The sequence below is a fragment of the Quercus lobata genome, chromosome 3 (genome assembly GCF_001633185.2).
Source record: "Quercus lobata isolate SW786 chromosome 3, ValleyOak3.0 Primary Assembly, whole genome shotgun sequence".
NCBI lineage: Eukaryota > Viridiplantae > Streptophyta > Magnoliopsida > Fagales > Fagaceae > Quercus > Quercus lobata.
Genome location: NC_044906.1, coordinates 50,063,674 through 50,135,762, shown reverse-complemented (window position 1 = coordinate 50,135,762; position 72,089 = coordinate 50,063,674). Strand labels below are relative to the sequence as shown.

The following is a 72,089-nucleotide window of genomic DNA, read 5'->3' as shown; positions in this document are numbered from 1 at the left end:
TTCTAGGGAATAATTTCCATAGTTGAATGTCCACCTTGAAATTCACAATTATGGCCGATTAACATCCTTCTTTTTTTTTTTCTTTTTCTTTTTTTTTCTTTTTTTTTTTTTTTTGTATTTTTCACATTTTTAAGTCCAAGTTCAATTTGTTGATGCATGGATTTCCGCTGGTTTTGACCATAATCTTGTTCATTAAAAGTATTTAGTCTAAGTATTTGATGCATGCTTCGGTTAAGAGAATGATTTGTGATTGAACATTGATAAATTCTGGTTTTCTAATGTGTCTGAAAAATTTGAACTCATAGGTACCCATGTGATATGATACGCGCCTACATAACTTTTATTTTCATATAATATGCATATAAAACTTTTATTGTCACATGTATAGCTTTTGTTGATTCGTATGCGTACGTAGACTTCCTTTTATTTTTCTTTTTTCCTTTTTTTATGCTTTATACGTGCGTACATCATCGAAACTGTTTTTCTTTTCTTTTCTTTCTCAAACACATCATCCAAACTCCTTATTTTGATTATTTTTAAGCTATATTTTCATGTGATGATTAGTTCTTTTTATATTATGATTTTTGTGAGTTTTCCTCTCATGATTAGTATGACCATACGCAAAAGAATCTTTTTGCTCAAGAAAGAGGTTAGATGTTGGTTTTATAAATAATACCTAAGCTACCTTAGGAGTGGACTAGAGGCTTATAGCTATAGGGCATTGACCCTTTCATCTTCATATCCTTAATTGCTTTGAAAATAAAAGACCTACGAATAGTAGTGGTGCTTGCCTCATTTGACCAAGCAATATAGAGTCCCTAAGAGCATTCACAACAGTGGAGGCATATTGTTGTATTGGTAAAATTTAGCTCTACAAACACAAAAATCACACTGCAGCAGTGGAAGCATAAGTAAAAATTTTAGATGTTCAGCTACAATGCACATCTATAGATAGATGTGCACTATAGCTGAGAGCCAAAAAAAAAATTTATTCGACCAGTTAATAAAATAATAAAAAACCTCTCTCATCTCTCATCTCTCTCTCAAGCAAACTTCTCTTCCGCCGCCGATCGCCTCATCTCATCTTATCTCACGCCTCATCTCATCTCATCTCACGCCGCCGATCGCTTGCTCATCAAGCTGCCGGTCTGAAGCTCATCGAAGCCGTCGGTCTGAAACCCATGGAGCTCGCCGATCCATTCCTTCTGCCAACCAGCTTGCCGACGTTGTGCTTGTTTGTGATTGGTAATTTTTTTATTTTTTTTGTGATTGGTGAATTTTGTTTGATCTGGGTTGAGGAAAAAGATTGGAGATTTGGGTTTTTTTTTGTTTTTTTTTTTCTTTTCTGCTGTGGACTGGTGGTGGTGGTGGTGGTGGTGGTGGTTGTGGTTGTGGCTGTGTCTGATGGTAGAAGTGGTTGTGGTTGGTGCTGTGGAAGTTTTTTGGATAGTGGGATATATTATTTTATTGTAGTGGTTATATTATTTTATTGTGATGTTTATATTATTTTATTGTGTTGAAAGTTAAAATAGATTCATTGCTGTAGCATGTGTGTAGGTAAAATAGATAAAGTAACTTTTGGTGAAGCTAAATTGCTATATTTTTAGCTCCACTGCTGTGGATGCTCGAACACCTTACTATGACAAGTTAAAACCCTTTACTGGTAGAGATTAATATAATTATCGGATATAAATAAGTGAAACAGAAGATTTTGATTTTTTTTTTCTCTTTACTGTAATTTAGAATTTAATGATGTATTTTCAAGTTGAATATCATCACATTAAACTACTATAAGTCACTCATGAAGTCTCATATTAATATGTGAAAGTTCACTATAGATTAAAATCACTTGCATTTTCACAAAAAATCATTTTATTTCTAAAAGTAAAATAATAAAAAGGGTAGTATAATTTATCCACAAAATTTGAAGGACTAAATTAACATACTTTAATAAGTAAAAAAAAAAAATGAAATTAAACTCTGACACACTATTTAGGAGCCAAAATCTTAGCTTGTCAAAATTAATAGAGAATTTTTAATAATCAATATTAATAAATTTTTTTTCAGATAACATGAATTTTTTTTTTTTTTTTTTTTTGAGTAACAGATAACTTGATAATTAGATAAGAAAGATTTGAATTTTTCCCGTTGGAAGCATTAAAATGTACTAGTTGAACCTGTGTAATACAACTTTATAGAAAATATCAAGATTTATACAAGGGTACAGTAGTAACTCCACCTCCCCCTCTCCAGAACATTATTTCACACGAATTTCACGTGTTTGCTAGGTACTCTGAAAATCACTGCAGCTTCAGACTACTGTTCAGGTCATTCATTAGCATAGCAATTCTGGTTTCTCACTTCCCATCAATTCTCACCTTAAAGCATTAAAGAATATATTACGCATTAGTTACAGGTTTCTATGAAACACGTTAAAATTAACTATCTTAAATCGTACTTGATAACACTGCAATGAGCGTGGCAAAGACAAAAGGACCGTAAAGCACTAGCAGGTGTTGCGTGAGCGGTAGGATAAAGAAATGCATAGGGGCCCTACCATTTCAGATTAGGTGAAGATCACCAACCCGACGATTGGGTCATACTGACACCCTTTAGTCTAGTCACGTTGTTTTAATGTTCGAATCGAACTTTGCAAGTAAGTCTTTTAAGAATATACAAAACTTAGGCATAAAAAAAAATTCAGTTAGTCAATTATTAAAGTTCTAGACTAATAAGTGTTGCTTTTTCTCAATTCTACCAAAAAAACATAAGTGTTGCTTTTGACCGACTGAGGAAGTGGTTTAACAGTAGGAAGTTATCATGTGTTTATTATTTTGCAAGTCTAAAGTTATGAGTTCGAATAGATTGGATATATCCCATCTAATGCTCAGGTCTGATGGAAGAAAGTAGCAAGTAGCTGCAGCCCATTATCTTGTGAGAAAATGTTTCTTTCTAAACCAATTTAGAGAAAAATCATTCAAATTTTTCATATATTTTTTAATTTAATGTGAATTTTGAAAATCTAACTGTTAAATTGCATGTTATTATTATATTCTTCATTATTCATATTTGTAAAATTTAAAAAAAAAATCAAAAATCAATAGCGATGACATGTTTAAATTTCAAGTTTTTGTAATAAAAAAGTATGCATAAAAAAAAGTTTATTGATTAATTAATAAATAATATCCGATTTGAATGAAATTTGAAATATGCATTAAGAATATAAAAAACATGTAATCCAAGAGTTAGATTTTCAAAATTCACATTTAATAAAAATATATATATAAGAGGAGTTTGACTTCAGCATATATTGCGAGCCCGTGAGGTTCAAGTAAAATTCGCTCTTTCTAATGATCACAGAGAGCCTGTGTTGGTATGTGATTCCAAACAATAGTTTTCAGTATTTAAATACTGAAAACTATGGTTCTAAAATTATATATATAATAATAAAATAAAATAAAAAAAGCAACGTGTTTGGTAAGGGGTTTTTTTTAGGAGTGTTTGAGTTTTGTTGCTAATTTTAGGGTGTTTAGGGTCTGATTGGTAAAAGGATTTTTGGTAAGGGTTTTACGTGTTTGGCTCCCATTTTTAAAAATAATTTTCAAAATACTAAAAACAAAAATAATTGTTTGAGGGAACATTTCTATTTTTGAGATTTTAAAAATATATATATATTTACAAAAAGTAATATATAGAACCTGAAAATTACTTTTTATTTGTAGATAAATGATAAGGGAATAGAGTTCATCATGTTTTTTTTTTTAATGATAAGTTTCAAATTTGAAGTGTGAGAATTCTTTTTGTGATAAAGATAAACTCCTAAACTTAAGAGATAAAAGAGTTTGGACAAATATGTGGGGTCTACTGTTTTCAATTTATTTACAATTATGTCATTAAAAACATTTTCTGTATTCTGAAAACACCTCCTAAGCCGTTTTCAAAATCCTGTTTTAAATCAAAAAAATAGGATACAATTTTTTGAAAAATATATTTAGAAAATATTAGCCAAACAATAAATTCAAGTGTAGGGACCCACCATTTTATGGATTGCAAAACAAAATATATATATATATATATATATTTAAATACTCTTACCAAACACCCCCTTAACACTAAATTTAGAATACTCCTTTTACCAGTATTCAGTTTTCCAACAATGTTACTCAATGACATTTTTATAAATATGTTGAAAATTATGGAGCCCACTTTATTAAACAACACATAACGCTTCCTTTTTCAATTCCAAACAAGGAGCCAACTTGTCAGTATCTTAAAAAAACATACACACAATTATGTTTTTTCACACACTAAAACATGTTATTTTAAATATAGTATCAAACACATTTTTTACCTTATAAATACTGTAAATACATATTTTTACCATATTTTTTAAACCATAATTTTTGCATTATTTTAAACATCGATATAAAAAATGTCCAACCAAACGGCCCATAGTCTCACTTCATGCATGATCGGCTTTAAGTGGGCCGAGAACGTTAAACACGTCCTCAAGTTCTTTTCTCTATTAAAAAAGTAAAATTTTATATAAATATATATATATATATATATATATTGCTCTGGGTTTGGGGAATTTATTTAGAGCTCATGGATTTGAGTCGGTGTGTAAGACGACTTTAGCTGTCACGCCAATAAAAAATGAAGTGACGTGACCTTTATAATTAAAAAACGTGGGCAAAAGGGCAACGGAGAGGATTTTAGTCACGTGCTTCTTGAGTTTCATTGTTTACGTTCACGTTACCTGCTATCGCAGGAGTAGGACAACTGTGCATTGCGTGAAATCTGCTGACTTTGCCAAATACCAGCAACCCGCACTAAGATATTTCTGTTTTCCCCAAATTCCTAACAACCCAACGAACCCAATTAAAAGAAGAAAAAAAAATTCACAATCATTTTCATAGTTAGGTAACCGAGTGCCCAATTATGAACTATAATACATGTTTTTCATTAGGAAAATACATTTGTTAATAATTTAGGTAACTTGAATTTCGGCTTTTGTTCTTCACCTTTATAAGAACTTTAAATTTATGGAAGAAAAATTATTGATATTTCGGAAATACCATAAACTAATCGCTAACCCGTGCGATGCACGGGATAGTTAAATAAAAATTAAAAGTATTTATTTTGCTTAAAGTTCTATGACTTGATTTAAAAAAAAAAAATGTATAACTTGAAAATGAATGAAAATAAGTAATTTTTTGTTCAATATAATGGTTTAGAAAAATTCTTTTTCTTTCATATCATTGGTTTCACATAATACATCCCGGTATGGGCTATTCTATGGTGATGACTTCACATAATACTCAACTGCAATTAAATCTAATATCTATTACCAATCTAATATATGTTATCTTAATAATAGATCTATAAATTGCATTCTCATATTCTTAAAATTTACCACGTCATTATTATTATCTATATATAATATAAAAATGAAGTTTTTGACTTTTTGTGAGACTTACATTAGAATTAAGATTAAAAAATAATTAATTTTTTTTTAATTAGACCTCACGTTAGAATTTTTTTAAAAAAGGAAAAAGAAAAAAAAAAGGACTCACTTTAGGTTTCAAAAAAGAAAAAAAAAAGACTCATGTACAAAAAAAAAGACTTTAGGATTAAGGAAAAAAGAGAGAGAGACTCCTATTAGGACTCTCTCTTCCCTCCTCAAATTTTCTGCAATTTGGTACTATAAAATCAAAAGAATTAAATCAAATTAAAAAATATAAATAAAAAATGCTGATGCGGAAAAATTGTAGAGAGGTTAACCAAAAGTCAAAGGCTTCGGTTTTATATATATAATACTAACCCGTGTGATGCACGGTATAATTTAATAAAAAATATATATATATATATATATATATATATATTTTTCTTGAAGAGATAGTGACTTAAAAATGAATGATAATAAGTAATTCAATTTATATATAAAAGTTCATAAGAAATATATATATATATATATATACAAACTTCACCTCACAATGCCAGTTGAGAATACACTTTGATCATCAAATATAATTATATAAGAATTGCATTTAGTGAGAGATTATGATGACTACACTAAGGACAACATTTTTATAAAGGAATTTATATGCTTGGAAGAGCATAATATTTACTTCAATGATGCAATCATTCTTTTGAAAATATGTAAGAGGCTCACCAAAATAGAAAGTGGCACACAAAAATAAACAACAATTTCATATCAAAAGATGCAATATAAGCACACAACAATAACTGCAAGAAATTGATCATGTAAGAATACATATATTTCACTGGACTTCCACTTAAAGTTGAACTTACCACAAATCCTAGTATCAAGATTTTTAGATTCTTGTAAAGTAAGACCAATATCAATTAACCAAAAAAATATTGTAGGGAATCAAATCATAAATTTAAGAGACATAAGTTATCCTACAATTGTATTATGACTATTTGATAATTTAGTAAGAGCTAAAACAATAATATAGAAAAATTAAATAACCACAATTTTCATCAATCAAATATTGTCAAAAGCATAAATGGATAACAAACCAAATCTAGGTCCACCACTTCATAAAATGGGAACTAATACACACCAGCTTTTCCAACTTCAACACAAAACTATCAAAAGCATAGATTATTTTGTATGAGCAATACACACATAAGTAGTAGTTATTATTCTATAATGTAAATGCTACAAACTAACTAAATAAATTATGAGATATGTAAAAGCAGACCAAAATTTTTTGTTTAGTAGGTTGCTTTATCTCTTGAGATAAAGAATATACTTATATATATATATATATATAACAATTAGAGTTAACTTGCACAATTGCTGATTTTTTTTTTTTTGAGGGAGAACAATGGCTGAACTTATGCTTCAGATATTACTCACACTTCATAAATTAAGATTTGAAAAACTTCCAACAATATCCAAAAAATATAATAATAATAGTTCTTCATATATTAATTCTTTCATATAATACCTTTATAACCCCTGCAATCAATAAGGATGAGCCCTCCAAAAAAATAAAGAGAAAAAGAAAGCTTACCTCGAGGAACACTACCAAAATCATTGAGCCCTCCAAAAAAATAAAGAGAAAAAGAAAGCTTACCTCGAGGAACACTACCAAAATCATTACATTGGAAAGCAAAGGTCGGCAACGGTGGAGAAAATCATGCATTGAAAACCAAAGATTTATTGAATCAAGACCGTGATATTATTGAATCAAAACTTTGTCACATATTACAAAAAGAGATATATGTCCTCAGGATTAATACCATTGCGTCTGACACTGAAAAAAGAGATAAAATTAATATCTTTAATTTACTTCTACCTGAGAGCCTTTAATCACATGAACACAACCCGCCAGGCAGCAACCTTCAGAGTTAAGGAAATTGATAAAAACCGCAAAATCTCCTTCAACCTCAGTCACATTGGTGTCAATCTTCAGAGCAAAGACAATGGCTCCCTTCAGGGTTTTGAGTTTAGGGTTATAAAATAGAGTCGGGGGTTTCACCGTTTTAGTATGAATTATTTTTGTTATTTAAATAATAAATATATAAGGTATAAAATCTAAAATAAAAAGAAAAAGAAAATAATGGTGACGTGGAAAATTGTGGAAACTTTAGAGGCTTCGGTTTTATATATATATATATATATATATAGATGTGTACTCCCCCTTCTTATATGAATTGTGGGTCCCACTATAAATTTAATTATTGAGACCTACAGTTATGTGAGAGGAAGGAGTACACATTTAGGTACTCTGGGAATACTCAATAATTATCCTTTATGGAGTGACTATCACATCAAGGGCGTGCAATGATTCTTTTTTTTTTATTTTTTAAAGAAAAAAAATTCTCTTTAATCTAAATGGTCCTCAGATTACTCACTTCTTTTTTGCAGATGACAGCTTGCTATTTTGCCGAGCAAGATTGGCAGATTTGGAAGTTATTCAAGACATCTTGGTGGTGTATGAACAAGCCTTGGGGCAGCAAATTAACTGAGACAAGACCACCATTTTCTTTAGTAAAGCTGTTGCTGAAGAAACAAAGGAGGAAATTCTAAATTTCCTAGGTGTTTTGAAGATCAAAGAGTACGAAAAATACCTTGGATTACTAGCAGTTGTGGGAAGAAACAAAAAGGCTAGCCTCAATTGCATCAAAAAAGGGGTGTGGAGCAAATTACAAGGATGGAAGGAAAACTTATTATTCCAAGTAGGAAGAAAAGTTCTACTAAAAGCAGTTGTGCGGGCCATTCCCACTTTCGCTATGAGCTATTTTAAATTACCGGTGGGATTATGTCATGACATTGAAATGCTTATTCGGAAGTTTTGGTGGGGGGGGGGGGAGAGTGGTGATCGTAGAAAAATTCAATGGAAGAATTAGGAGACATTATGCAAACACAAATCTGATGGAGGATTAGGGTTCAAAGATTTGGTCAAATTCAATGAAGCGATGTTGGTCAAACAAATGTGGAGGCTATATACTGACAGGACCTCACTATTTTTTAGGGTGTTCAGTGCTAAATTCTTCCCATCAAGTTCGGTGTTTGATGCAAAAAGCTCAAAGGGCTCTTTTGCATGGCTGAGTATTCTCAAGGCAAGGATTGTCATAGAGAAAGGGATGCTATGGAGAATCGGTGATGGCAAACAGGTTCACTTGTTCCATGATAATTGGATTCCTGGTAAGTTTCCAACAAAAGAAGTACCTTGTAGGTTAGATGCTCTCAACGATTCCACAGTCTCTACCATGATGGATCCAGATTCAAGGGAATAGAATGTAGAGCTATTGAGAAATTCCATTGCTCCTTTCTTAGTGCATAAGATTTTATCCATTCCGACTTGCAATATTGTCCAAGATGACATACTAGTTTGGCCGCAAAGCAAGTGTGGTTCATACATGGTTAGAACAAGTTACCAATTCCTTTGCAAATTGGAAACCATTGAAGGCGCGTCCAGCTCAAGCTCAGCAATGCAAAAGGCTTTTTGGAAGTGTATATGGAAGTTAAAAATTCCAAATAAAATGAGAATTTTTACTGGTGTGCTTGCTCTGAGGCTTTACCAACACTGAAGAATCTACATCGCCGAAAAGTGCTTGACTCCTCATTATGCAGCGCTTGTGGAGAGCACGAGGAATCTACCCTACATGCCTTATGGAACTGTGCAGCTGTCCAACCAATATGGGGACCTAGCCTCAACACCCTTCGAAGTGATGCTCATGAGTTATCTTCATTCTCAAATTTGGTATGTATGAATGGATAACATTGGGAAAATTTGGAGCTCTTCATGGTGGTGGTGTGGTTCATTTGGTATAGAAGGAATAAGAACAGACTCAAAGAGCCATGTATACCTCCTGGTAAGATTTTCGAGGCAGCACAAACACTACTACTTGAGTTTCAAGCCAAACCATCATGGCAACCTCCCTCGGCACCACCTACTGGCGTGAAATGGAAAGCACCAAGCCCAGATTTTTACAAAGTTAATTATGACGGGACTATTTTTGGGGAATTGAGTGAAGTTGGAATTGGAGTTGTGGTCAGGAATAAAAATGGAGAAGTGATGGCATCTCTAGCAGAACAGATTACCATACTAGCAAGTGTTCAAGTATTGGAGGCTCTGGCAACAAGAAGAGCAACAATTTTCTCAATGGAATTAGGACCGCACAGGGTCTTCATTGAAGGAGATTTGGAAATTTATTTAAAGCCTTATCAAGAGAGTGTTCGAATTGTTCTTGTATCATCAAAGACTGTAAGTCTATTTCGGGTTTTTTTTTCAAACCTGTTCCTTCTCTCATACCAGGCGGCAGGGCAACTCTGTGGCCATGCCTTAGCCAAAAGAGCAAGGAAGTCCTCCCCTCTCTTAGTTTGGATGGAGTCTGTTCCACCAGACATCTCTTATTTAGTTTTCGTTGATGTAACCCTTAGTTCTTTCTTAAATGAAATTGGCTGATGTTTTTTCCCAAAAAACAAAAAATCTAATTTTTTCAATTTCAAGTTAGATGTGAGACATGTGCCATATATTTGATTTTATGTTGTTTACATGTATTTTAAAAACATTGAGTTTTATAATGCCTTTTTTAACAATGCCAAAATGTCGCATGTTAAGATGCATTTAATGCTCCCTTAAATATTTATATATATTTTTTAAAATAAAGTCAAATACACAAATATTTAAAAAAAAAAAAAAACACATACATCCACAATAAATTTGTGCAAACAAGTCAATTAGTTACTATCAAGGTTTTTTTTTTTTTTTTTTTTTTTTTTTTTTTTTTTGAGAAACAATGTGTATTACAACTGTTAAATAAACATTTATCATTCTTTAACTTGTAGCCTCATGATAAAAATTGGAGAGAATTAGAAGATTTAAATGTGAGATGATTCTTCCACTTTATAAGGTTTAATTTGTTACTTATTAAATTTTGAGGTTTAATATGTTATTTTTGAAAGTATAGGGTTTAATTTATTACACCCTTAAACTATAGCACTTAAAATTTAGTTTTCCCTATTCCTTTATGGTTGAATATGTGCAATGTGGCAATTATCTCATAATGAATTGATCAATAATAGGATCTATTATTAATTGAGTAGTTATGAGTTAGCCAAGAGTCTTGTAATTTTTTTTTGAGAAAGAAGAGTTGTAACTTAACCAGTACTTCCTGATATTTCTAACGGAGACGTTCAAGGTTCAAGTTCCTCATCCCTAATTGTAACTATCAAATTATCAACAACAACAACAAGATATATATATATATATATATGTATATGTATATATGGAGAGAAAAAACCGAAGTCATAACTTTAAGGCAAAAATATCATTTTGGGATCATAGTCAATTTGGTCCTTGTTGTTAACTATAAGGAGAAAAAAAATTGGGTCAAAAGAAAATGTCATTTTGGAATTTTATCAACAATTTGCTTGTGTAGGCGGAGATCCTGTTTATTTTCTAACTCCCACAACTTCAGTTCTCATTAGATCAAATTTATTAAGGAGTTTACTCCAATTTTCTCAATCCTTATAAATGGCATGCCATTCAATTCTTTCATATCATCAAGAAGGTAATGTTAGGAGACTTCTTGTATTCTTTTCTCTTCATCCTTGGGGCAAAAGTTTTGTCTAGAGTCGTTCAAAAAGAAAAGGCAGATAGCTAGTTGCAATGTTTACTAGAGCTAGCTCCAACGTGAGTCATCTTTAGTTTGCAAATGATTTGTTTTTCTTTTTCAAAGTAGAATCTTCATAGGATAAATGCATGAGCATTCACATCCGAGAATTTAAAAAAAAAAAAAAAAAAAATCTATTTTATATTCTCAAAACCTACTTTATCTATTTTACCATTATATTTTATAACTCACTCAACATCTTAGTTTCTATTTTTACATACAATTCATTAAAATAATATGAACTACACCATTAAATAAAATAAAAAAACTGATAGATATGTATGAGAAGAGAGAGAGGGGGGGATTAAAATATATTATTTTATCTTTACAACCCATGAACAGTAGGTTGTATAAACACAAACTTACTGTTCATGGTTGTTAAAAAATTTTAGCAACCCACACCCGGGTAAAGCTCAATTTGACTTACTATCACCACAATTTGACTTAAAAATATTTAGCAACCCACACAAACTTAAGTAGCGTTTGGATATAGCTAATTCAATCAGAGTCTTGCGTCTGGCCCTTTTTTTTTTTTTTTTTTTTATGAGAAGCGCGTTCTGTGGCTGTCCAATGGGTCTCGTGCACTGTTCACGAGACCCACAAACCTTTTTTTTTCAACAAAACTTTCATTAAAAATGGGTCCCACAACAATATTTATACATTTAAAAATTATTTTGCTACAGTATTTTGAGTTTTCAGTTTTCAGCAAAATAAGCGATATCCAAACGAACCCTTATTATCACTACAACAATTCTCTACCCATATCAAATGTTGTCATTATTACCACTCAAACACCTCCTCCACACTGCCTCAACCATCATCCCCATTCCCCACCATGATAGAGTCCTACAAGAAATATTACAACTTGTTTAGTAGAGCGGAATATGAGGAAATATAATTCAAAGAGAAGAATTTTTAACACATATCCTTTTCATTATTTGGGAGTTTAATACGAGGGAAATGAATGGAATTTTTTCCCTTATAAGTCCATTTTTAATCCCTCTAAATATTGAAAAATCAGAGGTAATGAAATGTATTTAAATGAATTTTTTTAATTGAAATCCCTATAATGCCCCTTATGTTTTTCTTAAAAGCCTAGACCCAATTTTTATTTTAAAAAAATGGCATAATAAAAATATTATTATAAAATGATTTATTATCATTCTTTTCATTCAACTCGCAAACAAGGTGTTTGGAAGTTTAGGGAAAAAATGATTCAAGCTGTAAGATTAGCAGCATATTGTAATTATACCTCCCAAAAAAAAAAAAAAAAAAAAACCTCTCAAACAAGGCAACTTTTTTTTTTTCATTCCTTTACTTAACAAACTCCCTAAGTACAATGTTAATGATCTCCGAGCAAACCAAATGGCATGAAATATTTTTGGAATCATTTTCAAAGTTGTTACCAAATACAAATCTATTTTTGTTTCCTTTCTTTCATTAACTTTTTTGCCATCTAAATCATTTTATAATGAAATTCTCTTTTTGATAATTTGATAGTTGCAATGGGAGCTGGGAATTTGAACATTAGATGTTTCTATACTATCTATTCTATCTATGAGACAATTCCACTCCTTGATTTGGACTTTTTTTAAGGTCAAAAATACCTTCTTCCAATATCCAATAATGTCACAAGATTTTCCATAAAATTCTCTTTCTTGGACTGGATTTTATGTGGTTTATAAAATACCATGATTAATAAATAGTGATAGTGAGTAGTGACTTCTCTTAAAAATAGGGACAACAATGTCAAATAACAAATTCAAAATACACGTTTTCTACAACACCTATAGCTACTATTGTTTTGAATTCAAAAAAGAGAACTCCTAAAATTTAGGTTTCTTTTCCCTTCAAGTTCGTTTTTTCTCCTAAAATTTAGCCTTTTTTTATTCCTTTTTCCTTCACGTTGATCCCCCCCCCGACCCCTAAAATTTCTCTTTTTCTCAATTTTTTTTTTCCTATTTGAATTCAAATACTCTCAATTACTCCAAATATATATTGTAGGGGTGAAATTTCCAAAATCAACAAATGGGCCTGGGGACCCACACAAAGCCCAACCATGACCCAACGGGGAATAGGGGCCCGAGTGACTTCTGGCCCAACCCTGTTGAGCCCGGTTTGATCCAAAAGACGTCCGAGGAGGAATGCCTCCTCGAACACACGAATATGGGCCCAATGTGCGTCCCCTCCACAGTGAAGAATCCATCCAGGTGAACGTGGGTAGGAGGGTGAGCCTCACACAGCAGGAAATAAGAAAATGTAAGACATCAGGGAGAAGCCACAACTGCCGCATTAAATACAAGAAAGCTACTTTTTCAGCCGCATTAATGTGGAGAAGACAGGCGAACAGTGTTACATTGGCCAATGCAACTCATAGAAAGATAAGGAAGGTGTCCGATGGGATAGACACTCAAGTGAAGATCTAGACGGTTAACAAGTGTAAGACCCTTATCAATTTAAGGAAGCTATATAAGAGAAGGAGATCCCCATGAAGAGGGGATCGGAGGATGGAGAAAAAATAAAGAGAGAGAGAAAGAGGGGAAAGAATTCTGTAGCCTGTGACCAAGAGCAAGAGGTGCACTTATACGTCTCCTCGGATTGTTACCCTGTGAACTAAAAAATGGAATGTTCTCACGTTAAATATGCTGCATGGCACACTTCTAACTGACGTTCACTTCGTCTAGCCCTAGTTCTGTAACCCGCTCTCTACAAATTCATTGTCTGGGGACTTTTGGGCCAGAACCACTTGCTTCCTGGGCCCCAAAAACCGCCCCTACATATATATATATATATATATATATATGTATCTTAATTAAATTGGTTTCTTTAAAGAAAAGGAAAAAAGAAATGAAAAAAATATTTATTCTAAACAAATCAAGCACGTTTTTATTTTATTTATTTTATAATCTCAAACAAATTGATAAACTTCAAAATCCTTGGTCGTACGTTTTATAATTTAAAACAAATTGATAAACTTCAAAATCCTTGGCTATAGATAAATTTCAATAAACTTCTCTCCCATTACACAGATTCAATTCAAATTGAACCAGTTTCCTCCATGCACACCTCTCACAGGTTCAATCCTTGGTTTAGCCTCTCTCTTTTTTCCCCTCATTTTTCATCTAAATAAAACACCTCTAGTTAAAAAATTCAAATCCATTCAAATATTAAAAAATTATTTTTTTCCTCTTTGAATTCAAATACTCTGAATTAATCCACTATCTCTCTCTCTCTCTCTCTCAATTACATTCACTTCTTTAAAGAAAAGAAAAAAAAAAACTATTCTATCAAAATCAAGCACGTTTTTCTTTTATTTATTTTATAATCTCAAATAATTGGATAATCTTCAAAATCCTTGTTCATATGTTTTATAATTTAAAACAAATTGATAAACTTCAAAATCCTTGGTTAAAGATAAACTTTGATAAACCTCTCACTCGCTAGTCACTGCACAGATTCAATTCAAATTGAACTAGTTTCCTCCAAGCATGCCTCTCACAAGTTTAATCCTCGGTTTAGCTCTTTTTTTTTCTTTTTTCTTTTTTTCTTTTTCTTAATAAAACACCTCTAGTTAAAAAATTCAAATCCTTTCAAATATTAAAAAATTAAATTTTTTTCCTATTTGAATTCAAATACTCTCAATTACTCAAAAAAAAAAAAAAACTATTCAATCAAAATCAAGCACGTTTTTCTTCTATTTATTTTATAATCTCAAAAAATATAATTACTCTTTCATGATAATTATTTATCCATTTGTTTGAGGCTAGTATGTAAAAAATAGAATTTTAACATGTGACATTCGTTCTATAATAATTATTCTTTCTCATCATATCAAAATACTAATTAATTTTTTATATAACCCTACTACATACAAGAATTTTGGCATCTAATGAAAATATTTTTCTTCCGAAACAAACTGTGAAAATGATACATGTATGTAGAAAGATGAAGACAACTGTATTAATGGTTTTACCTAATTTTTAGCCTGCACGTTTTTGAATTGAGAAGCGTAGTCAAGATTGTTCAAAAGCCAAAGCATTTGTGCTCCCTCTAAATTTCTTGTTGTATACTCCAAAACTTTAAAAACAACAGTCTTTATTCCAAATTTCAAAAAGCCAAAAAGGTTTTTTTTAAAATGGTAGAAATTGAGTAATTTACCCAAATGAATAATATAAATAAAAGAATACAAGTCAAGGACCCTATAGACCTGTGATTCATATTGTTTATACCTCAAAGACTCGGACCAAAAAGAACAGACCAGATGCAGAATAAGTAAAAGCTGGAGACCATTCAAAAAGCCAAAAGAAATTGGACAAAACTTGGAAGTTACTGTCCATTTGCTGAACATGGCATCTAGAAAAGGCAAACGACCAGGGGCTACAGTATGCTGCATACCAAAATAATGCTTCAAACCATAAATGGGCAGACTTGTCAAACAATCCCATTGGTCCCACTTCCCCAAAACGAATAGTAATAGATAACTCCAAACTCACAATAATGTCACTCCAACCATGAAACCCACATTTTTATCTTCACACTTTTTAGTTTTTATCCTCTCACAAAATAGTTCACAATTTTTGAAATGTCAAGTTTATTTATTATGAAATGTTAACAAGCCAGTTAAGGTGCTCTTTGTGAATGAATTATTATGAGATCTTGTTAATAAATAAAATTAAAAAATTGGCATGAATTAGTAAAAGGAATTGAAAATACTACTGAAGTTATAAATGAAACTTAAAAAGTTGATTTCATTGTTGGTTTCATTGATTTCACACCCTGTAAAACCAAAAAAAATTTGACATAAGGGAAAAAAATTGACATAAAACAATTCCTTACCATGCATCTTATGGTGACAACTAACTCTACCCTATTAATAATAAATGATAAAGTGATAACATGGTGAGAGCTCGAGAATCAATATAAATTAATAAAATATGTAAACATAATTTGCGTGTCATGTGATTGATGGTAAGTAGTAGACAAAAATTAATGAGTTTATGTATTAGTGATAAACAACACTTCATATTTTATCATGTGAATTGTGAAAAAAGCTGTCTATTTTTTTTTTTTTTTTTTTATAAAAGTCTTAAAAAAATTATAGTAATTATTAAAGAACTCAAATAAATTTGCTAACTTAATAAGGGCAGGTTTTAATTTCTGTATCCCACAGAAATTATCAGAAATTATTGTGTTTTTAGTATTACTTTTATTCATAATAATATTCAACAAAATTATGCCAACCCAACAAACAAGTCAAGTCTGTTTCTCAAAAAATAAAAAAAAACAAACAAACAAACAAGTCAAGTCGATCGCGAGTACAGCCCAAACATGAAAAAGACCAACAACACAACTAAAAGGTACTAAAACTTGCGTTACCGGGCGTTTACCATATATATAATAATAAATAAATATAAAAAAGTTATATGAGTATATAAAAAACCACAATTTTTATTAAAATTATTTACCTAAAGGAGTAAAAGGCTGAGTTATAAAAAAAATAATAAACTCAGGTAAAAGTAATAAACAACTAATTACTACAATTTAACATAAAAAATAGTTGTGAAAAAATTATAATTATTTATGTGATATTACTATTATGAAATTTATTAATGTATCGTTAATATATAGTTTAAAGGCACATATTAATCAAACCTAATTATTATAATACAGTAATTATTAGTGGGAGCCTGCCTCTTTTATTGACGACACCTCGTGGAAGACGTGTGACAACATTTTGGAGCAAGCTTTTAGCTACCGCTCTCAAGTCTCGACACAACACAACAGAAGATTCTCTCTCTCTCTCTCTCTCTCACGTTTGTTTCAAAATCTCATGTACCTCGTGCCTTTCTTCAACGCCTCTTTATTTTAGCTACCTCTCTCTGTCGCTCCTGTTCTGTACTTTTTTTTTTATATAAACTGCTCTTTCTACAACCTCCCGCCTTAGCATTTAAGTTCCTTACCATTCACCAACATTGACTCATAGAAAGAAAAAAAATATTTGAGAAATTATGGCAAAGGCAACCGTTGAGCTTGATTTTTTTGGAATGGAGAAAGAGAGTTCTTCCTCTTCCTCCAAATCCCAGTTCCAAAAGTTTCTCGATCGCCAGAGAAGCATTCGAGGTTTGTTCCATTCTTCTCTTTTTTCTTTGGTCTTTGTTTTGGCTTTGTCATAGGTGTTGAATTGAAGGTTTTTTTTTCTTTTCCTTTTTGGGTTTTGGGTTTTGACAGGAATGCAGAGTGCCATTTCGAAGATTAACCCTGAGGTTCTGAAATCTGTGATTGGGTCTGGTTCGGTGAACAATGGCTCAGGTTCAGTGCCCTCGAGTCCAAACAGAGAGCAAATTCTCTTCCCTGTTTTGCCTGTCTGTTCTGCTCCTACACTCAGGTACTAAACTCACAACTTTCATTCTTTGAAATTACCAAAAAGAAAAAAAAAATTGAAAAAATTGTTTATATTTGTACTGAAAATAATTTGTTATGTTGAAATTCAGGCCTAGTTCGGAGAACCTTTCTGATTCAGCCCCTTTGACTATATTTTACAATGGTACTGTCTCCATTTTCGATGTGCCTCGAGACAAGGTTTGTTTTGTTCAAGTTAACTAGCTAGCTAGCCCAGCTAGCGTTGTTTCTAATTTGGTATTATTAATTTAATAATGACACAAAGATTTGCATGATTTGATTAGGCGGAGACCATTTTGAAGCTTGCTGTGGATGGAACCTCGAAAGCTGTTGAAAATACATTGGACCCAAAAATTGCAGTTCCTTCAAGCGGCCAAGAACAACTACTCCAAACACTCAATGGAGGTTAGTTTCAGCTAAACCTCTTTTTACCTTTCCTTACCTATCAAGAATATGGGGTTTATTAAATGGTGTATTAATAAATAGTGTGCTAAAATAGGTTTTTTAATTTTTTTTTTTAAATGCTGATGCTTTTAGAAATTGAATTAATTTTTTATTTTTTATGGAATAAAATCTAATATAAGGGATTTATTACTGTGGAATATATGTGTAATTTTGATATAAGGTTAAATTTTGACGAAATGCTGCTAGTTTCTATTTTTTTGGTATCTAAGAGTGGATGGTAGGCAAGGTTTCAAATCATAACATATAAAGTCATAGGATTATTATTTTTCTTCCAAGTAAGGTAATTATTGTTGAATGTTATTTGCAGATCTGCCAATTGCGCGACATAAGTCGTTGCAAAGATTCTTAGAGAAGCGCAAGGAGAGGTAAAAACACATCCTTTTACTTTTCTTTCCTCTTCTTTTTTCATCTTTACACTGTTTAGTTTTTTTTTGGAGGAAAAAAGTTCCGGACTGCTAGGAAAATATAGAGTAAAGTATAAGGTTTTAATTTTAAATCTAATTAAAATTACCTAAAAATATTGAGGATATAAAATTTTTCAAAATATAAATATTATGGTTTAAAGTGGATTTTGTTAGATAGATTTCAAGGGATTGTTAGTTAGTTTGTTTGATCCATGTGATAATGAGGAGAGGAAAGATTGATTAGAAGCCATGATTGACCTCTCCATATCTTCTACCTAAAGGGATATCATATCGTCTGTTGAGATTTGGATAGATTTAGTAGATTTACTCATATCATGTCATAGATTACGGTTGATTTCTTTTCTATTATTAACATCTCTTACCTCTATGAAATTAGATTGTATATCTTTGTATAACTTTTTTAAAAAATGTACTTTAATCATTTCCATTGTAATTCCAAAAATAATTTCTATAATAAAATCCTCTTTCCATCAATAATAATGAGATTAAAAATTGGGTACTTAACCCAAAAAAAAGGGATTAAAAGTTGGGGGTGAATAACATGGACTTCCCATCAAAAGTTATCAAAAAATGGTTCAAGAACATCCCCCCCCCAGTAATTTTTTTTTTTTTTTAAATCCTCTTTGAATCCCATAGGAAATTTGAGCTAATGTATTTGGTGGTGTTGTTTAGCCAAAAAAGAAAAAATTAAAAATTAAAAACTAAAAACTATTGGTATTGCTACAAAGCTTAGGTAGATGAGGGAGCTGTTGGGTCTCATTAAAAATGCACCGAAAGACGAAAAGCAATTGAAAATGCACGCGCTTTTTGACTGGGTTTGCCGTACCGATCTGAAATGTTTTTTGCGTGTAAAAAGAAAACATTTTCCACGAATGTTTGAAAGTCTATATTATCTCCCTTTCCCATAGGATAAGCAATTTAGCTTAATAGTATTATTATGCTATTTCAAAATTTAACACGCGGTTTTGATTCTTTTGTGTGCAGGCTGACTTCCGTTTCGCCTTACAGTTGCTACACCTAAATATACGCGTTTTTAGAAGACCAAAGGAAGGAGCTATATCCATCCGATGCAGACCTTGAACCGCACATATATATAATATATATAATACTAGTAGTTTTAGAATACTTTTGTCCTTTTGTCCTTCAAGGATTTCAGCCTATTATTGTAGTAGCCTTTTTTTACTTGCTTGGACAAAATGGTACTACTGGCATTAGAATTAGCTTTGCTTAAGTAGGGACCGCTTTTGGGTGGTTCACGTTTTAGTTATGGGTGTACTGAATAGTATTTCTCTCTTTCCTTCTAAGCTTTTGGCAATTTCTCCGAACTCTCCTTTGGTCTTTCCATGTGGATTTGAAATTGAAGCTATTCATTTGTTTATTATAATGTTCTAATTGCTGTCACATCTTTAATTTATACCTTCCTGTATTATTTATTTTGTTGAATTGAATTTCGTAGAATATTTTATTCAATTTGTCTCTTTCTTTTAAGAATGGTTTATAAGTTGTACTTGTACCAACTTACCAAGCGCATCGTTTGTCCTTGATGTCCAATATAATTAAGGATCAGTTGACTTTTCTTTCTCCCCCGATTGTATTTTTGTTTGGATGAAAATTTCTTTAGGCAGCAAAACCAAACAGATTACTAGAGTGTAGCAAAATGATACAACTTTTTTTGGTAAAATGATACAAATTTCAGTTATGGGAATATCATGAACAGAATTCCTTATTCCCATCTTTACCAAGAGATCAAAACGAGAATTCCCTAATACCATGGTAGTATATTAATCAGGCACATGAGAGGCTTACAAGCAACACTCCCTACACATAGGAGCAACAAGTGTAGCTAAACAGGCTCTTAGAAATGGATCATCATGGTAGAGAAATACTGAAATGGCTGGGAAGGGCGGGGAGGTGTAGGTAGGAGTGTGCATCCAACCTGTCAAAACCGACTCGGCTCAATCCAACCTGCCGGATTGGGTTAGTTTTTAGGGGTGGGTGGGTTGGGTTGGGTTATGAAATTTTTTTTAATAGTGGATTGGGTTGGGTTTGAGTCATAACAATCATAACCTGCCTAATCTAACCCAACCCCCCTATATATTTAAAACTATATTATATAATTAATTTTTTTATTTAATTTTTTCTCCTATTCAGTTCTTCCTATATAAAACTTAATTACTTCGTAAACTCTAACAATCTTATTTCTCTCTCTGCTGCCTCTCATTCCCACTCTCTCACTTCATTCTTATTTGTTTATAACTGAGTTGGGATACTAATTCATGTATATTTTTTTTATTAACTTAGTTGGATATATTTTGTTTATAACTGAGTTAAAATACTAGTTTATGTACATTTTGTTTATCAACTCAAGTGGCAAGTGAGATATATATTTTTGCTCAATTTAATAATAATAGTAATAATAATAAAAATTGTAGTTGGGTTGGGTTGGATTTTTTTTAACCCACCATGATGAGTTGGGTCAAAAAATTCCTTTAACCCAACCCAACCCGACCTATGCACACCCTAGGTGTAGGTGGAGGTGGTTGGTACCCAGCATAAAAGTAGTTTTGATATTCGGATCCACAGTAGGATCTTTTTTGGGAGTCAAAAAAATGAAAAACTTGAGAATCAAATTAAAAACATGGCCAAAATATATAGGGAAAAAAATATATTTTTGCCACCCAAAAAAATGCCTAAATCGTTTAACAAAACTTCAACTTCAACTTTTCTTTTTTCCGAAACTTTTCAATTTAACATTTGTACACGTATTATATGTGTAGCATATATGTACTTGTAAGGACTCGATTTGTAATGAACCCAAATTGGTGTATTGGGTTCGAACGTTAAAGGCCCAAATAATAAAATTTGTAGAGAGTGGGCTAAAAGGCTAGGCCTTGGTGAACGGACAGCCGTTAGTCATGGTGTTCGTTATGATTGCACTGCGGTGAACCTAGCGTATCTAAGAAGACTTTCTCCTCGGCGTGGCCTGAGTGGCTCCGGTCCTTGGACCTCGTCCGAGGAGCTTAATGTTCTTATTATTCTTTTTTACGTTAGGGTTCAATGGCCCTGGAGACGATCTGCCTCCCACTCTTCTGGACTGCTTTCTTCTCCTTTTATACTAACTTTTCCCCTCCCTCCAACGTCCACGTGTAAGTTCAGCTTTCTAAGGCTGATACTTGTCCTATCAGCCCATACCCAAAGTGATTGAGGGTGGTTGTAAAAGCTGAAAAGCATGGCTCTGTCAGGCGCAGAGTACTTAATTGCAGTGATGACAGTCTTTCCCTTGTCCTTTATCGTCACACTATTCAGGGGTCCTTTCCCCATCAATGCGGAGGTGTTTAGCTTTTCCTTGAACCGCTCCTATACCGTACTCGCCCTTTCTTCTAGGAGCGCTTTAGGATGCCGAGGACAAAATCATCCTCGACTATACCACTTGGCCATTTGGACTTCCGTTGCATGTCCTCGGCAACGCCTCTCCTCGGCGTGGGTCTTGGACCCTAACGTAAAGTGGGCCGGGATTACAAATTCTCTGGCCCCACAATAGCCCCTCAAAATCCTACTGTCCGACTTTTCGGACGGAGAGGAGGGTTTTGATGATGTAAGGCCTATGTCACGACTTTCCAAGTCTTGTCCTTCATCAATGTCGAAGCTTCTTCGTTTGCCTGGGACATGCTCTTGATTATGAGACATTCTTTTAGTTTTACCTACACCGCGTTCTTGTCGTTTCGGTGCATGAGGCGCGTCTTTAATAAGGTTTCTTTACGAGGCAACGCAAATCCAACGGTTGAAGATGGCTTTAGGAATTGAGTGGATCTTATCTCGTTTGTAATTTTTCTTGGAGATTTGTACTGATTAAATGCCATCAGGCTTGCCCTCCATATAAGAAGCACGGTGGGAGGTCATTTCCTTTATGTATAGGCCCTTTAGGCTTTTCAAGTCCCTAACCCTCCAGTTGTGCTCAAAGTCCTCACTACCAGTGTGTCTAAGTCCTAGGGAGTGATATGGTCAAGTCCAGGATGAGGATAAAGGGACCACACCCTCTTCAGAAGCATTGGGTTTCTTTGAGACTCAAGATGGCCCGGTCAGGGCAAGGGAGAGAAAGACTCAAGACACTTCTTCCCCTTGATAAGGCAAAAAAGGAGCCTTTTCTTCCTTCAGCCAAAATCCAAAGCAGGTGGAGGTCGTATCATATTTTTGGTGCGACAGCACTGAGGTTTCTTATCGTCGGTACCATCCGCTCTCACTCGATTGCTGCTAATATAATACTTGCTCGATTGCAATCAGAGCTGGTACGGGGATTTGGCATCCCCGCTTCTTCCTCTCTTCCATCACTGGTGCTACCTAGGTACCTCTGCTTCTTCTTCTCTTCCATCACTGGTGCCATCCGTACATGCTTAGTTGCTGCTAGAGCAAAATTGAAGGATTTATCGTTCCCATGTATTTTTTTTTTTGTCTGTAGTTAGCTTCTGGTATAGGCTTGTTTAAGCCCCTTATTGTACGTTGTACTACTTCTTTGTCTTAATAAAAGATGACTTTATCCCATTTTGCGTGTTTTTTTTTTTTTTTTTTGCAATAATTATTTTGTGAATGGATGTGCTGGTGTCCTTTTCTTTTGAACAATACTTAGGGCCGAAACCCTTGTTAACAAAGAGCTATCACTTTGAACTTATTAAAACTGACGGGCACAATAATGCCGACTTGAAGTAGGTTAACCATATGAGACTAATCGAGATACCAGCTGAATGCTCTGTATCGCATATGGGGTGATCACCTGAGGATGGGTAACTTAAAATGAACTATCTAAGAGGGTCGCCGGGCACTAGGGTGCTTTGCCGCGTTCCTGACAACATTCATAACCTTAACTTGTTTTTGGCATCTGGTCCGAGGACCGAGGTATGACTGTACCGAGTCTAAACGCTCGGTTGTGTTAGTTTCCTTAGAGTCGGGGATCCGAGGATCGTGAGGGATTTCCATTCTGTCTAGGACTTAAGCCATTTTCTAGTGACTAGTTTCCCATAGGTTTGAATTTGAGGACCATACAAGACCTTGGTTCTGTCTGAAACTTATATTTTTTCTTAAAGTAGTTGGTTTCCCCATAGGTTTGAGTCAGAGGATCATGCAAGACCTTGGTTCTGTCCGAAACTTATATTTTTTCTTAAAGTAGTTGGTTTCCCCATAGGTTTGAGTACGAGAACCATACAAGACTTTGGTTCTGTCCAAAACTTATATTTTTTCTTAAAGTAGTTGGTTCCCCTACAGGTTTGAGTCCGAGGACTATGCAAGACCTTGGTTCTGTCCAAAACTTATATTTTTTCTTAAAGTAGTTGGTTTCCCCATAAGTTTGAGTCCGAGGACCATGCAAGACCTTAGTTCTGTCCGAAACTTATATTTTTTCTTAAAGTAGTAGGTTTCCCCATAGGTTTGAGTTCGAGGACTATGCAAGACCTTGGTTCTGTCCGAAACTTATATTTTTTCTTAAAGTAGTTGGTTTCCCCATAGGTTTGAGTCCGAGGACCATGTAAAACCTTGGTTCTGTCCGAAATTTATATTTTTTCTTAAAGTAGTTGGTTTCCCTATAGGTTTGAGTCCGAGGATCATGCAAGACCTTGGTTCTGTCCAAAACTTATATTTTTTCTGGTCCCTCGGGGATTAGCCCCTTGGCATATGTGTGGAGTATAAACTTTATGTTAGAAGCCCCTAGAACTGTTCGTGCCACTGACACTTCGAAGTGTAGTCCCGAGTAGGAGCTGCGTTAAGGCAACCACCGCGCACTGCTGGAAATGATAGAGGGGCTTTCGCATAGCTTGCACCTCTACCAAAGTTATTTCTCTCGAGGGGCCCTCGTTGACAGGGGCTTGATCCTACCATGACTGACCACCGCCTGCGCCAACGCACAAGCCTCCCCACAGATGGCGCCAATTGTAAGGACTCGATTTGTAACGACCTCAAATTGGTGTATTGGGTTCAAACGTTAAAAGCCCAAACAATAAAATTTGTAGAGAGTGGGCTAAAAGGCTAGGCCTTGGTGAACGGACAGCCGTTAGTCATGGTGTTTGTTATGATTGCACTGCGGTGAACCTAGCGTATCTAAGAAGACTTTCTCCTTGGCACGGTCTGAGTGGCTCCGGTCCTTAGACCTCATCCGAGGAGCTTAATGTTCTTATTATTCTTTTTTACGTTAGGGTTCAATGGCCCTAGAGACGATTTGCCTCCCACTCTTTTGGACTGCTTTCTTCTCCTTTTATACTAGCTTTCCCCCTTCCTCCAACGTCCACGTGTAGGTTCAGCTTTCTAAGGCTGATACTTGTCCTATCAGCCCATACCCAAAGTGGTTGGGGGTGGTTGTAAAAGCTGAAAAGTATGGTTCTGTCAGGCGCAGAGTACTTAATTGCAGTGATGGCAGCCTTTCCCTTGTCCTTTATTGTCACACTGTTCAGGGGTCCTTTCCCCATCAATGCGGAGGTGTTTAGCTTTTCCTTGAACCGCTCCTATACCGTACTCGCCCTTTTTTCTAGGAGCGCTTTGGGATGCCGAGAACAGAATCATCCTCGGCTATACCACTTGGCCATTTGGACTTCCGTTGCATGTCCTCGGCAACGCCTCTCCTCGACGTGGGTCTTGGACCCTAACGTAAAGTGGGCCGGGATCACAAATTCTCTGACCCCACAGTACTTATTTCTCAAGGAAGAATAAGAAAGTATAAAACACTTTAATTTTTCATAGATTTGTAAGAGGAAAGGAGAAAGACATTTACTTTAGGCATATACATTAAAAAAAAAAAGATTTATAAGAAAGACATTTTAAATATTTAAATGAAAATTTGGATAAATTTAAATATTGTAATAAAATCTAAATCCAATTCGATAGAAATTGGGTTCAATACTCTTATTTTAATAACATGTCACAATCTTGATGAGTTTCAGTGCACCAAATCACTACATCAAGCCGAATCCAATCTTAAATGCATATCCAAACTTTTACAATTAAAGATCACTACAATTATAGAGTAGTCTGAAGTCCGAACCCTCTTCAAAAATGGCAAAACCCAAATAGTTGGTGCTTTAAATCTTTTGACATTTTACTATAAAGGCATGAAAAACACGAATCTGCTACAACCAAAATGTTGATTTCAACGAGTGCAACCCCAACCAAAAGATATCTAGCAGTGATGGTCCAAGACGATTTAATGGGCAAATCTCTTCAGCAACCTTTTTTCTATCTTTAGAAAAGAAATCAAAATCCGGATCATGTATAAGTAGGAACGTGGATGAGGATGTCAAATTCATTTTTGGTAGGCTAAAGTGGGAAATGTTGGGTATTATGTCGTCCATCTGTGACTATATAGTATATCCAGGCTGAGTGTTGAGGATTCCTTACCTATAATAGGTAACGCTTCAATTGGAATTTTTCTTCTTCTTCTATTATTTATTTATTTATCCTTTTGAAACTTTCTTGAATTTTGGCTTGATAAATTTGTTAATTGCTGACGTTGACAAGTAATTCAGTCACGTGGAAATCATTAATAAATCCGTGAAGCAAAAATTTGTTTTATTTGATTATAGGCTTATAGGTAGATGATATTCCATAAAAAATAAAAAATAAAAAATAAAAAATCATAAAGAAAACAAAGATAGATAGGCAGTGGAGAAAGTAGAAGTAGAGTTCGAACAAGTGACATATGGTACTATAAAAGATGTCATAATTATTACACTATTACTTAAACTCTAGTACATGAAGCAAATTAGGGTAGGGGTATGTATATTACAAAGATTAGGTAAAATTTTATTAAGGTAGGTTTGCGAGATTTCTTTCTTTATTTAAATTTTTTTTATTTATAATTTTTATAATAGGTTGGAGAGAGGGGATTTAAAATGTGATTCTCCTTTTAAAGAAGACCAGTCAATGCCACTGAGTTATAAAACTCTTGATTTGTGAGATTTCTTTTGTCAATAAGTAACTATTAAGTAAATCACATCTTACAATTTAATTAAAATCTTTTTGCTTTTTCCTTAAACGAGAAGCTTTAATTTTTTTTTACATGTTAACCAAATACAAAAAGGCTGCAACTTATTGTGAGAGATGGCCACCTTGGGGTGGACTCAGGTTTGGTTTGATTCAAAGCCCACCTAAATGGGTGAGATGTGTCTCTCAAAATGTATGGCTGGAATATATATCATTCTATTGATATGAATCAAAATTTACATTTGATAGAAAAATAACATCAAAAGCTTTGGTCATCGATACTATCCAAGAATTATAGCACTTTGGTCCTAGTTACGTTCTAAAAAAGTAAAAATACAAGATAGAGCTTAGTTTAAGAACCAATGTTGATTTCAACGAGTGCAACCCCAGCCAAAAGATATCTAGCAGTGATGGTCCAAGACGATTTAATGGGAAATCTCTTCAGCAACCTTTTTTCTATCTTTAGAAAAGAAATCAAAATTCGGATCATGTACAAGTAGGAACGTGGATGAGGATGTCAAATTCATTTTTGGTAGGCTAAAGTGGAAAATTATTAGGTACTCCTGGAGTATCATAAATGTGTACTCTCTCCTCTCACATGAATGGTGGGTACCACTAATTAAATTTATGGTGGGACCCACCATTCATGTGAGAAGAGGGAGTACACATTTATGGTACTCCGGGAGTACACAATAATTTCCCGGCTAAAGTGGGAAAGGTTGGGTATTATGTCGTCCATCTGTGACTATATGATATATTCGGGCTGAGTGTTGAGGATTCTTTACCTATAATAGGTAACGCTTCAATTGGAATCTTTCTTCTTCTTCTCTTATTTATTTATTTATCCTTTTGAAGCTTTCTCGAATTTTGGCTTGATAAATTCGTTAACTGTTGACGTTGACAAGTAATTCAGTCACATGGAAATCATTAATAAATCTGTGAAGCAAAAATTTGTTTTATTTGGTTATAGACTTATAGGTAGATGATGTTCCATAAAAAATAAAAAATCATAAAGAAAACAAAGATAGATAGACAGTGGAGAAAGTAGAAGTAGAGTTCGAACAAGTGACATATGGTACTAGAAAAGATGTCATAATTATTACGCCATTACTTAAACTCTAGTACATGAAGCAAATTAGGGTAAGGTTATGTATATTACAAAGATTAGGTAAAATTTTATTAAGGTAGGTTTGCGAGATTTCTTTCTTTATTTAATTTTTATTTATTTATAATTTTTATAAGAGGTTGGAGAGAGGGGATTTAAACTGTGATTCTCCTTTTAAAGAAGACCAGTCAATGCCACTGAGTTATAAAACTCTTGGTTTGTGAGATTTCTTTTGTCAATAAGTAACTATTAAGTAAATCACATATTACAATTTAATTAAAATCTTTTTGCTTTTTCCTTGAACGAGAAGCTTTAATTTTTTTTACATGTTAACCAAATACAAAAAAGCTGCAACTTATTGTGAGAGATGGCCACCTTGGGGTGGACTCAGGTTTGGTTTGAATCAAAGCCCACCTAAATGGGTGAGATGTCTCTCAAAATGTATGGCTGGAATATATATCATTCTATTGATATAAATCAAAATTTACATTTGATAGAAAAATAACATCAAAAGCTTTGGTCATCGATACTATCCAAGAATTATAGCACTTTGGTACTAATTTCGTTCTAAGAAAGTAAAAATACAATATAGAGCTTAGTTTAAGAACCAATGATTCAAGATCAAAGGTTAAGTTTTGAAATAGTAAGATGTTAAGCATCTACCTCAACTGGTGAATTGATTCTCTACAATATGGTGGCCATGCTCATGTGATGTAATAATTATCCAAATATGTCACAAATAAGAAAATAACATCACGTTACTACTGAAAAAAATGATGAGAGTTTTGAATATATAAGCTTTTTATTTGCCCTAATTTAAGCTAGCATATTCATTGTGTTAATCCTACATCGTTGAATATAAAACATTTTGGCATACCTTAATCAACCAAAATTTAGATCTAGTCGAGTTCGGTTCAAGGTTTATCATGCCTAATTCCACATTCAAAAATATAAACTTCAGCTCTTCATACTACATTTAATTTAATTTTTCCCCAAATACTTCATTAGAACCCCTTATCTTATGAATTAAATCTTATGTTGCTTCAATAACTTCATGTTGCTTCAATAAAATTCCAGGTAAATCTGGCAGGAAATTGGGTGGGCTAGACAAGTTAATCAGGCAAAAAGTTGGATGGATCCGAGCAGCAAATTTTCCTGATCATTTTGGTGTTCAAATGCCAAAATTGTTAGGCTTATTTGCTGATGTGGGCTGCTTTTGCTGTGAAAAGTCCCTAATTTCTGCAACTTATTGTCGAAATTGTTCTCTCTAATTTGGGTCCAACATCTAGTTTCCAACTCCAAAAGAAAGGCCCATTAAAGTGAAGATGGTGATTGATGAATATTATCATAGAAGCCTGAAGTCGATTGCCATTCCTTTTTATTTTGTTGCTAAAATCATAGGCATTCAAGCTTCTTTTTTTTCTTTTTTTTTTTAAAGAAAAAAATTATTGAAAGGTAATCAAGCCAAGAAATTTGACAAAAATTGTTCATTAAAAGTAGGTAATATCAGGCTAACGTAAATATTTGCTGAGATTTCAATTGGGTCGTGGCCGAGGCCAAACGGGCCATTTAGCCATGGTATTTATTGCTACATGGTCCGAGCAGACTTTTGATTGTATCCTTGTTTATCTTAAAGATGCTTTCTTTGAGGAAAAAAAAAAAAAAAACTGACTGTATTTGAACAAAGTTCCTATCTAAACTCCTCAAACTTCTAATATTTTTTTTAGATGTAAATTTTAAAAATTTAACCATTTAATTTTATGTTTCTTATGATTTTAAGATGTATATCAAATTTCGTTTAAATCGAATGTTATTTACTCTTCAATCAATAAACTTATTTTTTATAAACAACTTTAAATCACAGAAACTTGACATTTTAACATTAATTTGATAAAATAGTAATTTATGGGCCTCTTTTGGCTAGCTCTTTGCAGCGGCTAGTTCAGGCGCCTAACGCTTGGGTCCATCAGGAAGGTGTGAGAAGCCCAGAAAGCATGGGTGTGGAGAAAGGCTCAGGACAGAATGGGCTTGGAAAAGAGAAACATGTTCTCAAGCCCAACTCAAGTGTATCGGTTAAGGGAAAGAAAGCACTGGCACGTGCTAAAGCTTTCCAAGACAACTCTTCTGGCACTACCAGAGCAGCAAAAGGGAAAGTTCTTTCCCTAACTCATCACGCCCAAGACCGACCTGCTCCAAAGTGTGATGGCGACCAACACCCATGGGGCTCATCGGGGTTTAAGTTCACCGCCGATCCTTACCCAAATCTAGGCGGTCAAGTTGAAGGGCGAGATTGCCGAGAATTTCGAAGTGACTCTTACCGGGTTGGTTCAGGGCATTGCGAACCTAATCCAAACCATGGGTTGGTTCAGGGTATTGCGCCGGCGAACATGGAAGAGCAATCAGCTGTTAACGGAGATGAGCACGAAGAGAGTGATCTCAATGGCCCCAGCGGAGTGTTGATTCAAGCAGAGGATGGTGACATTTCAAATGTTCTACCCGAGCCTCTTGGGTATCAGACTGTTCAGTCTTCATGTGGTTTCGCTGGAGAGGGTAATGGGTGTGCTGCAGACCAGATGGATCTCGAGGGAGGCGGTGAAGCTGGTACCGGCCTTCAATGACTGCCCCAGTCCAAATCATCTTTTCTCCATGAATATTATAGTTTGGAACTGTAGAGGGGCGTTAAAGCCCGCCTTTCAAAAACATGTTGGTGAGCTGGTTCGAACTCATAATCCAGCAATTTTGGTAATATTGGAAACCCGTGTTGGGGGTGAGAGGGCAAAGGCAATCATTGACAAACTGCCTTTTGATGGCTCAGTGCATACGGACACTATTGGATTTTCGGGTGGTCTCTGGATGCTGTGGGATTCAGATAGAGTGGATGTTACTCCGCTGGCTGATACTGAGCAGGAAATTCATGCTACAGTTAAGGTACGAAATTCTAACTCTAGCTGGCTTTTTACTGCTGTGTATGCTAGTCCTAGAACTGTAGAAAGACAGATTTTATGGAATAACCTTATTAACACTGCTGAGTTGCATAATTTGCCTTGGGTGTTGGCGGGTGATTTCAATGAGCCTCTGACAGAGGATGATAAATTTGGGGGAAGGGCAGTGAGTGTAAGTAGGTCGCTTCTATTTAAGGAGTGTTTAGATAAATGTAACATGATTGACATTGGTTTTTCGGGACCCTGCTTCACTTGGACTAACAAAAGAGAAGTCCAAGCTCTAATCCAAGAAAGAATAGATAGGGTTTTTGTTAACCCCAGCTGGTGTGTTCTGTACCCGGAAGCTCGGGTTGTTCATCTTACCAGATGTCATTCTGATCACTGCCCTATTCTGTTGGAGATGCAACCTAGAATTAATAGGGGAAGAAAGAGACCCTTTAGATTCCAAACTTGCTGGTTATCCGAGCCATCCTTTCCCCCTATTGTATCACAAGCATGGAGAAATTCCCCCGCTCTAGGAGATGCAGTTAACAAATTTACCCAGGCAGCTATAAGGTGGAATGGTTCTCATTTTGGTAATATTTTTACTAGAAAGAAGAACATCATGGCGAGGATTAATGGGATTCAACGGGCCTTGTCTGTGAGGCCTTCTACCTTCCTTGTTAATCTGGAAGATGAGCTCCTCAAGGAGTTAGATCGTGTGCTGAACCAAGAAGAAGAGCTTTGGGCTTTAAAGTCTCGTGTCAACTGGATGATTCAAGGAGATCATAACACAAATTTCTATCATGTGTCCAACCTTGTTAGGAGAAAAAGGAACCAGATCTTAGCCATCAAGGATGCTATGGGGGAGTGGGTGCATGAAGAGAGTGCTGTAAAGGAGATTGTTAGAAGCGGATTCAATAGTATTTATACCTCTTCTTTTGTCTCGAGCTCTTGGGCTGTTCCTGATATTTCCCAATGGCAAGCTAGATTAACAAATGAGGAGAAGGAGAGTATTGATGGGATTGCTTCGGAAGAAGAGATAAAATCTGCCCTATGGTCTTTAAAAGCTTTCAAAGCCTCGGGGCCGGATGGATTACATGCTGGTTTCTTTCATAGATTTTGGTTGATTGTGGGCAATTCAGTGGTTGATGTAGTAAAGAAGGTTTTTACGGAAAGGGCCGTTCCAGAATACTTGAATAGAACTCTCATTACATTAATTCCAAAGATTCAAAGCCCTGAGACGCTGAATAACTATAGGCCCATTAGTTTATGCAATACCGTGTACAAGATTATCACAAAGATCATTGTTGCTAGAATTAGACCTTACTTGGACAAGTTTGTCTCGCCTCTCCAAACAGCCTTTGTCCCGGGAAGGAAGGGCGTTGATAATGCGATCATAGTGCAAGAAATCATCCATACTCTTAGTAGGAAGAAAGGGAAGGTGGGGTACATGGCTATCAAGATTGATCTTGAAAAGACTTATGACAAATTGGAGTGGAGCTTCATAAGAGACATGCTCTTTAGGGCAAACTTGCCGGCTGGTTTGATTGACATTACCATGAGTTGCATATCCACGGTTTCGACCTCTATTTTATTTAACGGAGAAGCCCTTGATCCAATCTATCCTTCGAGAGGCATAAGGCAAGGAGACCCACTTTCTCCATACTTATTCATTCTTTGTATGGAGTTTCTTGGTCAACTTATCGAAGAGAAGTGTAACGCTAAGCTTTGGCAGCCCGTGAAGGCATCATGTGGTGGGCCATCTTTTTCTCATTTATTTTTTGCAGACGACTTGGTCTTATTTGCCAAAGCTGATCACACCAATTGCTCAGCTGTGAGGGATGTTATTGATGTATTCTGCAGTGTCTCGGGTCAATCTGTAAGTGATGCCAAGTCTAAAGTTTACTTCTCGCCAAATGTGGATAGGGACTCTAGGGAGTCTTTTTGTGATATCCTTGGTTTTGCCTCAACCCCCTCTCTTGGCAAGTATCTTGGAATTCCCATTAAGCACCCTGGATCTACCTCTCAAGATTTTAATTTCATTCTTGATAGGGTGAAAACAAAGTTAGCAGGTTGGAAAGCTAACTCGCTCTCTTTGGCTGGACGGGCGGTTCTTATCCAAGCTTCTTCGGCGGCTATTCCTGCATATGTCATGCAATGCACTCTCATTCCTAATAAAATTCTTGAGGGAGTTGATCGGGTGAATAGGAACTTTTTGTGGGGTTCTTCGGAGTCGGCTAAGAAGATTCATTGGGTGGGATGGAAAAAGGTAACGAAGCCAAAGGAGGAAGGGGGTCTTGGTTTGCAATCTGCTAAGGGCAGAAACACCGCCTTGCTAGCTAAACTTAATTGGAGGATGCATGTTGAAAAAGAAGCCATATGGGCCCAAGTTCTAAGGTAGAAGTACTGCAGTCAAAGGAGAATCAGCTCTATCAATGCGGATAGGCTGCCATGTTCGCAGATTTGGAAAGCCATGAAGAAAGGGAGGGGTACTTTTAATGAGGGCAGCATGTGGACGATTGGAAGGGATAGTAACCTCAGTTTTTGGTGGGATTATTGGACTGGTTCAGGGCCTCTTCGCTGTATGCTTCAAGGTCCACTAACACAAGGGGCGGATAAATGGAAGGTTTGTGATATCATTTCAGATTTGAGCTGGGATTGGGGGCGGATTCCTTTTGACCTCCCCCTAAAGGTCAAGTCCATCATCCAAGCCACCCCCATTCCTTTTGTTAGTAGAGGTCAGGATAGGCTAGCTTGGTCAGGCAGCCCGAGGGGAACCTTTGACTTTAAGAGCGCCTATTCTCTTGCCATGGCAGATGAGGTTGTTCCTCCCTTCAGTTCTGGTTGGATTTGGAAGCTTGAAACGCTGCCCAAAATCCGAACCTTCCTTTGGATGTGCCAGCATAACAGCATAGGAGTTAAAAGCTGCCTTGCTAGGAGAGGGGTGGTAGTTGATGAGTCTTGCCCCATTTGCCAAAGGGAACCCGAATCAATCACTCATACCTTGAGGGATTGTGCTTGGGTTAAAAGTGTTTGGATGCAGCTAGGTGTGAGCTTATCTAATCAGGATTTTTGGAGTAGTAATATTCAAGATTGGATCAACATTAATGGGAAAATCAGCCTCAGTTGTGCCCAAGGAAACCTCCCTTGGAAAACCACCTTTTCTTTTGCTATGTGGTGCATATGGAAAAGCCGAAACATGGTTGTTTTTAATGGGAAAATGCTGAACCAGAATCTGCCTAAGGAGATTATGAACCATGTTTTAGAATTTATCTACTGTGTGCATTCTCCTAGGAGCCTGATTCAAAAAATCAGTAGAAGACTGCGTTGGGAAAGGCCTTCAACGGGATGGAAAAAATTAAACACTGATGGATCTTATTTGGGAGGGTTGGATAGAGCTGGTTGTGGTGGTTTAGTAAGGGATGAGCAGGGGGAATGGGTTGTGGGCTTCACTAGACACATTGGCTCAACAAATAGTTTCATAGCAGAGTTATGGGGACGGCGAGAGGGTCTCCTTTTGTGCTGCAATTTAAACATTCAATCCCTTATTGTTGAAATGGATGCTCAAGCTGTGGTGGCTGTTTTGAGGAACAATGATTATGTAAACAATGTTATCTCTCCCATATTGGATGATTGCAAGTAGTTGGCAGCTCGCTTCCAACGGATTCGTTTCAACCATTGTTATCGCCAAGCCAACCGATGTGCGGATTTGCTTGCTAGGATGGGTGCTCATCAGGAAACTGAGTTTATTTCCTTTGCTAATCCGCCTGTGGAAATTAGCAATGCTCTTGAGGATGATTTGAGTGGTGTGTACTTTAACAGGATGTGTACTGGTCCTGCTGTTTCTGGTTAGTTTTTGTTTGTCATCGTCTGTTTACCAAAAAAAAAAAAAAAAAAAGTAATTTATCTTTGATTTTCATAAAATTTTGTAAGCAAAGAATACAATAAAAATATGAAATTCAACTTATTAAATTTTCAAAATCCACATCCAATATAAATAAAGATAAATTTATCTCCATACTTTATTGATTATTATTACTACAAAATATAAGCAGGCATAAAACTTTTCAAATTTCAAAAATCCTAATTCCAGTTTTTAATTCCCTTTGTGCCTCTAGTTAATTAGCATGATATTAGAAGTATAGAACTATGCCTAATTCGATTCTTTTTCTTACTGTATTACATCATCTTTGTCAACTGAGGTGCCTAATACGCTTTCACTATGATGAGAAAATATCAAACAACAGCCACAGATTTCTACCAAAACAGAATTACCTTATCTAATTTGATTGCATTCTATTAATTAGATTAGATTTCGGTAAAAATGCCGATTCTCTTTATGCTGTCAATCTTGCTACAATTTTTACGACCCAATAATCGAAATTCAAAAAAGAACATCACGAAAGTCTTAGCAGTTAATTAACTCAGCTCTAATTCCAAATAGATCGAAGGTGAAAAATCAATCAATAAAAAAAAAAAAAACGAAAATCAAATAATTAAAGAGATTAAAAATGAAAGAAACTGTTAACTGTGGATTTTGGGTGAGCATCAGTTTTAAAAAGCTCGGTTTGAAAAGCTTCACGGAGTATCAGCATTCAAAACTAATAATTCTCATCATCTGCTCGGATCCCAATTCCATCTCACATAAACCAAACAAAACCAAACCTAAAAAAGTTAGACCAAAGCCAAAGAAAGATACACACAAAATCAAAGAAACACGAAGACGAAAAAACATAACAACAAAAGTAAAAACAAAGACTTTATAACGGAGAGAGATACATGTACTTGAGTTTAGTTTGCAGAAACTTGAGGTTTTGCTATCTACAAAGCTTGTTATATATACTGCATAGAGTATTAGAGTGAGGAGGGAACACCGGAAACCCTAATTGCTAAAAACCTGCTAAAGTGACGTCGTTTTACTCGCATACTTAAGCTTGACCGCCGCACCGTTTCGCTTATTACTCATCGCACCCTTTCACACATGCTATCTTTGAAACGCTGCCGTTCTGATAGTCTCCACAGTCTTGAGATTTTTTTTTTTTTTTTTTTCCTAAAAAAAATTTAATAAATATTTTCGATAATACAATTAAAAACAGTGAGAATTTTTGTTTGGGACAATTAAAAACAGTGAGAATTTCCCAATAATATTAATGGACGGAAGTATACGGTTATGTTTAGTAACAGTTTTTGTTTTCTATTTTCAAAAACTTGTTTTGGGAATATAAAGAAAAAAAAAATTCTTATATTTTTGAAATCAAAAACATGTTTGGTTAGTTGAAATTAAAAAGATAGTTTTTTGAAGAAAAAAATAGAAAATATTAAAAGATGTTGTTACTAGGATTTGAACTCTAATGCTAACTCATTAAATGAGACAGATTTATTAGATTAAATGCGTGTTTTCATTGACTTTTGACAATTAGAAATTGAAAATAGTATTTCGCATGTTTTCAGTTTCCTTCACAAATTAAGTTTTGAGATCAATTTTTGTTTTCTGACCATTTTGGGTTGCCAAACAAGTTTTTTAGTCTCAAAAATAGAAAATTATTTTTTGAAACAGAAAATAATGGAAAAAAAAGTTACGAAACATACCATACTATTTTTGGTCCTTGAATTTTTGGGTTTTTTACTTGGCAAAGGAAAACGGGTTGAGTTACAGGTCAAATTGGGTCGGGTCATTCGTGGGTCGTCCTAAACGGGTTGCAAGTGAGTTAGGTCAATTGGGTTGCGAGTTAGGTTGAGTTATGAGTTGACTCATACTTTTCCATATACATGAAAAAATAAAGTAATAATAGTAGGAATAATTATAGATAATAGATAATAGATAAACTAAATATGATTATATTGTATTTATCTCACTTTCAATATAAATGAAAAAATAAATAACTAGTTACTTAATAAATAAAGTTAAATAATACATAAATTTTTAAAGGACAAAATTTAGTTATAAAATTTGTTATAACCTAAGACTACAATTTTATTCAATATCTTTTTATTGGGGGTGAATTTTGACAAATCTACCATTGGATTACATTTTCTTCTTATATCCTTCATGCTTGCAAAATTTCTAGAAAATTAAAGATCAATAGCTATGTCATTAATATATTGTTTAAATTGTAAGTTTTTGTAGCCTAAAATTATGCATAAAACATAAGCTTATAAATTATATAGTAAATAATATCTAATTGACACAAAATTTGATATGTGTATTAACAACATAAAGAACATGTAATTCAACGATTAGATTTTTAGAATATGTAGTAATATTTATTTTATTGAGTAAGATTGTAGTCTTAGGCTACAACTAATTTTGTAACTAAATTTTGTCTATTTTTAAATATACACAATTCTTAACAGAGATGGGGCATAGTTTAACTTAGGGGAAAATTTATTATAAAAATATTAGTATATATATGTGTGTGTGTAGTAATTATAGCAATTTTGTTCTTTAAAATTACATTTTGCTTTCTCTTAAGAGAATTAGCTTCTTTTTTTTTTTTTTTAGAATACTAAATATTTTTAACACAAACACACACAGGGAGATGAGAGAAAGTTTTTTAAAGAAAATTATAGTGGTATATATCCAAAGGGTGCCTAACTCTTGGATACACAGCACACAACCAAAAAAAAAAAAAAAAAAAAGCATTAGCGTTGGTGGTGTTAAAAAATTTAGCATTTAACAACTCAAAAAGTTACTTTACCTATTTTAATAACTCACTTTATAATACACTCAACATCAATGGTTCTATTTTTTTTTTACCATTTTATTTAAATATTATTTCTTTATTCATTTTTTATTCTTCTTCCATGCATCTTTCTCTCTCTTCCTATCTCTCTCTCTCTCTCTCTCTCTCTCTCTCTCTCTCTCTCTCATTTGAAGATTTTGAAGAATAACCAGCAAAGCCACAACCACCTCCATAGTCACCTACAACCTACAGCCACCTCCCTACCCATAGGCACAAGCCACAGCTATCCATGAAAGCACCCACAGCCTACACCACTCCACTACCTCACCATGACTTTGATTTAAAAAAAAAAAAAAAAAACATCCTACCACCACAAACCTACCTCAACAACCACCGCAAATAGCCATAAACCCAACAACCCACCACCCTTGCAACCCACTAGAGCCAAAACCAAATACAACCAAAACCAAATCAACCAAAGCCAACCAAAACCAAAACACATAAGATATAACCCAGCCAAACCCACCACAACCAAAATCAACCACCACCATCACCGCCGCCATAGCCAAACCCACAAAACCCATAGCTATAGCCAAAATCAACCACCACCACTACTGCTGTAGCCAAACCCATGAAACCCACAACCATAACCAAATCAACAACCACTATCACTACCACTACCACCACCACAACAGCCAAAATCCACAAAACCCACACCCAAAATCAACCACCACCTCTAAATCCACAGCCACCAAACCCTTATGAACAAGTCCAACCATAACCAATACATGGTCAAATCAAGTCAGGTCATTAGTGGGTTGTCCTAAACAAGTTGCAAAGGGGTTAGGTTAATCGGGTTGTGGGTAGGTTGATTGAGTTACAAGTTGACTCGTACTTTTCCATATACATGAAAAAATAAAGTAATGATAATAATAATAATATATAATAGATAAACTAAATATGATTATATTGTATTTATCTCACTTTCAATATAAATAAGAAAAAAAATAACTAGTTACTTAATAATAATAATAATAATAATAATAAGTTAAATAATACATAAAATTTTAAGTTAACACAATCCTTAGCAAAGATGGAGCACAGTTGGACTTAGGGGGCAATGACCCTCCTCCAATTTTTATTTATTTATTTATTTATTTTTATAAAAGTATTAGTATATATATATAGGTAGCAATTTTGTTCTATAAAATTACCTGGTTCTATTTTTTTACTACTTTATTACAATTTTTTTTTTTGAGAATCCGTTTTAAATATTATTTCTTTATTCATTTTTTATTCTTCTTCCATGCCTCTTTCTCTCTCTTTCTATCTATCTCTCTTTTTCTCTCATTTAAAGAATTGAAGAACAACTAGCAAACCCACAGCCACTTCCATTGCCACCCACAACCTACAACCACCTCCACTACCCACAGCAAAGCCACAGCCACCCACAGCCCATAGCAAACCCATGGCCACCTCCACTGCCCACCACAACTCTTATTTAAAAAAAAAAAAAAAAAACCACCACCACCACCACAAACCCACCTCAACAACCACCACAAACAACCATAAAGCTAGCAACCCATCACCCCTATGACCCACTACAGCCACAACCAAATACAACCAAAACCAAAACACATTAGATATAACCCAGCCAAACCCACCACAACCAAAATCAACCACTATCACCATCACCACCACCGCCACCGCCGCCGCCATATCCAAACCCATAAAACCCACAACTACAGCCAAAATCAACCACCACTACTACTGCAGTAGCCAAACCCATGAAACCCACAACCATAGCCAAAATCAACCACCTCTACCACTACCACTACCATTGCCACAAAAGCAAAAATTCACAAAACCCACACCCAAAATCAACCACCATCCTTACATCCACAACCACCAAACCATTATGAACAAGTCCAACCATAAACAATAGATAGTCAAATCGGGTCAGGTCATTAGTGGGTTGTCTTAAACGAGTTGCAAAGGGGTTAGGTTAATCGGGTTGCGGGTAGGTTGATCAAGTTACGAGTTGACTCGTACTTTTCCATATACATGAAAAAATAAAGTAATAAAAGTAATAGTAATATATAATAGGTAAACTAAATATGATTATATTGTATTTATCTCACTTTCAATATAAAAAAAAAAAAAAAAAAAAAAAAAAAAAAAAAAAAAAACCTAGTTACTTAATAATAATAAAAAGTTAAATAATACATAAAATTTTAAGTTAACACGATCCTTAGTAGAGATGGAGCACAATTGGACTTAGGGGACAGTGACCCTCCTCCAATATATATATATATATATATATATATATATATATTTATATAAAAGTATTAGTATATATATAGGTAGCAATTTTGTTCTATAAAATTACATTAATGGTTCTATTTTTTTACTACTTTATTTAAAAAAAAAAATTATTCATTTTTTATTCTTCTTCCACGCCTCTTTCTCTCTCTTTCTATCTATCTCTCTTTTTCTCTCATTTAAAGAATTGAAGAACAACTAGCAAACCCACAGCCACTTCCACTACCACCCACAACCTACAACCACCTCCACTGCCCACCACAACTCTTATTTAAAAAAATAATAAAAAAAAATAAAAAAAATAAAAAAAAAAACAACTACCACCACAAACCCACCTTAACAACCACCACAAACAGCCATAAACCCAACAACCCACCACCACTACAACCTATTGCAGCCACAACCAAATACAACCAAAACCAAAACACATTAGATATAACCCAACCAAACCCATCGCAACCAAAATCAACCACTACCACCACCACCACCACCATCACCACCACCATAGCCAAACCCATAAAACCCATAACTACAGCCAAAATTAACCACCACCACTACTGCTATAGCCAAACCCATGAAACCCACGACCATAGCCAAAATCAAACCACCTCTACCACTACCACTACCACTACCACCACCACAACAGTAAAAATTCACAAAACCCACACCCAAAATCAACCACCACCCCTAAATCCAACCCTTATGAACAAGTCCAACCATAACCAACACATGGTCAAATCGGGTCAAGTCATTAGTGGATCATCCTAAACAGGTTGCAAGTGAGTTAGGTTAATCGGGTTGCGAGTAGGTTGATCGAGTTATGAGTTTACTCATACTTTTCCATATACATGGAAAAAAAAAGTAATAATAGTAATAGTAATAATAATAGATAATAGATAAACTAAATATGATTATGTTGTATTTATCTCACTTTCAATATAAATAAGAAAAAAAAAACTAGTTACTTAATAATAATAAAAGGTTAAATAATACATAAAATTTTAAGTTAACACAATCCTTAGTAAAGATGAGGCATAGCTTGACTTAGGGGGCAATGACCCACTCCCAATTTTTTTTATAAAGTTATTAGTATATATATAGGTAGCAATTTTGTTCTATAAAATTACATCAATGGTTATATTTTTTTACTACTTTATTTAAATATTATTTATTTATTCATTTTTTATTCTTCTTCCATGCCTCTTTCTCTCTCTTCCTATCTATCTCTCTCTTTCTCTCATTTAAATATTTTGAAGAACAACTAGCAAAGCCATAGCCACCTCCACTGCCACCCACAACCTATAGTCACCTCCACTGCCCATAGCAAAACTACAGCCACCCACAACCCATAGCCACCTCCACTACCCACCACAACTTTTATTTGAAAACAAAAAAATAACCACCACCACAAATCCACCGTAACAACCACCACAAATAGCCATAAACCCAGCAACCCACCACCCTTGCAACCTATTGCAGCCACAACCAAATACAACCAAAACCAAAACACATCAGATATAACCCAACCAAACCCGCCACAAACAAAATCAACTGCCACCACCACCACCATCGACGCTGCCGCCACAGCCAAACCTACAAAACCCACAGCTACAACCAAAGTCAACCACCACCACTACTGCCGTAGCCAAAATCCACAAAACCCTCACTCAAAATCAACCACCACTCCTAAACTCACAGCCACCAAACCCATATGAACAAGCCCAACCATAACCAACACATACCCAAATCATTGTAGTAGCAATGAGGAGAGAGGGGCGAGGTGGATAGAGAGAGGGGGGTAAGGCGAAGAGAAATAAGAGTAAAGAGGAGAGAGAAGAGAGATGAAAGAGAAGAGAGAAATAGAGCCACGGGGAATGAGAGAAAAGAAAGAAAAGATTAAAAAAGTAGTAGCAACTTGTTACAGTAGTCTGTTACTTGTAAGAAATTACTGTAGCAAGTTGTCATTTTTTTGGCTTTCCCACTATTGATGTAGTATATATTTTGGTTGTTTAGAGCTAAAAATTAGCAATTTAGCCTTTTAGCACTATCAATGCTAATGCTCTAACAATATCATTGAATTTTTTAATAGTATATAGCCATACATTTTTTTATAACATTTTTACAAATTGTTGAGGTAGAAAACTCTTATTGGTTTACATATAGGTCCACCACTTACACAACTTTTTTACTTACCAATAACCATTCACCAGATCAGCAATTTTTAAAAAATTTGCAACTCTAACATTTTCCTCATTTTAAAGACCAAAAAAAAAAAAAAAAAAATCTATAGATCTAAAGTCTAAAACAAAATATAAAAGCCTCAAAAAATTAGCCCAACAACAAAAATTACCAATAGTAAAGCTAAAAAAATTAAACCCAATCAACAAAATTTACTAAAAACAAACAACTCAACCCTTCAAAATTTTTAAACAAAATATTTTTGTCCTTACCCAATAGCCACTAGTAGCAAAACCGCCTTAATCAATAGCAGAATTGACTTCTCTAACTCCAAGTCTTGACTTCGTCCCAGATCCATAGTTCACTATCACCATAAAAAACAGAAAAAATTAAGGATAAAGTTTAACTACAAAACTTGTTGTAGACTTAGGCTACAATTTTACTCAATAAAATAAATATTACTATATATTTTGAAAATCTAACCGTTGAATTGCATGTTCTACATGCTTTTATTACACATGCCAAATTTTGTGTCAATCAGATATTATTTACTATATGATCTGTAAGTTTATATATTATGCATAATTTTAAACTACAAAAAATTGCAATTTAAACAATTTATTGATGACATAATTATTGATCTTTAATTTTTTAGAAATTTTGCAAGCATGGAGGATATAAGAAGAAAATGTAATCTAATGTTAGATTCCTCAAAATTCACTTCTAATAAAAAGATATTGAGTAAGTTTGTAAATAAACTTTGTCCAAAAATAAAAACTAAATGAACTAGACCATGTATATTTGTTTTCAAGTATGGTATATCATTACCATGAATATTGTTTTCTCAAAAAAATAAATACCATTAATATTAAATGTGCTTGTGAAAAATGAATGTACTGTAATATCTCATCCAAATTTAATATGTGGGGGGAAAAAAAAAATTAAAAACGGGTCAGATTGAGTCACAAGTTGACCTACCTTGACCTAGAGTTAAACTGACTGGGAATAAATTGACCTGTTTTTCACTCTTGGTCAAAAAATCTCATGTAGGCGTGTGTAGCCAACCTGCTAACCTGCAAAAACCGACATGACCCAACCCCGCCGGGTTGGGTTCGTTTTTAGGCTTGGCGGGTTGGGTTGGGTTACAAAATTTTTTTTGATAGCGAGTCGGGTTGGGTTTGGGTCATAAGATTCCAAACCCGTCAAACCCGACCCGACCCGACCCACCCATATACTTAATATATATATATAAAATATATTATATAATTAATAATTTTTTTAAAATAACTAGCTCTTCCTATCCTATATAAAAGCTAATTAGTTCACACAAATCCTAGTAAATTATTACTATTGTTTGCCTTTAAGGAGTTACATTGATACTAATCTTTTGATTTTTTTAAATACGTTTATATTTATATTTTTTCTACTCAATTTAATAATAATAATAAAAAAAATTTGTCAAACCCATAGGTTCAACCCGATCCATGTGGGTTGGGTCGGACTTATGTGATGGATTGGGTTAGATTGAATTTTTTTTTGACCCACCATGGTGAGTTGGGTCAAAAAATCCCCTTAACTCGATTCAACCCGACCCATGCACGCCTCTAATCCCATGTTAGGTTGAGTATTTTTCTTTGAGTTAAAGTCAAGTCATCTGGTTCGGGTCCAATTTTATAAGGTTTAATTGTTTTCATTTTGTTATATTATAAGATTTTTATTGGGGAAATTATGCTTTATTTTGTTCTTTCATGTTTGATTCATTCCATATTGACCTTTTTCCTCTCAAAATTTTCATATTGATCCTTTATGTTTGGTTCAATTTTCTAATAAAGCACCTTAGGTTTTACAAACTTTGATTTTGAAGCCCCATTTTAACCTTTGCCAAAAGAGTACCATCCATATGGTCTACTATTGTTATTTATTCATATGTTTTCTTTTACTATTTTTTAGAAATTTTAGATTTGAATTTGTGAGATTGAGAATCCAACCCCAAATCTCCAAGGCGCATGATCAGATTGTTTAGTTACAGAACTCTGCCTTGTATAAATTTCTTAACACATTGCAGAAAATCCAACGCTTGGATATGCTTCTCACAACGTTATTTCTCAGCCCAAGTGGCCCAATTGACCCAGCAATGCACGACTTGTATGGAGCTTCCAAGCTCAGAGTTCAACTCTCACGCATATGCCACTATGCTTCAAGATTGTATCCAAAACGGTGACCCAACTTCAGGGAAGGCTCTCCACTCTGAGATTCTGAAAAGAGGTGGCTGTTTAGACTTGTTCGGATACAACATTCTTCTCAACATGTATGTGAAATCCGAGTTGTTGTGTGATGCCATTAAACTGTTCGACGAATTGCCTGAGAGAAACACGATCTCATTTGTTACGTTAATTCAGGGATACGCGCAGTCCTTGCGATTCGTTGAGGGCGTGGAGTTGTTTTCCAGGTTACATAGAGAGGGTCACGAGCTTAACCCTTTTGTTTTTTCTGCGATTTTGAAGTTGCTTGTGAGTATGGGATGGGGTGAGCTAGGTTGGACCCTTCATGCTTGTGTTTGTAAGCTTGGTCATCACTCTAATGCATTTGTTGGGACTGCTCTTATTGATGCTTATTCTGTTTGTGGGCAAGTTGATAATGCTAGTGAAATTTTTGATGGGATTGTTTGTAAGGATATGGTTTCTTGGACCGGGATGGTAGCTTGTTATTCTGAGAATGATTGTTTTGAAGAGGCATTAGGAGCCTTTTCTCAAATGAGGATAATTGGGTTCAAGCCAAATAATTTTACTTTAGCTGGTGTGCTCAAGGCCTGTCTTGGACTGGAGGCTTTTAGTGCGGCAAAGGGTGTTCATGGGTGTGCATTGAAAACTCGCTATGAGCAGGATCTTTATGTGGGTGTTGCATTACTTGAACTGTACACGAAGTCTGGAGACATTGATGATGCTCAGCAGGCATTTGAGGAGATCCCTAAGAAAGACGTGATTCCTTGGAGTTTCATGATTGCACGTTATGCTCAAAGTGATCGGTGTGAAGAAGCTGTGGAATTGTTTTGTCAAATGAGGCAAGCTTTTGTTGTACCTAATCAGTTTACATTTGCTAGTCTTCTGCAAGCTTGTGCAACTATGAAAGGTTTAGATTTGGGGAAGCAAATCCATTCTCATGTACTCAAAGTTGGTCTCAACTCAGATGGGTTTGTTTACAATGCCCTCATGGATGTCTATGCTAAGTGTTTGAGGATGGAGGACTCTATGGATCTATTTTTGGAATCGCCAAACAGAAATGATGTTACTTGGAACACTATGATTGTTGGCTACGTGCAGTCAGGTGATGGGGAGAAGGCACTCAAGTTATTTTTAGATATGCTTGAATACCAAGTGTGTGCGACAGAAGTGACATACTCTAGTGTACTTCGAGCTTGTGCTAGTCTGGCAGCCATGGATCTGGGAGTCCAGATCCATTCCTTGACAGTCAAAACCATTTATAACAAGAATATTGTTGTTGGTAATGCTTTAATAGATATGTATGCTAAGTGTGGGAGCATTAAGGATGCCCGTACTATATTTGACACATTGAATGAACGGGATGAAGTTTCATGGAACGCTATGATCTCAGGATATTCTACGCATGGTTTGGGTAGGGAGGCTCTAAAATTTTTTGAAATGATGCAGGATATGAAGTGTAAACCAAACAAGTTAACTTTTGTTGGCGTTCTGTCAGCTTGTAGCAATGCAGGGCTGCTAGATCAAGGACAAGCTTATTTTAATTCTATGGTGCAGGATTATGGCATCGAACCATGTATAGAGCACTATACTTGTTTGGTCTGGCTTCTAGGGAGATCAGGACATCTTGATAAGGCTTTCAAGTTGATTAAGGAAATCCCATTTGAGCCTAGTGTTATGGTTTGGCGTGCTTTGCTTGGGGCTTGTGTTATCCATAATGATGTTGAGCTTGGTAGAATTTCTGCACAGCGTGTCTTTGAAATGGAACCCCAAGATGAAGCAACCCATGTGTTATTGTCAAATATATATGCCACTGCAAGGAGGTGGGGAAATGTTGCTTCAGTTAGGAAAAACATGAATAGGAAAGGAGTAAAGAAGGAACCAGGTCTCAGTTGGATTGAGAACCAGGGAATAGTTCATTATTTCACTGTTGGAGATACTTCACATCCTGAAATGAAACTAATTAATGGGATGCTGGAATCTTTGAAAATGAAAACTAGGAAGGCAGGATATGTTCCTAACCATAATGCAGTTTTGGTTGATGTGGATGATGATGAAAAGGAGCATCTCTTATGGGTACATAGTGAAAGATTAGCTCTTGCTTATGGGCTAATAAAAATGCCATCTGGGAGCCCTATTCGTATCATTAAAAACCTCCGAATATGTGTGGATTGTCATGCTGCAATGAAGTTAATATCAAAGGTTGTGCAGCGAGATATAATTATCAGAGACATGAATCGGTTCCATCATTTTAAGGATGGGGTTTGCTGTTGTGGTGATTATTGGTGAGTGTAGGTCTTTAACAAGATCTACCTTTCTTGAAAGACTGAGGTTTGTATTTCTTCATGGAGTCATAATTACAGAGGTTCATTGGTAAGAAGCAGGCAAGAACTTGCTGTCTTCTAGGTAATTCTGCATCCTTTATCATGTAGGATAATAGTGCTTTGCCACAACCATTTGATTATTGATCTGCAGTTATTTGACTACTCTATGTTGGGTTAGTAGGAAACACTAGAGAAGCAAAAGAGCCAAAAAGGGGAAAAATAGCAGTCTCTTAATAATGCAAAGAAGTGAGTTAATTTCTGATTATAAGACTTAGTAATGTATTTTCAATTACTCATGTGTAGACCAGTGACATATGGAGTTCATGAATGAGTCCTTCATTGATGACATTCTGTCTCAAAAATTGTATTATATGTCGGGAATCATATCTCTTGTATTGTTTTATATGTTGGGTAATCATCTCTTTTGTACATATACTTCCTAATTTGGTTGTCTACTCTATCTATTGAGTTATGGTCTATGCACTTGAAGTTAAATAGACTGAGATTTGGTTATTGGACTCCTCTCCTGGTTTTGTTTCTCATATAGCGGTCCTACCTTATTGATATCTAGGAAGGACTTTGACCTGCGATATTTGCAAGTGAAGTTATTGGCAGTGACATTTACCATTATTACAACAATACCAGTAACTTGGGATTTTAAATTGAAGGAATATACTTGTTTGAATACTAGTTGTCATTGTAAGGGAAGAAAGCCCCAACCAGAGACTAAAACCTTTAAGTACAATAAGTAAATTGGCTTTATGACAGTTGGCTCTTAATATAGCTAAAGTTTGATCCTATTGCATTTTAGAGTTGTAAGGGGCCCACCGTCTAATGAAGTGAAAATTTCCAGCGTCATCAATAAGTTGAACTGATTTTAGTGTATTTGTGTTTGTCTAGAACACTACATTTGAATTTTTATGCAGTCAAGTTTTGCTAGTTTGCATGTGCTGCATCACTGTATCAAGGATCAAAGTTTGCTCTTTTGTCCTATTTTTACAAGAGTTCATAGTGATGGGTGCTAGAACCTGATTCTGATGCAATTTTAAAGGCTTACACCATTATTTTATTTGCAGCTGTGATGTCCAATGTGATGAATGGGATTTTGTCTAACAAGATGTACTAGACAAGGTGTGAAGGTATGACTTGTTTGTTGTTTGTGCTCATTTTGCTTTCTTGTCTTGTGGTCTTATATATAAAATATTTTTCTGTAATTCATAAGACCTTTGGTTATACTCCTAGTGTGGTCTACTGTTTATACTTCAATATGTGTGACCTGGTATGGTTTTCTTATTTGGTTTCTGCAAGTTCTTTTCTCCCTAAAATAATCCAGATTCAAGATCCGTTGAGAGCCTCCATCAACCCCCCCCCCCCCCAAAAACCAAAGTATTAATACTTTTATTTGGATTCCCTAACAGTTTATCATGACTGACCTAGATGAATGCATCACTCACCGTTCATTTTCTGAAAGAAATTTTCTTCTGCTACTTAAAAAACTAATAAATATAGCTGATCTAGAATTTTGCACCAATTCAAGGATTTCAGACTTTATATCCCCTTTGTCCCACAATAGATGAAAGTTTGAAAATGACACAGATTTTAAGAATCAAAATAAACATAATCTTCATAAAATGCTGAAAATCAAGTGATGGGTATGAGTGCAGAGTATTTCCAAGCACACATGGTTCACCTAACAGTATTTTCGGAATATTGTTATGTATATTTTGTTTCATTAAAACACATGGCATTTTGCAAACTTTCAAATATTTTGAGATGGGAATATTTCTTTTCCTAAGCTTATTCTTGCTTAAATTATCTAATTGTTTGAGGTTTGTGTGATAACGTTCTCAAAGGAAATCCAAGGTGCGGTGCCTAGAAGTTTATTGTTTTTCTTTTCTATTTCTAAATTCCCAACAACTTAAAACCTTGCAAGTGCGCATTGATTTGTCATATTTTAAAACCTAAAATTCAAAACTTCAAAATCCTAACCACCCATCCATCAAATTGCCCAAATACCCCACAAAGTGCCAAAACTTTGTTCACTGGTTACCATTTGCAACCCTGGAACAGCAACCCGGACCTTAGCTTTTCTCCTTTATTTCATCCCCAAATCCTTCTAATTTCTTTTCACCATTAGAAACCCTGTATTCCTTACTATTTTCTGGCCTTTTCCCACAAAACCCTAACCCTAATTCCTGCCAGACCTGACTTAGGAATTCTTTTGTTCTCCTTTTTCCTACATCAATTTTGGTTTCAAAGTGGGTTACACCATATGTTTTCACATGGTGGTAGATTTTACATGCCTTCAATGATGGGATAGAAGGAGTTACAGATGCGCTTAAAGAAAAGGTTCTTCAATATAGATTTAGACAAAGACTTTACAATGAGATGGTTTTCACCAAGGTAATGTATGAGTAATTGCTTATACTAGAAAGTTTGATGAGCTAACTATCAAATGTGGAGTAGTTGAATGTGAACACATGACAATTGCTTGATTCAAGTGTTGGCTAAGATCTGATATTTGAGAGAAAATGTCCCACTCTACAGGTTTTCTGATCTTCAAGAAGTTATTGATACAACTGTTGTGTGGAAAACTATCACTAGGGTTTTTGGATCTAATCATAAAGTGAAGGAATCCACCATATGTATGACAGAAAGCTGATTTTCCATGACAACATTCGAAAAAGTTAGAACATCTGCTGTAAAATTTGAACAAGCAATCAGGGAAAAAGGAAAAAAGAAAAAAGAAAAATAGGTATTAATCTTTAGTTTAGGCTTAGTAGTAAAGCCCAAGGAATCCAAGTCCAAGTCTTATTAGGGTTTCAAGAAGTCCAAGTTGTACTGGGAATAGGTATTAGTCATCTATTAATGTGGATGCAATGCTTTCCATTCAAGAGAAGAAAAATAAGTTTTCTAAATTTTCAGAAGGTATGACGCTTTATTTGAGGTTTGTGTGATACAACTTTCTCCGACATGGTACCAAGGAAATCCTAGGAGTGAAGCCTTAAAATTTATTGTTTTTCTTTGTTGTTCTTAAATTCCTAGCAGCTTAAAACCTTGCAAATATGCATTGATTTGTCACCTTTTAAACCCTAAAATCCAAACTTCGCACCCTAAATCACCCATCCAACAAATAGCCCAAAATACCTCATGTAGAATCAAAACACTATTTGGGTTACTATTTACAACCTTGGAACAGCAACCCTGGATCTTGGCCTTTTGTTTTATTTCATTCCCAAATCCTACTATTCCTTTTCACCATTTGAAATCCTATATTCCTTACTATTTTCTTGCATTTTTTCCACAAATCCCTAACCATGAATCCTCAAAATCAGAGCTGTCCAACCCATGAAATCTAAATCTGATTTGACTTTGTGATGCAGGTAGTGAGAATTCAATCTCTATTTTATTTATTTCTAAGTGTCAGGGAAAATTTTGTAATTTCCTAATCACTGGACAGGCTGTAGTAATAGTCCATTAGGTCTTATTCTAGGATTTTATTTTAGTGTAGTTATTTAGTTGGGTTTAGTAGTAAAGGCCAAAGCGGTCCAACTCTTATTAGGGTTTTAAGAAGTCCAATTTCTTTTAGGAATAGGTATTAGTTTTATATTTAAAGGGATGTAATTCCTTCATTTTAGAGGGAAGGAGAATAAGTTTTCCAAACTTTTAGAGGCTATGAGCTTTATTTGGGGCTTGTCTGATACAACCTTCTCTAAGTTGTGATGCCAAGGAAATCCTAGGTGTGATGCCTAGAAGTTTATTGTTTTTTCCTTTTCCTTTTTAAATTCCCAGAAACTAAACCCTTGCAAATATATATACATATATATATATATATATATATAGGTTTGTTTGTCACCCTAAAATCCAAAACTTCAAAATCTTAACCCACCCACCAATCAAATAACCCCAAATAATCCTTAGACCACCCTATTACTGTTCACATGTTATTTTTCACAGACCTTGAACGCCACTCCATATCTTGGTTTTTCCTTTTGTTTCATTCCCAAATCTTACTATTTACTTTCCCTATTATATTCCTATAATCCTTATCATTTTCCAGCTTTTTTCCCACCAAACCCTAACCCTAACTCTTCAAAATCCAAGCTGCCCAAGCACTGCCAGATGATTTTGCTTTGTTCACCCTTGTCCTATATTTTAGTATCAGAGCAGGTTGCATTTCACATAGTTATAGATTTTACGTGACTTCAACGATGCGTTGGAGTGACAGATGCATCTTAAGAAAAGATTTTTCAAGATTGACTTAAACTAAGACTTTATGATGAGATTGTTAGTTTTCACAAGGTAATCTATTAGTGATTGATTATGCTAGAATGTTTGGTAAACTAACTATCAAATGTGAGTTGTTGAATGCAAGCACTTGACAATTGCTCAATTTAAGTGTGGGATGAGATATGAAATTCAAGAGAAGATGTCTACTACAATATTTTAATCTTCAAGAAGTTATTGATACAACTATCATGTGGGAAATGATAACAAAAGTTTTAGATCTGATCATAAAGTAAAGGAATATGCAATATTTAGGAAAAGCTGAATTTCAAAGACAGCATTCTAAAATGCTAGAATAGCCTGGTCTAAAATTTGAACAGCAAGAAGAAAAAAAGCTAAACAGGATGTCCAAATGCTTAAAAAGCATGAAGAGAGCCCAAAAACAGAAAGAATCAAAAACAGAAACTTCTGATGTAAAGAAGGTTTCTGAATTGCTTGGCAAAGGGAAGTTTCAAGATAAAGGCAAAGAACCAGAACCTATAATTTCTGTTGTAGCAACAGAAGCTACCAAAACATTAGCTGACCATCCTAGAGAAATGCCTCGAATTCCAGCTAATATATCCAAGAATTGCATTGATTTGTTTTTGAAAAAATTATCGAAATATTTATGTCATATGTAGCTGTTGATTTTGTCAAAGGTACAAGTTATCTAGTAACATAGGAGAGATACAAGCATATTAGCAAGAGGATTTTGAGTGACAATAAATGGAAATATGATAAAGGATCAATGCATTTATAAAGTGCCATTTGTTCAAGGATTGGAATTGCAGAAATCAGTCTCAACTACCATTCTCAATAAGGTCAAAGCTGAAACAAATGAAGATCTTATAATAAAACAAGACTCTAAAGGGATGGAAATTGCTAATGAATCTGAAATTGAGCAATCAATGTATAAATACAAGGCAAAAGTGAAGGATATAAAGGTCGAAGCATCTTATTCCCAAGTTCATGTTGCTTAGCAAAGCAAAAAGCTCTATTGCATACATCAACTTTTCAAGATATTGATTTTGTCATACCTGGAAAGTTTAATGGTTCAACGGTTTAGTTAGTTTGGTGGGTGTATCATTATCATCATTGATACCTTAGACAAATAAAAGAAAGAAAATTCAAATTCAATTGTTTTATTCAGTGTTTATGGACGCACTTCAAGAAATCAAGATTCTTATTTGAACACCTCAATGGGCTGTATCAATGGTCCATAAGTTTTTGAATTTTATTAAAGTTGTTTTTTAGTTGGTCTTAGTAGTAAAGGCCCAAGGGGTCCAACTCTTTTTAGGATTTTAAGAAGTCCAAGTTCTACAAGAATAGGTATTCATTTTATATTTAAAGGGATGTAATGCTTTTATAGTTTAATTTGAGAGGGGAAAGGAGTATAAGTTTTCTAAATTAAGAGGTTTTGAAGCATTATTTGAGGTTTGTGTGACCTTCTCCGAGGTGTGATGTTAAGGAAATCTTAAAGTGTGAAGCCTAGAAGTTTATTGTTTTCCCCTGTTTGTTTTTGAATTCCCTAAAACTTAAACCCTTGGAACGCACGAGTTTGTCACCCTTTAAACCCTAAAATCCAAAATAAGACCTAGTGGCCCATGTCCAAGAATTAGGAAATTACAAAACTATCTTTGACACAAAAAAAAATAAAAATAAAATTGAGATTGAATTTCTCACTGCCTTCATAAAAAATTCAAAATTCAAAACCCTAAGCTACCTATCCATCAATAACCCCAAATAACCTTTAAACAGCCCCATTACTGTTCACAGCCCTGGAACAGGAAGCCAAATCTTTTATTTATTTATTTATCCCCATCCTATTGTCAAATTACTGATTGTTCTAACCACACAATTCTAACACTCTCCCTCATATGTGGGTTGAAACTACCTTTTTAATAGGTGAGGCTTAACATGTGGGAATTTAAATGGAAAGTAGAGTGGAGGAGACAAGGATCAAATTTAGGACCTCTTGCTTTGATACCATGTTATGTTATTGATTGTTCCAAAAGCTTAAGCTTTTGGGATATGATAAATTTGATCATTTAATCAACCAATTCTAACACCTACTATTCCTTTTCCCTATTAGAAAGCCTATAATCCATATTATTTTCAGCTTTTTTCTTTTCCGCAACCAAAACCCTAACTATAATTCCTCTAAATCCAAGCTACTTGAGCGCTACGAGATCTGACCCATGAATTCTATACATGATTTTTCTTTGTTCCCCCTTGTCCTCTATCACTTTGTTTCTATTTGTCCTACTTAACCATTGCATTTTAATTCTTGTTGTATGCAATGATAGTTTTACTTGTGCAAAATAGCATCATTGCATTGTAAACATGAATGTAGATCTTGTATATAAGTCTTCTTGTTCTGGCTGCTGGTCTATAAGATACGTGCAGGGGCAGAACTACATTGCCCCCACAAAAATTTAAAACAATTTTTTCTACTATATATTAGTGAAAATTCCTAAAGGATTCATTACAAAATTAGGAGCTGCCCCCCCCCCAACAAAAAAAAAATTTCAAGTTCTCAAACAATGTTCTAAAAACAAAAAAAAAAGAATTGACTAACAGACCAATAATTATAGAAATAATGTACTTTTTTCTCAATTGCATTTGTTTCTTAACAATACTCTTCAAGTTTTGAATCATTCATAATTTTGAAGACTTCATTGGTTTCATTGGAAGTTTATTTATTCACTTTGGTGGAAAACTTAGTAATTTATATTGCCAATGAAAATTTTAATAATTCACTATGAAGATGATAATAATTGAATTTTATTCTATGAAATATCATTGTTGAGATTCTATAAATTTTAAAGATATCGAGTTCTTTTTTTTAATTAATTATTTATTTTGTTGTACAAACCTAATATCAAACTAGACAACATTTATATAATCACTAGAGTTTAAAAGATTATAAGTTCACTTCAGTGGGTGATAATGACAGAGTGTGGAGTTTAAGATTTCAATGGGAATTCAATGATTGGAAGTTGGCGGCTTCCTACTCCCTTCTTCATTTCATCCAAACCCGAATCCCTAGGGGTGGAGGGTGTGACAGGCTTTGTTGGGATCTTAATGGTAGTGAGAAGTTTGATACTCGGTCTTTCTATCATAAGATTCGAAATGCAGCTCCTTCCACCTTCCCTTGGAAGGGTATTTGGAAAGTTAAGGTTCCTAAAAGGGTGGCTCTTTTTATGTGGACAGCAGTTCATGGTCAGATTCTAACTTTGGATAATCTTATGCTTCGTGGTTGCTCTTTGGTGAATCGTTGTTATTTGTGCTGTTGTAATGCGGAATCTGTGGATTACCTGTTACTTTTTTGTTCGATAGCTTATTCTTTGTGGATGTATATGCTTCGGTTGTTTGGGATCGATTGGGTCATGCCAGGTTCAGTTGAGGACTTATTATTTTGTTGGTTTCATTGGCTTGGGAAGTATAGTTTTGATATTTGGGATTTGGTCCCAGGCTGTTTAATGTGGACTATTTGGTCTGAACGGAATTGACGGGCTTTTGAGGATGAGGGGAAAACTGTGGTTCAGTTATTAGGGTTTTGCCAGAGGACCCTCTTTGATTGGTCTCAATGTCGGGGTTTCTCGGATTGTTCTACCCTTACAGATTTTATTTCTTCTATTAGAATAGATTAGGGGCTGTTTTTGTCTTGTTGTTTCTTTTTTTCCTTTGTTCACTACTGTGAACTCTTTGTGTTTCTCTTGCTTTTCTTTTATTAATAATATTCTCTTCTTACTTATCAAAAAAAAAAAAAAAACAGTTAGGAGTCAAATTCATGGTTCCTCCCTTGGGGACGTGGACAAAAGCAAAAAACGGATGCAACAGCAAATTGAAGGGCGCTGAAAGTTATATTAGAATTTATTGTTTTAACTTTCCTTTGAAATAAAACTAAATTATGAATGTTTTTCTCTTGTTTGGTGGTGATGCCAAACACCCTTTGGTGGAGATGCCTAAGGATGTCAGGCAGATTCTAGGTGGTAAAGCTTAGGATTTGTCCAATTTATCTTCTTTTCCCCTTTTATCACTATTTTCCCACCACTGTCCTGCATCATTAGGATAAGAATATCTTTGCATGTCCTGCATCATTGTTCCCTGGTCGGAGAAAACTTGATCTTGAGTTTTAAAGTGTTGAGGGATACGAGATCTGGCATCTGACACTTGCACCAAATTTTGGATCACTTTTGACAACACTAAGAACATAGAAGCCATGCATTCCACCACATCATTAAATTTGTCTCAGGTTGGAATTAGTGTTGCAAATAATACAACCTTATATTTAGGCACATAGAGCACCATTGTATATGTCCTTTCCACTTCGTCAAAATATTTAACTTCATGCACCATGGAAGGTTGATGTAGTAGATGCATCAAGTTCACTTTTCACAACATGTGCACCCTCTAATTTATTGCTCTCTTGTTAAACTTTCTTCTCATTAAGTAGTGGAAAATCTTCATTTTCAGTGGTAAACAACATATTTGACTCTTCAACAGGCTGAATCTATTACATATGGTTTAGATATTTCACCTTGTTTTAGGCTCTATAGTATATTCTTGCTCCACCAACGTTGAAGCAATAGCTCTTGGCACTTGTACTTCTCTTTCAACACTAAGTTTTGTTGGTATTTGATGTTCCTTCAACATCTACGCTTACTTGGAGTCAGTGCCAAGCAAGAGAGAACAAACCTAGGAGTCAGCACTTCAGTTGGCTAAAGTCAGTACCACATCATTGGAAAAATCCCCATCAATATAATACACTTATATAGACTACTAAAACAAACCTAATAACATGCTTATATAGACTACTAAAGCGAAATCCTAATTCTAGTTAACTTAGGAAAGCCAATTACTAAATTACAAAAATAACCTGGACTCTAGGAAATTAAATAAAATACTAACCTAATTAACTACTAAGACCTAAAATAAAATTCAATTGAACAATCAACTTACAGTTGACTACTAAAATTAAAAAAAAGACTAAACTAGAATATTCTTTTTGCATCATGCATCTCTCTTCAAGATCTTTTGCACAGCAGGTTTAAGTGACAGAGTACTCCTTATATATATATATATATATATATATGTAAAGTAAGCACATGATTGAGTATTCCTCTTTATTGAGTTCGATTTCTCACCTTCTAAACTTCTTTCTCCCTTGAATGCTTTTTTTTCCCCCAATATACTCCCTTTATTATTATTATTATTATTATTATTATTTTCTTTTTATTTTTTATTATTATTTATTTTTCTCTTTTTTTGGGGGAAGGGTGCACTGGGGGTGGGGGATGGTTTAGGGGGGTTATAAATGTGGATCTCAGCTTACCTGATCAGCACGACAAGTTGTGTCAATAAAGCATACCCTGTAATGATGGTGGGATATTGCCCTATATTTTTAAATTTGTTTTTCATAGTCATGAATGTTGAATTCGTACTCGTCATCATAGTTTACCAGCATGCCATTCTCATTCTGTGAGTTTGTCGGCATGCGATGTCATTGTCACCATCAAGCTTGCGTGTGGAAGGGGATGTCTTCTAACACCCTATTTATAAGTTGGTCATGTTTACACTAAGATGGATGTTTTGCGTACTTTGAGCCATATTTGTTTTTATTCTTGTTTCCTTTCTCATGCTCATGTTCATACTATTTGCAGTGATGATTTTTTTTGCAGAAATTTATTACTATATATTATTCTTTTATTTGTAAGATATTATAATATCATTTAGATGTTTCAGTGATGCATACCTGCCTACATATGTTTGTCCTTGCATAATATACATAGATTTATGTATATACATAAGTTCATATTCAGTTATTCACATCAAATATTCACTAACAAAAAGCAGGGGAAAAAAAAATCTAATATATGTGGGATCTTAGCTCAAAAAAAGAAAAGAAAAAGGAAGAGTTGAATGATTCAATCCTTGACTGAATACACAAACTTGCATCTTACATATTTCACTAGGTAGGGATTATTTTTTGCGATATATGAAAATAGCGTGGATATATCAGCATATTGTTGCACTGCAAGTGCAATTGTCACAGTTCACTAATTGCAATATATGGTGTCATATCGCACTTTCAGTATATGCAGTGATTTGTGGTTTTTAAGACCATGATCTTCCAAAAACTTAAAACATCTTATTAAGATTTCTAAAATCATCAACATTTTGACTTTAATCTTTAATATTTGTTGGTTACGTTGTAGGTGGTAATGGTTTGTGAAAAAATAATACTTGGCAAGATAACAAGCTTAGAATAATCTTATCCCAAAAATATATAGAATATTCTAAATTCTCCTCTATCAATAGCCAGTAGTAAAGGGGAGGCTTCATATTTTTGCTATTGGTTTCAAGGCTGGGACCAGAGGCCAGAGGTCTTCAAGTCTTTTGGTCAAAGGGTTGGAAATAGAGCATGTACATCATATTGAACACCAGATGTTAACAGCCACCAATGTTTAATACTACTTTACTACTGTTAATTTACCCTATCTACTAAGCCTCACGCAAGTGTCAGTTTTCATCAGAAATTAGATTATAATATGAGTGGTGGCAATTCTAAGAACTAAAGACAAGTGATTTATATCTAAGGTAACATATTTACTCTAAGGAATGGTGCCAAGATTTAGTGGTAGAACTTTGTTATCTTTATGTTTAAGCAGAATATTATACGTCTGGGCATTTCTTCATGGATAATATTCTTTAGTGAATGCAGTTTTGTTTGTAATCTATTACGGATGAAGTGCTTTTGCATTGCTCCAAAAGAAAAAATCTATAACTATTTCCATTATACTAATAGAATGTTAGCTTTTGGAAAGCAACGGTTGATCTTGCAGAGCAGAGAATTTAGTTTGTTGGTAGGGTTAAGCTGCAAAACACAATTGACAAGCCAACTACAACGTTTTCTTTTTACTCCATAGTTGCCACTATCACCTGAATTATACAACTATTTCAATCCATTTTGTAATACTATTTGACTTCTGTGCATATTTCACCCAATAAAAATAATATTTTGAGTCCTAATCTACCCTCAAATGGAGCATTAAAGTGGAGTAAAAAATTGTATTAGATTTTCACCTATCACTTTCAAAGAGAATTAGAGTGTATGTTTCCTAAAATCAACTGATAACATATTATAATGTTTGCATATCAGCAACATACTTGTTCTCCAGAACTATTTCTTGTAAAATTGCTCATTGATAAAAGTAGGAAACTGTCCTTGTCAGAGACTTGATGAAGATACTCATACTTGCTTTCAAAATTAGCAAGACTAAAATATATTTCAAGATTTAAATTTGTGGAAAAAAATTATATACTATTCATTATCTTTTTATAAAAATCTTTCAGTTTTGTACCATTGGTAAGTCAATTCACTTCTCTAGGAACATTTCACTAATTAAACATGCCACATTTTATAAACGTTCTGCCATTTGTCCATAGCATATCTAAAAGTTGGCCTAAACCTCATCCATGTGATCCCTTTTCATGAGTTGCTGTAATTTTCAGAATAGCCTTCCCTGTCTCCTATTGATATGTCATTTTCTATCATAGCTCAAATTGCAAGCAAAAGTTGTCTTTTGTTTTTTTTTTCCCCTCTATCTTTCTGAAACTGTTAGATAGAATAGAATGGAGGAAAATAATACATGTGACTGACCCTAACTAATATGTTGAGGATCCATAGCCGACGCCAAAATTTTGGGACTAAGGCTTTGTTGTTGTTGTTACTGTATCTTTCCAAAACTGCAAAATAATTTCAATCAAAATATACTTATTGTATGTGTTTTGGTTTCAGGTTGCCGATAAATGACTACTGTGGAAATTCTATACTTTGAATGTAAAAATCATAGCTATAGGAAATGGGGTTAATACTTTGCTAGCAGTCTATAAATATACTGCATGGAGATTGGTGAGATCAGCTGCAGAAGCAGAAATAATATTCTCAACGGTAGCTCTGGGTAAAACTTACAACTGGCCATTGTGATGACTTATCTTTGTGTGTTTGACCTTTGCAACTGAAAATTTCTTGCATAAGTTCCTTTACCAGATTAGAATTTTCGGGTGTGATTGAGCTTCCTTTGAATGTAAAGATCCTGGTGATTGATTGAAGTCACCTAGAAAATCTTGCTATAATCTCTTCTACAAATGGTTATCTGGTGAGTCTCATCTTCTGCAGTGTTTCAGAAAAGATTATTCATCACTTATACACTGAAGCTGCATTTGGGTGTTTCTGGAATTTAATGGCTCTATTTTTTGTTGCAGATTGAATAAGAATGAATGCTGCATTTGGTTGTCTTGGCACTTTCCCTTAAAGTAAACATATACTCCCCTGTTGCTGTAACCATCCCAAAAAAAGAAATCCGCAATGGAAATTTTGTGGCTATAGAACTGATAGTACAGGCCTAGTTTTGAGCTACCATGGAGGTACACCCTTCTTCACTATGATTTGCTAGATGGTTGTTTTTGTGATGTACCTTTTCAAGTGAATTTTCTATTTAAGATCAATGTAATATACAATTTGCACTCTCCTGTAATCTTATTTCAAAGCAGTGACTGCATTGGAGAGGGGGTGGTAAGTCTTATTGCACACAGTTTGTTGCATCCTGTCGTACACACTCCCTTGAAATCATGTTTTCAGCCTGCGTGGCAGTGTGTACGAGCTGTGTGCAATAAGCGATGCGCAACTTTCACTACCCGAGAAAAAAGGGGGGGTGGTCAGCTGTTTTCTTTTCCTTTTAATATACTTGAAAGCAGCTATTTGAAGAACAAGAGGACATGGGGTGAGGCTTAAATATGCAGTTACCAAGGTGTAAGGCTTAGTTGAGTCAACTATCCATATGCAAGTAACACAATTTTGAAGGTGATTCTATCACCCTTTACAGATTCAGTTTTGGTTGTCAACATTTTCTTTTCTTTGTGATTGAAAAAAAAGTTATGCTGACCATTCTAATCATACCTAAAAGCTAACTCACCGACTTAACATTCTGAAATGGCAATAAGGATTCTCAATAGTGATCGAGTTAAAAGTGTTCAGGGAAGACCTACGTATCACCATGTGAATTTATAAAAGAACAATACAGGATGATGATGATGATGATGATGATGGTAATAATAATAATAAAATGGAAAGGAATTAATAGAATAGAACATATTATTAATTCTCTAGTGTGTTTTGAAGTTTATGAAAGAATCATTAAAAAGAAAATAAGTATATAATTTTACCATCACATCATTAGGAACAAAATCAATATTTCACTAAATGAGTGTTTCTTGATTTCTCCTTCTTTTAGGAGAGAATGGAATGAAATATAATCATTCTTTTATAGTTATTTCATTCCTTCCTACTACTAAACTCTAAACGTGGGAATATGTACGTATGTAACATGTTATTCAAAAATCCATATCAATTTGTTTCATTCCATTAAGTTTTTATAATCAATTTTGATGTGTTTTTTGCATGCATCTGTGTGCTTTTAAAATAGTTTCTATATTCAATTATTTTAACTGAAGGGAAAAAAAAAAAAAAAAAAAAAAAAAACTATGCACTCAATCAAAAAGGTTTATAGAATATTTCTTTATAATAAATTAATTATTCATATTAAACTTTTATATATTTTCTACTCATCAAATTTTACATAACCATATCAAAAAGAAATTAACATAATCATATTGTTTTTCTTGAGATAATATTTGGACCAAAATTTTGGATGAAACTCTTTACATTCACATTTATCCTTTACAATATTCTAAATATATTCTTTGAGAGAGTACTCATTATATGTTTGTACATCATAGAAATTGATGATAATATTATCTAGCATGTATCACCATAAGCTTATTTGGTTCTTTCTTTAACGAGTAGTCCAGGTTTAGGATGCCTGTCATTAGTTGATGACTGATTGTCATACATGTTTAAGTTTAACGCTTGTAAGCCTAACATCACGGACAAAGAGGAATGTTTAGAGGAAGAAAAAGCCCAAAAAATAATTGCAATTTTAGATAAATTTAAAGCTGACATTATCTTGATTCTAGTCTTTTTTGTGCTTGATTATACAGACTTTTCCCAAATACAGAGATGGGCGGATAACAATCTTCCAAAGGAGTGGCGGTGGGCTCCTCGGCTGTCTCTCTCTCTTTCTCGGGTCAAATGTCAATCGTGCTTCTCTGATGTAAATGCATGCAATCATAAAATGAAATCCATGCAGATGATTCAGTGCTTGACCATTGATTCATTATGGCCCCATTTGTTTTTTATGTTGTTTCCTGGACCAAAAAGGACATTCAAGTGCAAAATAATAAAATAGATTTATGTTAAATTATTAATTTGGCCCTCTAATTACCGGACAAACTTTGATTTGATATCTCAACTGTTAATTGTGACAATATTGTCCCCAAGTTTCAAAATCAAGTTACAATTATCAAACTTTAGCAGTAATACTCAAGAATGTTGTAATCAAGAATGTTGTAATTTAGTGGCATTACATGCTCTCCCGGCCATTTGAAAAGAAATTGAGTTTGAATCCTATCTTTTCTAATGAGTAATAATAATAATAATAATAATAATAATAATAAATGGTGTTGATAAATGTGGACATAACGATGTGCTCCATTGGTTAAGTAAGATAATATTGCTAAGAATTTTAACATAACCAAAGGAAAAGTTGAAATTGCCTTGATTTTGTTAGTGGGGGAAGAATTAATACAAGCAATAGTTGGTGGGCCAAATTAACAATTAACAAACAACTATAAATTAATTTTGTCTTTTCATATAAGTTTGCGAGTACTAGAAAGCACCAAATTGAACCTTGCATTAAACCGGAAGTGTGAATAAGAGAGGGTTGTAAAAGACAAATTTTGTTACATTAATTAGTGTTTTGATCTGATAGTAAGGAGTAATTATTATAAAGTTGACAATATTTTGGTGTCTTAGTTTGATGATAGCTCTTTATCAGGAGCGGACGCCATAGGTTGAAGCTTTCTCAAAAAAAAAAAAAAAACCCTATTATATATATATATATATATATAAAGCTAGGGTTACAACTCAACTCATGATAAAAATTCACTGTAATTTCACACCCCTCCTTAATTTACCTACCAGCATACCATAACTACAATTTAATTTTTTTTAATGATGCATGTGTGAGATAATAGAAAAATACGAGGATATGATGAAATGTTATAAATTTTTGTTATCAAATATAATGACTGAAAAAAAGAAAAAAAGAAAAGAAACGGAAGGGGAAAAAAAAGAAAGAAAAAAAAGAAAAAGAAAAAGAAAGAAGAAACAAAAGATTTTGTTAATGAGTCGGCTCCTAAAAGCATTCACAATGAACTCAATATGCTTCTTGTTAAATATTTACTAGAAAGTCATTTTTCTATTTTAGCTACATATCGTTTGAATTCACTCCTAACAACCAAACCCCCCCCCCCCCCCCCTCTTCTTTATTTTATATTTTTTATTCTATTTAAATATTATTTTTATTATTTATATATATTTAATTATTTATTACCAACGAGCAACAAGTTGTATAGATGTAAAAACCCTAAAATTATTTTACATCTCACTCTCCTCGTACACCCCACCACTACCACTCCCACAACTTTGCCCCTCAAAATCATAGCTAGAGCTAACTCATTTGGTGTGCCCTAACACTCTAATCTCTGACCTTCACTCTCTTAACATCAGAATTGAAGTTATCGATACCTCCCCCTACTATTACATTACTGCTGAATTCGACCACGATGTCTCCTTTCCCTCTCCACCAAAACCGTGACCTTATCACTTAAAACACTAGCTTGAGCGTAGCCATCATTGCTAAGCTCAAACCAAGGCTTAAATCCTTTGAATACCGGGTCATGGTTCTTGACCTTGTGGCTTCAAGCATTAACATGAAGGCAATCTAAGAGTTACGTTTATACTTCTACACAACTTAACTACCAAAATTTAACCAATTAATTCAAATGTTAACTAGGTAATTAATTAATCAATATTTAAGCACAATGATCAAGATGGATAATGTTATTCAACAAGGTAAAGAACGAACACACACACACATAGAGTATATGTTCACAGCGTGAAAACCCTAAATAATAAAAACATTAATTCTAGGGATAATCCTAAACAACAAATTCACTATAGAAGGTTGTTATGATTTAGACTATATTCACAGGACTTCCCATACAATTAACTGGACATTGTACCCAAGCCTTCCAAGTTGTTGCTAGCAATTGTTGACTTCTATCTTGTGCCTTTTAAGTTATCTACTATGCAAGTCGATATGCCACTTGCAAACCAATCTCTCTACTATTCCAAGACTCAGATTTAATGTAGTCTCTGTTGTTTCAATAGCACATCCAACACACTATGGTGATTAGTTGTTTGGAACTATTAAGTCTCAAGGATATTCTCTCGATCTCTTTCTCTCTCTGTTTTGCTTTTAAAGTGCAACTGTCTTCCTCTCTTCTAATTAGGGTTTTAATTTTGGTTTATATAGGTATGTGGTTTTGAGGTTGGAAGGCTTTAGAAAATCCCGTGTAAAACCAAGTTAGTGGTTTCCATAATAGGTTCGCTCGACCAATGGTCAGGTGAGCTTCTAACAAAAATTTCTACCCGAAACCTATTCAACCTTCATGACCTCTTGCTCAATTGAGGTCTTCAGCGAACAAAAGTTCAGTCTTCAACCTTGATCACACCCATAAATAAAACAATGGTAACAGTGCCCAAAACTACAAATAAATTGTCATGTTACTCAACACCAAAAATCCTAACACAATATAAGATGTTTATTCAAGAGATGAAAAAATGGGTTTGTTAACCAAAATTTGGAAAAAGTTTATTAGTTATAGAATACTCGAGGAGTACAATATATACATACTCCCTCATTTTCTTTTTTGGCTGAACACCTCCCTCCTTATTTATGTGAGAGGAAAAAGTACGCATTTATGGCATTCTTAGAGTTTTCTACAATTTTCCATTTGAAAACTCCTAAGAACCTTCTCAAAAAAAGAAAAAAGAAAAAAAAAAGAAAGCTCTTAAGAACACAAGTTAATATGAAATTTAATATTCTATTATTAAATTTTTAAATCTCTTTTAGAAATATTTTATCAATTTTATTAATGAGTGTCATAATGGTAGAAGTTATTATAACATTAAATCTTGATAAAATCAATTTTAAGGACGTGTATCACATTTTGTGTTGTGAAAATGTTGTGCACGTAGTATTACTCATTAATAGTCCTAACTTATGTTAGTAGGGTATCCGTGTACCATTAATACTCATAACACACATCAATGCCTCTCTCTCTCTCTCTCTCTCTCTCTCTCAAGCAATGAAAAACGTGGATCTACTATTAAAAATATGTTCATGGGTTAAACATGGTCTAATCATTTGGGAGAAAGGAGTACAATCAATAATGTTGATGAATTACACTCCTCTAACATAAAAAAGAATATTGTCCTAACTAAGCTAAGATACATTTAACACTCAATTTAATTTTTCAAAAATAAAAACACTCAATTTAATGATTTTTATTTTGTATTTTATAAAACGAAGTCAAATTGTATACAAAAAAAAAAAAAAAAAAAAAAAAAATACACATTCACCTTGAATATGTATGTTAACTAATGAATCATTGATAAGTGCATAGCAGGCTTTGTAGCTCATAATTAAGCATTATAGTATTACTTAATTTGTGTTCTTAGTGAACCTTTATTTAATGCAAATTGTATGAGTTAATAATTTAAATCATTTATCATCTAAAATAAATTAAGGAGGGATACTTGTTAAGTAGTATTCAAAATTCTCTGAATGTTGGTCAATTTTCAGCTAGCAGCTGTTAAATTGTTAGGAGCTAGAATATAACTTAACATACAAAATTCATCGGACTTGAATATAACTTGTGAAACTTAAAGTACGAAATTCATCGGTCCTGAATCCGTTTTCAAAGAGAAATTCATAGTTGCTACGGAAACAATTATGACACGTAACTAATAAGATCTTGAGGCGTGAAATTAGCTTGAAAGTCTTGATATTCATGAGATTTCAATATTAAGTTAGGTCCATCAAGATTGATTAAGATTGAGTTTGCTTGAATTCAGATGAACTAAGCCTGAAGAAAGCTAGTTGAATCAAAGTCAACCTTCAAATGAATTTCACTTTGATCTCTGCAGGGAAGTGTCTTAAGCCAATGTATAACCCGTACCATCAAAATAGATCATGAAAATGATGTTTGCTAATTGTCACATTTAGTTTGCATAGTTTTTATTTATTATTATTTTGGGGTAATTGTATTTCTAGGAGTCCAGTTCGTAACTTATAATTTTTAGCTTAATGGTCAACATTCCACGACTGGACATTTTAAACAAAACCTGTTTGAGGTAATGATCATCTTTGGGCTTCTCTGATGAATTAAAAAAGAGTTTCAAACTTTCAAATGCAGAAAATAATTGGTTGAACAAAGCTTTGGCCATTCCAAATGTTTTTTTATTCTCTTAGTTTTACACGTAGTTTGCTATATCCCTCTAGAGAAAAAAAGAAAAAGAAAAAACAAGAGAGACCGGTTTAAGTACTGGGGTGACTCAAACATTGCTACCTTAATATAGTATATAGTAACATCACATATCTCAAAAACTTAATTTGTGCATTTTCATCCAATTGTATTATATTAATTTCTCAAATTCTTTATGTCTTTATTATTTGAGACTTTTGATGTGTGTACTCAACAATCTCACTCTCATGTATGAGCTATTACTTTTATGTGAGTTTTGAGATCTCTCCCCTTTTGGGCTAAAGAACCTTCCTCTTACCTATGGGCTTTTCCCTTCTTTTGTACATCATCCATGGGAAGCCTTTTGTATGCCATCCATGGGGACCATGTTCTTTTTTTGATTTTGTATTATTGACAATACTAAATTTGTTGAGCCTTTTTTCAAGATCAGTTGTGTGGGTTTTATGGTCTTTGCCTTGTGCAATGCATAAATGTGCTGGTGTCAAGTACACACACCCTATCTTGCTTTAATTGCAAAAGAGACCTTGGTAACCTTGCCATCCTATCCTTACTACAACTGTGAAAAGGACTTAAAGTAATAACCTTGCCACACATCACAATTAGTACTAATACTACTTTTTGAGAAAATAACACATCGAGGAGACTTCAATTGAGGTATTAATATAACAAATTGGGACAATAGTTAACCTTTTAGCTTAAACCTATGGATTTGGGCCTAATTAGGTTAAGTTAATTCCTCAACTTATTTTTTATTTTTTATTTGGGACTTCCACTCATAGATGTATACCCAAAAATTCTAAGAAAAATGTTATTTTTGTATGTGATGTAGATCTCAAGTTAGTCATAAACCTTTTTATTTTTATTTTTATTTTTTTTAATACTAAAGTTAGGTATAAACTTGATTGTTGGAAAACTACTGCAAATTCATATCGTGCCTTGGTTAGCTATTTGGGTTTTCTTGATTAACATGAAAAAATTAACTTGGTTATTTTTAGGTTTTCTTGGTGTGGGAGGAAAAAAAAAAAAAAAAAAAAAATTTTCCTTGTCAAAGAAGTGATACAATCCTTGTCCAGGTATAAGAACTCAAATATTATATATAGATAGTTCTACATTAATATTTTTGGCCCAAGGATTCCACTATGAGGGTAGGAGAAGAATCATAAATTTGAGCCTTAAATCAAGAGAGGAAAATATGGATTTTTGCTTGGGAAATAACACAAGGAGAGAAACAATAAAATGTGATATCAAGTGAACTAAAAGAGATTTTTGCTTAAAAGGTGGCACATGAAGAGTGAGAGATTGAGCATGAAACCAAGACATAGGGTAAAAAACAAAAAAAGAAAAGAAAAAAAAAAGAAAAGAAAAGATTTTTGCTTTTGAGGTAGTGCAAGAAAAAAAAGACAAGTTTTGGCTTTTTGTTTAACCCACAAATCAAGGAAAATGCATGAAAATTTGATTATTGTACCATTACTGAGAAGAAAAAATAAACATTGTGGCATGTCTGAGAGTAAAGAAAAGTAATAAGGTTTTTTCTTTAATTGTGAGACACACAATGCTAAGAAAATTCAGTTTTTCTCTAGGGAGGAGTTCTTTTGGTAGTTATAGGGTCCGTTTGGATATAACTTATTTTTACTGAAACTGAAAATTGAAAACACTGTAGTAAAATAATTTTTAAATGTGTGAATAGTGTTGTGGGTCCCATTTTTGATATATTTTTTTTTTCTGAATAAAGTGGCTGTGGGTTACATGAACAGTGCGTGAACAGTAAAACTTGTCTCTAAAAGCTGAAAAGTGTGAAAAAAAAGAAAAAAAAAAAGCAAAACGCAAACACCAGACACAATAATAATTCTTATCCAAACACTCACATAGTATCCCAAGTGACTGAAAATAACAAATGAGGTTGTGTTAATTTCTAGAGGTTTGATATTATTGTATTTGTTGTGCATTCAATTTTCACACATAAAATTGAGAAGATATTGTAACTGATTTTACTATAGTAAATTCATTCGAGTTGGTTTTATGTTTTTTCTCTTCAAGAAGAAAGGCCACATACAAATCTAGGTGTTCTTTGTATAATTGATTTATTGACATGGTATTTTTGGTTATTTTATTTTATTTTATTTTATTTTTGGGATTGTTTAAAATTCTTCATTGGATTTCTTATTTCAAACGAGATTAGTTTGTGAGGCATATTAGTTTTGAATAACAACCTTACCATCCACCTATCACTTACAAGGGGATGAGGTGTTAGTTGAGTTAACGCTTATTGACAGGATTCAACATTATTTTAAATCTTGAAAATCATCTATTATTAACTCTATAATAAATTTTGCAGCAGTTCCCTTTCAATGTATAAATCAAAGAGTGTTAAAAAATCATCTTTTGTTTTGTTATGAAGCTTAGTTTTGATAATTTTAATGGCTGGATAAGTCATAGATTGTAATTTGTAACTGGTTTTCCCATCATGTACAAATAAAAAAAAAAAATTATTATATCATTATATATTTAATATTCTTCTATCTAAAAAAAATGGTTAATGTCTTCAAGTAAAAACAAACAAACAAACAAATATATATATATATATATATATATATATATATATATATCCAGACATACAAACAAATATTTGAAACTATTTAGTATATATGAATCGCCCAACATCATATTTTATAATATGTCTAATATTCCTTCTCATGGGTTGCCAAATAATTTATTTTAAAATAAGCTAAATGAAACATTTAGGTATAGTCGAGTAGCAACATGGAAACATGAAAGTTTCACACATTTCACTTTGAATCCCCAAACAAACAAATAGTAAAAGTGCCAAACACATGATCATTTTAGGTATAGTCTAACAATTCGTTACATGAAAGTTTTTATTTTTTTATTTTTATATTATAATAAATTTGGGATGGGCCGCCAACCATAGGTGTAGTGGGTCAAAATGATAATTATAGATTTAACTCAACCCAATGAATTTATTTCTCTTGTTATAGAAGTAGCGTTCAAGAAAAGCTCAGGGCTAGGGTGCTTGGTTTATGGGTTTTCATCACCCAATTTTCAGTTTTCATCACTTATTTTCCAAATTTTATAGGCCCTACACCAACTTTGTTTGTTTGGATCAGTTTCTTAACTCAATTTCCATAACTCAATACTAAAAAAAAAAAAAGTTTGAGTTATGGAAACTGAAAACAAATTTTTGATGTTTTTAGCTTTTGAGAATTGAGTTTCAGTGGGATTTTTGTAGAATTAAGCAAATAATGAGACTCACCCGTATGACTTGTCCCATCACATAAGCTCTCTCTCCAAAAATTAGTTTGGCATTCTCACTCTAGCTCGTTCTGCTTTTTGTCTCTTCTCCTTCTTAATTTTTTTTTCTTTTACCCAAATCTCTCTTCTCACTGAACCTTCATTGCTCCTCCACAAGCCACCACCACCACACCAGTCATCGCCATTACTAGCCACCACCACAAGCCACCATGAGATTAGTTCAAGCTCAGCCCAGATCGAGCCTTTGTTTTCTCTCTGTCTCTATCTCTGTCTCTCTGTCTCTGTATCTGTCTCTTTTCTCCCTTTGCCAGATTAGTTTCTCTCTCAGTGGTTTTTTCTCTTTCTCATCCCTTTTGCCAGATCGGTTCATCTCTATGTCTAATTTCATGATTTGGTTCTCCAATCTAAGGATTTTGAGTTTGGGTTTGCTATGTTTGGGGTTTGGGTTTCTTGTGCATTTGTGTGTTGGTGGGTTTGGATTTTTGGTTGTGGTTGTTGAGGCTTGGGCTGTGGTGGAGGTTGTTGCATTCGTTTGGATTTTTTGTGGGAGGTTGTGGTTGTGGTTGAGGGTTGTTGGTGGGTTTGGATTTTTGGTTGTGGTTGTGTGTTTCCTGTGCATTCTTTTGGATTTTTTGTGTGTGGCTATTGTTGGTGTTGATGGTAGTGGAATTTGGGTTTGTCGTTGGTGGTGGTGATGAAATTGGGTTTGGGTGTGGGTTTCATCTTCTTCGTGAAGAGTTACGCGGGTAAGAGAAGAAGACAGTTGAAAAAGACTGATCGGTGGGCTCCACCATTTTGGCAAAAAATGGACTTAAAAGTTGAGATATGTGACTGGATTTTGTTACCAAACAAAAATTTCAGAGTTTTTGAGTGATAGTGGAGTTTGGGTTATGAGTTATGGGTTTTGAGTTTGAGTTATGAGTTATGAAAACTAAGTCATGTCTAAACCAAACGGGCCCTTAGAATTCCGAAGAGATTCCCTTTCCTTCACTTGTGTTTCTACTCTCTTAAGCATTCTACTTTTTTTTTCCCCTTCACTTTCTCTCCTCCTTACCCCCCCCCCCACCCCAAAGTGTTTCTTTGGCCCCGATTCCCTTTCCTTCACTTGTATTTCTACTCTCTCAAGTATTCTACTATTTTTTTTTTCCTTCACTTTCTCTTCTCCTTACCCCCCCCCCCAAGTGTTTCTTTGGCCCCAATATTTATAGGAAATGAAGGTTTGAAATCCTAAGCAGGTATGGTAGGGGTGTTCGTGGTGCGGTGCGGTGTGGTTTTGGGCCATTTTTAACACTGCACTATCCAGTATAGTTTAGCCAAAATCATAACCGCACCACACCTCATTTTTACGGTCACATATGCGGTGCAGTGTGGTTTAGAGTTTAGTCCAAATCATAACTGTATCGCACCTCATTTTTGTGATCACATGTGCGGTAGGATGTATAAGATACAATTTGAAGCCGGTATATTTTTAAAATTTTGAGCTTTTCTTGCCTAGCACAAAACTAATTTTTTCCTTTATTTTAGGCCAAGTTTTAAACTATTGAGCTAGTTTTTATTTTTTTAAATAATTTTGGGCTGATTTTTCTAATCAACACTTACTAGGGTTATTAATTTTTTTTTTTTGGTTGAAAACTAGGGTTATTAAACTATTAATAATATATTAATATTAAAAAAAATAAATATATTAATATATAAAGAGGGTACGGTGCGGTGCGGTGTGGTTTATGCAGTTTTCTTATTATAAAATCTCAAACTGTACTGCAACATGTGATGCAGTGCACTATTACTTGCGGTGTAGTACAGTTATGCTATTTTGTAGGCAGTTTTGGTGCAGTTTTTATGATTTGGTGAACACCCCTAGGTACGGGCGAGGTAGTGGGTCTTTGTCAAATCAAGAATGCCATCGTTAGGCTTGCAAACAGCGAGTAAGCCTAACATTGCATTGTTGTTCCTAAGGACATCATTAAGCATTTAATGCTTGTGGTTATATGTAGGTGAAATCAATTAATGTAGAGATGACAATGCTTTTTTTTCCTTTCCGAATATCTTCTCTATTCAATCTTACTCTACCTCATTCGACCGTTAATCCATAGGAGTAGTGACTCCTCTAAGTCCCAAATTGTGGGCTTGTTAGGCCAAGTGTAAGGCTGAATTGATCATCAGTCAATACCTCCTTGGGAAGTTTGAGGGTGTGCCCGAGGTGATATCGGCTTGCTCGGGACTCATGCCATAGGGATTCTCCGATCAACAAACTCTTAGTCAGTTTCCTAGGTCTAGTTTGGTGGGTAATTGCCTTAGGCCCGCTCTCTCTGGGCCTACTTTGGTGGATGAAGGGTAACCCCACACAATAGGAAGGGGTTATATAAACCATTTTATTTTTGGAACTTTTTGGGCCACCTTTAAATTTTGGAGGGCGCCCTAGCCTAAATTTATTGTCGAAATTTAAAATCTCATATCTTTAAATATTTTTTATTTTATTTATTTGAGAGGGGTCATAGCTTCCTTGTAAATGACTAAAAACTAAGAAAAAAAGTTGTTATATCCAACCCAAATATGGTTTTGGTTCACACTAAAACATCGTATATAGTCATAGATAAATTTATCCAACCTACCATTCGTGTACGATGTGCCCATGGTTTCCTTTTGTTTAGTTGACCTTACCAAAGATGAGCCATCCTGTCAAGGTCTTAGCAGTCGTATTACAACTTACAAAATATAAAGCTATCCATCTTATCTTATAAGTGGGGAGTCATTGGCACTGGCAAGATTCACATTCTCATTACTACATTTTTTACTTTTGATGACTAATCAAACGTCGACGTGACTCAACCATGACATGCCCATCAATGTTTCAACTTGGAAAAGAAACCCCCCCCCAACCAAAAAAAGGTACAAGTAGCTAAATTTATATATTCCACGAGCAACATTTTTCAATGAGAAAAAAGGGACCCATATAGAATTTAAAAAAAAAAAAAAAAGGATTTCGAGAAAGAAACAAAAATAAATTTTCATTGTACAACTTTAGTGCAAATTATAAACAAAAAGTAGAGAACAGGATAAAAGCTTTATTTAACTTATACATAATGACACAATTAAATAATTAGAAAACAGGAATCGAAGCCACAAAGGACATGTTCAACACTTGAAAAATTGAAGGCAATGTGGGATTAGTAAAATGAATTGATCATAATGATGGTGGTGGTGGTGGTAATAGAAAATTTGAGACGCACAGCGAAAGAGAAGAGAAAGAGAAAGAGAGTACGTGTTGAGAATGGGCCCACAGGAGAGCCCCCCATGAAGTCCGGCTTTGCACGCGCAGTCAGGAAAGTGGGGCCCATAACAGGCCCAGCCCACGCACGTCCATGCAAAGCGTGGAATTTTATGGCCATCCTTGTCGGGAATTTCGGAGCCTCAGCCATCGAATTGAATTAATTAAAAAAATTAGGGCTATAATATTTTCACAATAAAAATTAAATGAAAAATTGTTAATAATACATAAAAAAAAAAAAAAAAGACGTTAGTAATAGACTTTACTGTTTGTATTCAATTTGTTTTGGTTAGCTTTTTACTAACTTTATAAAACCATATTTTTTCTCATTTTTTTCAAAATTTAAGTATATTTTAGTATGCTTTCGATAAAGAACAACCAACAAAATGTTAAATAAATTGATGCCAAATGCACACTCAAATAAAAACTAATAATAATTTACCATTAGAGTTTATTATAAATGGAAATGGTATCAGATGCTTTAATAGTATTCCTCGATGAAATATTTTAGAAAATTTTTATAAAAGAAGAAAAAAAGTAATTGATTTTATTTAATTTTTTTATATTTTTCATGAAGGGAAATGTTAAAAAATGCCTAAAGACAATAA

General features: G+C 34.1%; 2 protein-coding genes and 1 non-coding gene across 10 annotated transcripts; 2 read left to right on the top strand and 1 right to left on the bottom strand.

The window, feature by feature from the left end:
* Nucleotides 1-16,918: 16,918 nt before the first annotated feature.
* Nucleotides 16,919-19,838, top strand: LOC115979031 (protein TIFY 9). The gene is made up of 6 exons (XM_031100977.1): nucleotides 16,919-17,277; nucleotides 17,386-17,542; nucleotides 17,649-17,736; nucleotides 17,841-17,961; nucleotides 18,329-18,386; nucleotides 19,431-19,838. Exons 1-6 carry the CDS (start codon nucleotides 17,166-17,168, stop codon nucleotides 19,465-19,467), a joined length of 573 nt encoding a protein of 190 aa, XP_030956837.1. The 5' UTR covers nucleotides 16,919-17,165; the 3' UTR covers nucleotides 19,468-19,838.
* A 15,138-nt stretch (nucleotides 19,839-34,976) lies between these two features.
* Nucleotides 34,977-35,058, bottom strand: LOC115983100. Its single transcript, XR_004089894.1, has one exon. It is a non-coding gene; the product is annotated as a small nucleolar RNA SNORD36 (small nucleolar RNA).
* Nucleotides 35,059-43,429: 8,371 nt separating this feature from the next.
* On the top strand, nucleotides 43,430-60,794 carry LOC115982087 (putative pentatricopeptide repeat-containing protein At5g13230, mitochondrial). 8 transcript variants are annotated; one of them, XM_031104596.1, is made up of 6 exons: nucleotides 43,430-46,242; nucleotides 46,342-46,406; nucleotides 47,237-47,299; nucleotides 58,231-58,591; nucleotides 58,698-59,295; nucleotides 60,492-60,794. In XM_031104596.1, the coding sequence occupies exon 1, from the start codon at nucleotides 43,624-43,626 to the stop codon at nucleotides 46,123-46,125; it is 2,502 nt and encodes an 833-aa protein (XP_030960456.1). In that variant the 5' UTR covers nucleotides 43,430-43,623; the 3' UTR covers nucleotides 46,126-46,242; nucleotides 46,342-46,406; nucleotides 47,237-47,299; nucleotides 58,231-58,591; nucleotides 58,698-59,295; nucleotides 60,492-60,794. The 8 variants fall into 8 exon arrangements, with proteins under 8 accessions (XP_030960456.1, XP_030960460.1, XP_030960457.1 ...); XM_031104600.1 differs by having other exon boundaries at nucleotides 43,430-46,406; nucleotides 58,231-58,393; nucleotides 58,483-58,591; XM_031104597.1 differs by having other exon boundaries at nucleotides 43,430-46,406; nucleotides 58,698-58,859; nucleotides 58,986-59,295; nucleotides 60,492-60,793.
* Nucleotides 60,795-72,089: the final 11,295 nt, after the last annotated feature.

Coding starts and splice junctions, on each gene's coding strand:
- LOC115979031 (XM_031100977.1), top strand. CDS start 17,166: ATGGCAAAGGCAACCGTTGAGCTTGATTTTTTTGGAATGGAGAAAGAG. Junction 17,543..17,648: donor TGTTCTGCTCCTACACTCAG/GTACTAAACTCA, acceptor GTTGAAATTCAG/GCCTAGTTCGGAGAACCTTT. Junction 18,387..19,430: donor TTAGAGAAGCGCAAGGAGAG/GTAAAAACACAT, acceptor TTTTGTGTGCAG/GCTGACTTCCGTTTCGCCTT.
- LOC115982087 (XM_031104602.1), top strand. CDS start 43,624: ATGATCAGATTGTTTAGTTACAGAACTCTGCCTTGTATAAATTTCTTA.